Source organism: Anomaloglossus baeobatrachus, chromosome 1 (genome assembly GCF_048569485.1).
Source record: "Anomaloglossus baeobatrachus isolate aAnoBae1 chromosome 1, aAnoBae1.hap1, whole genome shotgun sequence".
Lineage (NCBI taxonomy): Eukaryota > Metazoa > Chordata > Amphibia > Anura > Aromobatidae > Anomaloglossus > Anomaloglossus baeobatrachus.
This window is the reverse complement of record NC_134353.1, coordinates 296,158,634-296,230,722: the sequence shown is the minus strand read 5'-3', so window position 1 is coordinate 296,230,722 and position 72,089 is coordinate 296,158,634.

Sequence of the window (72,089 nt, the reverse complement as noted above, 5' to 3'; positions counted from 1 at the left end):
AACGTTCGATGAACCGAACTCGAACGGGAGCTCCGTTCGGCAAACCGACCTCGAGCCGAACTGCGACCGGTTCACTCATCTCTAATTATGACCCTCCCTCTGGAAGTGTGACCGATACAACTGCTGCATTGTTCACTTACTGCTCCTCCTCCTTCTTCTCCTATGCTGCCTTGTTGTTCCAATGAGCCCCCGATGTCTGGTGGGACAGTGTTATACAGCTTGGACTTATATTTGCACATTTTTGGATCCCACTTCAGTGGGACCCCAAAAATAAGAATACCGTGAAGAGGTTTTGGGGCTCTGTTGCATTGATCAATTCAATAGCTAAATTTCTCTTTTTTCATATTTCATGGCAGTAATGCAGATTCCATTGTCCCTTTTTTATTTTTATATGTAGCTATAGTATTTTTCAGGCCAGTATTCACACAGCAGTTTCTGCTATTACATGTATTCCCCTTTCATAGTCACTGGTGTGCATACCTTCTCTCCATATAGTGAAGTTTTTTTAGGATTTAGCCCCCAGTTCAGAGTTAGAATGGTGTTCCAAACGTTATTTCTTTAATTCTCCACCATATGCAATGTGGAGTTCCACTTTGTTGGTAGAATGCATATGCGGCGGTAAGGGGGATGGCCGAAGTGTCTTTGCAGTACAGACAGTAGAGTAGCATTAGGGTGAGAACGACAAAAGTGTGCACATACTGCCTGCACTTTCAGCAGAAGCTTGGACATATGTGGGTAACTTTTGAGAAAGTTCTGCACCACCAAATTCAGCACATGCACCTGGCAAGGGATGTGTTACGGGGGGACCGGCAGATTAGGACCAGGGGTATATATCCCAATCGCCAGTCGGGGCCCACCGTGCTCCAGATGGTAATGGAGCTGCTGGCACCCTGTGGGTTAGGCGGAGACTATAGAGCTGGACTGCTCTGAGATAACTCAAGGAACCGGTCACGTGTGTAGGGACACGTCAGACCAGACGACAACCCAGTTGGCGTTTTGGTGGAGCGGACGCTACTCTGACCACGTGTGTAACAACACGTCAGGCAGGATGGTAACCAGTTAGCGTTGACCGAGAAGACCGCTGCGACAGTGCCCTGTCAGCCACGTGTGTAAGACACATCAGGCCGAGCGGTCCTCCGATTAGCGTTTCTGGCCACCACTCGACTGGCCATGTGTGTAAAGGACACGTCAGACCAGGTAGTCACACCAGTAGCATTTGACTGGGAAGCCGAGGAGGATAATAGGGTTCACACACCCAATCCAGGAACACCCTGTTAACTTCACAGGGGTTCTGGGGTGCGCTGTCCGTGCACATAGAGGGCACAACCGGACAGGTGGCGCAGCAGGTATACTGTCCGTGTGCGTAGAGGGCAATCTCGGACAGGTGACGCAACAGGTATTCTGTCCGTGTGCGTAGGAGGCACAACTGAACAGGTGATGCAGCAGCAGCCCAGTTAACGCCACTGGACTGCTCTAGCACAACAGGAACGGTAGCAAGGAAGCACGACGCCTGACCCTCATGTGCTGAGCCACGAATCTTGGCGTGACAGGCACCGTTCGCCTAGCCCTACCTACCGCTTCAAACAAGGCTTATGCCACCAAGAACTCTAAATAAAGACTGCGCACCTGCATGTTGTCTCCAGCCCCTTTTATAACCTGGGTCCGCCCCAAACCCAGGGTGAAACCACCAAGGTCCAATAGCAGAGTGCCATGTCATCAGTGACGTCACATGCGACCTATCCAGAACCGCCATGTCATTGATGACCTCATGGCAGCCACGCCCCAAACACTTCACCAGTCATCATCTGACGACCAATGGTGAGGTACCAGATCATAGGGGTGGGCCTCTGCGAGCCAGTCTGGAGTTGCCACATCTTCAGGACACCTAACACCCTCTGCCCTATCAGGGCCTGCCACCTCACGGACATGCTCAGTGAGGTCCTTACCGGACCTAGCCTCTGATGCACTAAGTGCCTGAGCATGCTCAGTAGCCTGAGCAACAGGCTCAGAAAGCAGACTATCAGTTTGAGCATGCTCAGTAGGCACATCCCAGAACTTAGACACAGCACGAAGTCCAAGTACCTGTGCAAAGTGGCTGTTAGGGTTAATTGTGGGAGCATGCTCAGTAGCCTTAACTGAGGACTTAGTCTCAGACATAACACAATCAGGCTGAGCATGCTCACTAGGCAAAACACCGGGCTTAGACTCTGGCTGGGGTAAATCGGCACACGCATGCGCACTAGCCGCCTCTCCACACTTAGACGTGGTGGAAGGAGCAGCCAACTGGATGACCCGAGCCACGGTCAAGAACGGCAGCCGGCGCCTGGGCGCAACAGGAACCGCAGCAGGCTGCTTGCGGCTATGGCGGCACCGGTTCGTAACAGGATGTGTATCAAGTCGCCTAGGCGCTGCGACGAGATTTTATGTCATTATCGCACAACACAAGACCAAGCTCTAGGTTCACCTCTAACAGGCACTCATCTGTTTCTTGTTTTATGCCCATCCACAGCTCTTGCGCGATATGAGGTCTGTCTGTCAGGCAGATGAGTATAAGAATGGCATGCTGTCATTTTCCACTGGCTGTGTTGAAGCTGGTGGTGCAGGTCTTACTCTGGCAAGATGAGAAGGAGGTGGAGGAAGCAGAGTAGGAAAAGGAAGCAACACTGACGAACAAATGTCCAGCAATCCAAGGTGGTGGGTGGGATATGCGCTCGAATGCCAGGATGTCAAAAAGAATCCCTCGGCAGACAATGAAAATATCGTCAGGAGCATCATGCCCAGTCACCACTACATTCTCCTAGTGTGCAGATAGAGAGATATACCATCTCTACCCATGCTTACCGGTCCAAGTATCCATAGTAACATGGACATTTCCATTTATGGCTTTGCGGCGTGAACTATAGATTTGTTCTGCCACATTGTGTGCAGGACAGGGAAGGCATGCCTGGAAAAATATTGGCTGGAAATAATGTATTGTGGTACAGCCACAGACATCATTTGTTGAAACTGTCCTTCCCCACCTGCTGGGCCAATGCTGGGGTGGTATTTTGTCTTTCTTTCAAGGGTTTGTGGCATGGAAAGCTGAAGACTTCCATGTTACGGCGTGGATATAGTAGGTGATACTGTTGGTGGTCGTGGTGGTGATGGTGCTGTTGCTGCCACATCATGTGCTTGTGGGGAGGAAGATGCCTCTGGTGATCGTGAGCAGATGCAAGATGCTGACATCACAGCTGAAGAGGTCAACACTAGAGTTGAGCGCGGTTCGCGGTTCGTGGTTCTCCAGTTCGCGGCTCGAGTGATTTTGGGGGCTGTTCTATATCGAACTAGAACTCCAGCTTTTTTGCAAAAACTCGATAGTTCTAGATACGTTCGAGAACGGTTCTAGCAGCAAAAAGCAGGGCTTTTTACAGCTACAGTGTGCAGGAGCCATCGCTGGCAGCCTGCCAGAAGCTGGTAACCAAGATAAACATCGGGTATCCAACCAAAGCGCTTTGGTTAGTAACCCGATGTTTATCCTAGTTACGTGCAGGAAGCCCACACTTCCCCGCTCAGCACGCTCCACCCCCTCCTGCCCGCGGCATGTACACACGTACACACACACACACACACACACACTCTGCACACATGGCCCCGCTCGGCTTACCTGCGGTGATGAAGTCCCGCCATCCCGACCTCAGCGCTGTCACTGTCCTCCATGGCCGCCGCTTGTCACATCACCTTCTCTCGCTTCCGACCCGAGACTGACTAGCGGTGACGTCACGGGCCTCTCGCGATACTTGGCTGTGAAGGCGGCGGTCATTGAACTCAGTGACAGGTGCTGTCGGCAGTGCAGGAGATCAGCGCAGGTAATGTACCTCGCTGACAGAAGCACTTGTCATGCCCTGCAGTGACCTGGGCTGACCTATTGATGTTAGCTCAGGTCACTGCACTGCTCTCTTAGCCAATGGGGAACATTCTGCTCTTCATTGACTGGGACAGTGTGGATCATCATGGCAACCCCTTGGATTACACCAGACCTGGATATGTTTTTCTTTCTAATAAATTGGTTAAAGAGGGAATGTTTTGGGGAGTGTTTTTTCAAATAAAAATGTGTTTGTCGTCTATTTTTTTTATTACTGACTGGGTTGGTGATGTCGGGTATCTGATAGACGCCTGACCTCCCCAACCCCAGGGCTTGATGCCAGGTGACATTACACATCTGGTATTAACCCCATATATTACCCCGTTTGCCACCGCACCAGGGCGCGGGATGAGCTGGGGCGAAGCACCAGGATTGGCGCATCTAATGGATGCGCCACTTCTGGGGCGGCTGCGGCCTGCTATTTTTAGGCTGGGGAGAGTCCAATAACCATGGATCTCCCTATTCTGAGAATATCAGGCCCCAGCTGTCTGCTTTACCTTGGCTGGTGATCCAATTTTGGGGGGACCCCTACATGTTTTTTTTAATTATTTATTTAATTTAAAATAACAGCGTGGGGTGCCCTCAGTTTTGGATTACCAGCCAAGGTGAGGTTGCCAGCTGTGGTCTGCAGGCTGCAGCCGTCTGCTTTACCCTAGCTGGCTACAAAACTAGGGGGAACCCTACGTCATTTTTTTTTTCATTTTTTTGGCTAAATACAAAGCTAAGCACCCCTTAGTGCCACATGAAAGGCACCAAAGGGTGCAAAATTACAAAATGCAGGAGAGTGGGACATTATGTGTCTTTCTGCCATTATAATGACAGAAAAAACTGATATGAAGTGCACAAGCACAGGAAAATCACAAGAGCGCTCTACGCTGTGAAAAGCAGTAGAAAATGGCACTGGAATGAACATGTGACCGCCTCATGTAGGATGAAGCTATGGATCCTGGGTAAATTTATGCATTTACCCTCCTTCAGTTTTTTTGCAGTACACAAAAAAAACGGAAGGCACACGGATGACAAACAGATGACATACGGATCGTCTACGAAATGGAAACGGATGCCACACGGATGCACCCGTGAAAAAAAACGGACTGTTTTTTGCAGACCGCAAAAATGGATCGGTCGTGTTAATGTAGCCTTATTCTGATCTGCCGTTTATAAACAGCAGGCAGAAATAAGTGAATAGTGCCCCCCGGCGTCAGAAAATCTCCGGGGTTTCAGGGGTAGCTGAGACCCTGGAGATCATGATTCAGGACGGTTTTTCCGGTCCCGCTCACGTGATCACAGGTATACACCATACACCGATGATCACGTTACAGTAAATGACAGCGCCGGTAAAAAAAATTTTATCTCCCATCTGGCATGAACACACACTTCTTCTCCACTTCTCCACTTCTTCTCCACTTCTTCTCCACTTCTCTACTTTTTCTCCACTTCTTCTCCACTTCTCCACTTCTCTACTTTTTCTCCACTTTTTCTCCACTTTTTCTCCACTTTTTCTCCACTTTTTCTCCACTTCTTCTCCATTTTTTCTCCACTTTTTCTCCATTTTTTTCTCCATTTTTTTCTCCACTTTTTCTCCACTTTTTCTCTTCTTCTCCACTTCTTCTCCACTTCTTCTCCACTTTTTCTCCACTTTTTCTCCACTTTTTCTACATTTTTTCTCCACTTTTTCTCCACTTTTTCTACATTTTTTCTCCACTTTTTCTCCACTTTTTCTCCACTTCTCCACTTTTTCTCCACCTTTTCTCCACTTTTTCTCCATTTTTTCTCCACTTTTTCTCCACTTTTTCTCCACTCTTTCTCCATTTTTTCTCCACTTTTTCTCCACTTTTTCTCCATTTTTTCTCCACTTTTTCTCCACTTTTTCTCCATTTTTTTTCCACTTTTTCTACATTTTTTTCTCCACTTTTTCTCCACTTTTTCTCCACTTCTTCTACACTTCTCCACTTTTTCTCCACCTTTTCTCCACTTTTTCTACATTTTTTCTCCTCTTTTTCTACTTTTTTTTTCTCTACTTTTTCTCCACTTTTTCTCCACTTTTTCTCCACTTTTTCTCCACTTCTTCTCCACCTTTTCTCCACTTTTTCTCCACTTTTTCTCCGTTCTTTTTCTATGGTCGGTCTACCCATTAGCTTCGCCATGCATAGTGTAGCTCTACACCTACTGCACATGTTACTTTATGATTGACATCTCTTTCGTACCAGAGCTGTCTAAGCTAACTCTGACGCCATATTTGTCATTACTATATTGTCCTTGTACTGTATTATGACATTTGTATCATGTGTTTCATTTCTTGCTGTGTTGCAATTTTTTTGCTGCATCCCAATTGTACCTCTACATTGTTCGAGTTTATGTTATTGTTCTCTCACTCTTATGTGATACTGATTATTGTCATTTTTCATGATTACATGCAGATAAGTCCAATCTGACGAAGGCTCAGGCCGAAATGTCATTTGTAACTTGTTTTGGACAAAAACATATATGCTTATGAAAAAAATTTTTTTCTTAATACGGACAAATAAAGAGTGATTTTGCATTACTATCCGTTGTGACTTACTGACTTAGTCTTGGAGATTTAGAGTGCCGAGGTTACTCACTAATTTTATCTATTATTACCTCTGAGCACCTATATACCAGTGAGCAGAGCTTACTCTACAGTAGTTCTCCTGATTAGGCATGCCCTTACCTCATGAGCAGGGCATTGCAGCTTTGGTAGCAACCATTACGACATGGACTCTGCTGCTGTGGACCCGGGGAGAGTGAGTGCAGATTCATTGCACCCACACTCCTCACATGAAGGGTCCGCACTCCTAGAAAATGGGGGATACGTTCCCTGAGTGTCTCCCCCCCATATTCTAGACGGTCCAGAGTCGTCGTGGGACCCCTTTATTTTTTTTCTTACAATAAATTGGTGAAAGAGGGAATGTTTTGGGGACTGTTTTTTCAAATAAATTTCTTTTGTCGATTTTTTTTTTGTTTGTACTGACAGTTTATGATGTTGGGTATCTAGTGGATGCGCCACGTCTGGGGTGCCTGCGGCCTGCTATTTTTAGGCTGTGAAGGCCCAATAACTATGGACCTTCCTGCCCTGAGAATACCAGACCACAGCTGTCCGCTTTACCTTGGCTGGTGATCCAATTTGGGGGGGACCCTACTTTTATTGTGTAATTATTAATATTTATAAAATAATTATAAAAAAGAGCCTGAGGGGACCTCCACATTGGATCCCCAACCACGGTAAAGCTGTCAGCTGTGGTTTTCAGGCTACAGCCGTCTGCTTTACCCTAGCTGGCTATCAAAAATGGGGGGGCGCAACGTCATTTTTTTTTTTAACTATTTTTTAAATAGAAAAAATTAATGGGCTTCCCTGTATTTTGATTGCCAACCAAGCTAACGGCAGGCAGATGGGGGTGGCAACCCATAGCTGTCTGCTTTATCTGCGCTGAGAATCAAAAATACCGCGGAGCGCTACGTCATTTTTTTAAAGATTTATTTTTACAGCACTGTGATGTCCAGCAATCAAAATACAGGGAAGCCCATTTTGTTTTTAGTTATTTAAATAAATAATTAAAAAAAATATATATGGGCTCCCGCTGCATTTTTTGTATTGCTAGCTATGGGTAATCCAAGAAGCTACTGGCTGCTAACCCCCACTGCTTGGTGTTACCTTCACTGGCAATGGAAAATCCAGGGAAGCATTTTTTATTTTTTTTGCCAAAAAACTACAAAAAAAGGACGTGAGCTTTGCCATATTTTTGTATGCTAGCCAGGTATAGCAGGCAGGTGCTGGAAGAGTTGGATACAGCGCCAGAAGATGGCGCTTCTATGAAAATGCCATTTTCTGAGGCGTCTGCAGACTGCAATTCGCAGCAGTGGGGCCCAGAAAGCTCAGGCCAACCTGTGCTGCGGATTCCAATCCCCAGCTGCCTAGTTGTACCTGGCTGGACACAAAAATGGGGCGAAGCCTATGTCATTTGTTTTCTAATTATTTCATGAAATTCATGAAATAATAAAAAAAGGGCTTCCCTTTATTTTTGGTTCCCAGCCGGGTACAAATAGGCAACTGGGGGTTGGGGGCAGCCGTACCTGCCTGCTGTACCTGGCTAGCATACAAAAATATGGCGAAGCCCACATAATTTTTTCAGGGGGCAAAAAACTTCTGCATACAGTCCTGGATGGAGTATGCTGAGCCTTGTAGTTCTGCAGCTGCTGTCTGTCTGTATGGAGAAGAGCAGACAGCAGCTGCAGAACTACAAGGCTCAGCATACTCCATCCAGGACTGTATGCAGACGTTTTTTGCCCACCAAAAAAATGACGTGGGCTTCGCCATATTTTTGTATGCTAGCCAGGTACAGCAGGCAGCCACGGGCTGCCTCCAACCCCCAGTTGCCTATTTGTACCCGGCTGGGAACCAAAAATATAGGGAAGCCCGTTTTTTTTAATTATTTCACTTATTTCACGAAATAATTAAAAAACAAATGACGTGGGCTTCGCCCCATTTTTGTGTCCAGCCAGGTACAACTAGGCAGCTGGGGATTGGAATCCGCAGCACAGGTTAGCCCGAGGTATCTGGGCGCCTCTGCTGCGAATTGCAGTCCGCAGCCGTCCCAGAAAATGGCGCTCTCATAGAAGCGCCATCATCTGGCGCTGTATCCAACTCTTCCAACAGCCCTGGAGCCGGGTGGCTTGTTGGGTAATCATGAGTTAATACTGGCTTTGTTTTACTAGCCAGTATTAAGCCAGAGATTCTTAATGTCAGGCACGTTTGACCCGGCCATTAAGAATCTCCAATAAAGGGTTAAAAAAAAGACACCACACAGAGAAAAAATACTTTAATAGAAATAAATACACAGACAAATTAGAGACTCCATCTTTATTACCCCCTGTCAGCCCTCCACGATCCATGGTCTTCTGTCTTTCTCCTTCAACAAATGCAGCTCTGCTACATCACTGCTGCATGGGGGAAGACGCTGCTTCCCGTGGAGCATTCACTCCGTGAAAGCTGCACGAGAAGCAGCGTGCAGCCTTCACTCCGTGAGTGATCAGTGCTGCTAGCGGTAACAGCGGTAACGCTGACAGACGCGTTACCATAGCAACGGTGCTCCCGGAGCCGCGGTTAGCGGTGACGTCACCGCTAACTGTGTTTCTATGGCAACGGTGATCTCCGTTGATGACGGCTGTGTCAGCCGATCCCTAACGGAACGGGGAGTCGACCGTGTGCTAGAACATGTCGCCGGTACATGGCGATACACAAATGTGCACCGTGTACCGGAGAGATGCACTCGCAGGTCCTACATGACGCATCATAGTCATGTGACCAGTCTGTATCCAATGAGATAATAGCCACGTGACTGGTCACATGGCTATTTTGACATCACGATAGGTCCTGCATCTCTGCTGGCAGTGCCGGTCACTGGGAGGATTCAGCGATCATCGGATGGAATAGCGGCAGGAGACAGAGTGCAGGAGGGATCGCGGGGACCGGTAAGTGTTATGGCAATGTTTATTAACTGTATGTGTACATTTATAATGCATTTTTATGTGTTTGTGATTGCCTCCCATTACAGCCTATTGGTTCGAGTTCGGTTCGTCGAACGTTCGACGAACCGAACTCGAACGGGACATCGGCTCGGCGAACCGACCTCGAGCCGAACCGCGACCGGTTCACTCATCTCTAGTCAACACTGCAGCAGAAGAGAGAGAAGGAGGAGCCAGAGTTCATTCTTGATTTCTCAGGACATGACTCCACTGCACCTTGTAATTGGAAGTTGGAGGACACATCATGCAGGTGGTGCTCAGGTTGAGAAGTTTTTCCCTCACTTCAGGCTCTGATGGTACATCTGGCAAACCACCACTCTCTTGTCATCAGCACATGAACAAATGCCATGCCAGGGAAGTGTTTTGAGCTGGCTCTGCTGGGGCGTTTTCACCGGCGTGACAGACCGTAGCAGCTGACTGTCTCTGGTCCATCCACAGGGCTTTGCCCCGTGCTCCCTCTTTTGCTGTGCTGCTGATTCATCTGGCTTAACATCTTTCATTGGAACTAAGCACCTCATCATCAGGCCTTGCATCAGGCATCGCATCGTCTACCATATACTCCTCAGTGCTGTCCTCCTTCCCTACCCTCTTTCCCAGCCTGCACACTGACAACAAAAGCCGCAGCACTTGGCACCTGTGTTTTATTATCCTCTAAATTGTGTGGCGGTGATACAAAGACCCCATTAACCAGCCCTCCCACGGACTCATTCTCCCACACAACAATTGATCTTTCCACCTCTGGGGCAGGTCCAGGTGGGTGGGCCACAGGACCCCAGCCAGCAGAATCATCAAAAAGCAAACGTGACTGCTGCATGACTTGTGGCTCACACTGCTTGGTTGATTTTGAATGGGTTGAGGTGCAAGGAAGATGGCCATGAAAATTAGAAGCTATCTCTGAGCTTTCAGGGGTGGACTGGGTGGAAGACAATGCAAAGGATCTGGAAGCAATTGTAGCCATATAATCTAAAACTGCCTCACCACATTCTGGCCTCACCATTTGTGCAGTGGTATTTGGGCCTAAGAAATTATGAACACAAGCCTGCAGCTGCATGCTGAGCAGGAAGGTGTTTCAGTTTTAAGTATAAGCATCACACATCTACCACAGTATCACCACCACCTCCCCTGATTTCATCATTTGACCTATGGGCCTGTGACTGTGACAGCACTGCAGTCACATGATACAGATGAGGTCAGATGACACTGTTACCATGTGTTACGGTTGCTGCGAGCACTGGAGACTATGTCCAGATTTCTTGCTACAGCACATGTGCGAGCGCTGGAGACTAAGTCCAGATTTCTTGCTACTGCACATGTGCGAGCGCCGGAGACTAAGTCCAATCTTGGAGCCATTGCACATGTGCGGGTGACATCATCGCTGACACGAGGTCACATGTCTCTGACACCTTCTATGCCGATTGGTCGCTGGTCATGTGCTTGTGACGTCTTGCTCGGTGATAGGCCAGCATGACGTCACTCCTGTCGTTCTGGCAGCGGATTGGCTCTGGTGTCCTCCATCTTGGATGAGGCACAGAGTCTATATAAGACCCTGACACACGCCGCATGGTGCTCAGTCCTCTTGGTTCATGCATATGAGTAGACGCTCTGTGCGCGTTCCTCTAGGCATTCCTCTGTCTATGCTAGGTGAGCGCTACCGGCAGGGTAGCGTTCTTATACCTTACAGCTTCGGCTGCTGTCCGTATCCTTACCTCTTAGGGGAGCGGACATAGGCAGGTGCCTGAGGCACTTGGTCTGGCTGGGCCTTGTGATTCTACTCGTAGGTGGACGTTGCCGCTAGGGTAACGTTCCTTATACTGCGTCTGGCAGTTGTTCGTATCCTCGCACACTAGGGGAGCGAACAGAGGTAGGAGCTTTGTGCGGCTTACGCTGCTGTTCGTCTCTTTTGCACCACTAGAAGAGCGGACCTAGGCAGGTGCCATATCTAGTGGTTCGTGTCCTCGCACACTAGTGGAGCGAACGCAGGTAGGAGCTTTGTGCGGCTTACGCTGCTGTTCGTCTCTTTTGCACCACTAGAAGAGCGGACCTAGGTAGGTGCCATTTCGCACACATTGCCTTTGTCTCTGTGATTATTAACAGAAATCATTCCACACACCCTCCAAGTAAGGGAGGAATTGCTTTACTTACTTATTATATCCTTCTGTGAGTTAACAGAGGTATTGCACTCTGCCATAGTCTGCAGCAAAGTCTTTGCACGGTGGACCCTGACTGTCTGATACTCCTTTCGGTTATTATCAGACAGCCCCCCGTAACATTAGGACTGAGCCAAGGGTCTGGCAGTTATGGCAGAATATCAGCAGTTACACCGTTACATACAAGTACTTGAGTCACGGCTCAAGAGTATAGAGGATAAACCTCAGACCATGGTGACATCTGCACATGATCCTCGACTTGCTCTGCCAAACAGATATTCTGGCGATGCCAGATCATGTCGTGGTTTCATTAGTCAGTGTCAGATACACCTAGAGGTCAACTCTTCTCGCTTCTCTACGGAGAGGTCCAGAGTAGGCTTTATCATCTCCTTACTTCAGGACAAAGCCTTAGGCGGGCTTTGCACACTACGACATCGCAGGCCGATGCTGCGATGCCGAGTGCGATAGTGCCCGCCCACGTCGCAGCAGCGATATGTGGTGATAGCTGGCGTAGCGAAAGTTATCGCTACGCCAGCTTCACACACACACTCACCTGCCGTGCGACGTCCCTGTGGCCGGCGACCCACCTCCTTGTTAAGGGGGCGGGTCGTGCGGCGTCACTGCGACGTCACACGGCAGGCGGCCAATCAGAGCGGAGGGGCGGAGATGAGCAGGATGTAAACATCCTGCCCACCTCCTTCCTTCCGCATATCCTACGGAAGCCGCAGTGAGGCCGGTAGGAGACGTTCCTCGCTCCTGCGACTTCACACACAGCGATGTGTGCGGCCGCAGGAGCGAGGAACAACATCGGACCTTTGCGTCAGCGTAATTATGAATTACGCCGACGCTGTACCGATGATACGATTACGACGCTTTTGCGCTCGTTAATCGTATCATCCAGCCTTTACACACTGCGATGTCGCATGCGATGCCGGAAGTGCGTCATTTTCAATTTGACCCCACCGACATCGCACCTGCGATGTCGCAGTGTGCAAAGTGCCCCTGAGAATGGGCGACTCCCCTATGGGAGCGCTCTGATGGGGTTACTCTGAGACATCAAGACTTTCTTGATGCTCTTAAGGCGGTATTCATGGGTCCGCAGGTTACCCATGATGCGGCCCTGAGACTGTTAGATCTATCTCAGGGTTCGTTATCCACTAGTTCTTATGCCATTGCTTTTAGAACTCTGGTGGCAGAACTAGATTGGCCAGAGAAGGTGTTGATTCCTATCTTCTGGAGAGGGTTGGCAGGCTATGTCAAGGATGCCCTTGCTACTCGTGAGGTCCCTGCTTCTCATGAGGACTTGATCACAGTAGCAACGAGGATCGATGTACGCCATAAGGAACGTAGACTCGAGGTATCTTCCTCACGCCCTAAGCATCGGGCTATTCCAGTTGTTGAGGGTCCACTACCATCTTCCTCAGCATCTGAAACATCTCCCACTTCTATGGAGTTAGGTCATACGTTCTCCAGACTACGCAAGTCTGGTCCTCCTATATGTTACGTATGTCGTCAGGCTGGGCACTATGCCAACAAGTGTCCTAGTCGTCAGGGAAACTCCCTGGCCTAGTAACCATTAGAGGGGGGTTACTAGAGACGTCTTCTGCACCCTCTAAGTGTTGTATCCCAGGTCAGCTCTCGTTATCTGAGAATACATGGCCTATTATGGCTTTTGTGGATTCCGGAGCTGACGGGATTTTTGTGTCCTCAGGATTTGTAAAGGGACACAATATTCCCTCTATCATGTTAGAGGCGCCTATTCCTGTCCGTGTTGTTAATGGAACTATGTTGTCTGACTCCATTACATTGAGGACAGTTCCCTTGCGCCTTTCCCTGTCTCAGGGTCACATAGAGGAGATTTCTTTTCTTGTTTTGCCTGAGGGTATAGACGACGTCCTTCTGGGTCTTCCATGGCTTCGGACTCATGCTCCTCACATTGACTGGGAGACTGACAGCATTATTAGTTGGGGTTCGAAATGTCAGTCCCGATGTCTTCCCTTACCACCTAAGGTCGTTGCGGTTGCATCAACTGATCTCTCTCCCATACCTACACCCTATTTGGATTTCGCTGATGTGTTCTCCAAACAGGGTGCTGAGGTTCTTCCACCCCATAGGCCGTATGACTGTGCCATAGACCTTATCCCAGGTTCGGTTCCACCTAAAGGCAGGGTTTACCCCCTGTCGATACCTGAGTCGGAGGCCATGTCGACCTATATAAGAGAGAGCTTAGAGAAGGGGTTCATTCGTAAGTCTGTCTCTCCCGCGGGAGCTGGGTTTTTCTTTGTTCGGAAGAAAGAGGGTGATTTGCGTCCCTGCATAGATTACAGGGGTCTCAACGCAATCACAATAAAGAACAAATACCCATTACCTTTAATTTCGGAGCTCTTTGACAGACTGAGAGGAGCTCAAGTTTTTACGAAGTTGGATCTGCGGGGTGCGTATAACTTGGTACGAATTCGAAAGGGTGACGAATGGAAGACCGCTTTTAACACCCGAGACGGTCACTATGAATACCTCGTCATGCCTTTTGGGTTATGTAATGCACCCGCAGTATTTCAGGACTTCGTAAACGATGTGTTCAGGGATTTACTGTTATCCTCAGTAGTGGTGTATCTGGACGACATCCTGATTTTTTCTCCTGATCTGGAGACTCATCGTCAGGATGTCGTTCGTGTCCTTTCCCGTTTAAGGGAGCACTCATTGTTTGCTAAACTCGAGAAATGTGTATTCGAGCAGTCCTCATTGCCTTTTTTGGGTTACATTATCTCACAAGAGGGTCTGGCTATGGATCCTGCGAAGCTCTCTGCTGTCCTGCAATGAACCGAACCTCATTCCTTGAAGGCGGTGCAACGCTTCTTAGGATTCATAAATTATTACAGGCAGTTCATACCCCATTTTTCTACTTTGGTGGCCCCTTTGGTGGCCTTGACTAAGAAAGGTGCTAATCCCAAAGCCTGGTCTACTGAGACATCTCAGGCTTTTGAGGCAGTAAAAAGACACTTTTCAACTGCTCCCGTTCTTCAAAGACCCGATGAGAGTAAGCCCTTCCTCTTAGAGGTTGATGCCTCTTCAGTGGGTGCTGGTGCGGTCTTGTATCAAAAGAACGGTGCAGGTAGAAAAAGGCCGTGTTTCTTCTTTGCTAAAACCTTTTCACCGGCAGAGAGAAACTATACCATTGGGGATAGGGAACTGCTCGCCTTGAGATTAGCCTTGGAGGAGTGGCGTCACTTGCTGGAAGGAGCGAAACATCCTTTCCAGGTCTATACAGACCATAAGAATCTGACGTACTTACAAACCGCTCAGCGTCTGAATCCTCGCCAAGCCCGCTGGTCCTTGTTTTTCTCCCGCTTTCACTTCTCCATCAACTATTTGTCTGGGAGTAAGAATAACAAGGCAGACGCCCTGTCTCGCTCTATGCTTTCTACCCAGGAAGAGATTGACGAACCTCGTCTTATCCTTCCCTCCAGGGTTTTTCATACGCTCTCCCCTGTGACGTTAGACCAAATCCCACCGGGCAAGACCTTTGTTCCGCCTGATCGACAGAATGATATACTGTCATGGGCCCACACCTCAAAGGTGGGTGGGCATTTTGGTATTAGGCGGACACGAGAGTTACTGGAGAGGTGGTATTGGTGGCCACACTTAGCCAGCCACGTCAAGAGATATGTCGGTTCCTGCTACTCGTGTGCTCGCAACCGTCCATTACGGCAGAGACCGGCTGGGCTCTTGCATCCTTTACCAGTGCCAGATAGACCATGGGAGGTGGTAGGCATGGACTTTGTGGGTGATCTTCCATGTTCACAGGGACATAGATTTGTGTGGGTCTTACGGACCATTTCTCCCGGATGGTTCATCTCGTACCGTTATCGAGAATCCCATCTTCCAGGGTACTAGCCAAACTATTCCTCAAGCATGTCTTTAGGCTTCACGGGATGCCAGATCGTATCATTTGTGATAGAGGCCCGCAATTTACTTCCCGTTTCTGGCGAGATCTTTGTAGCCTTCTGCAAATTGAGTTGAATCTCTCTTCGGCATACCATCCGGAGACTAATGGTTTGGTTGAACGTACCAATCAATCTATGATTATATACCTTCGACACTTTGTTGCTGAGAACCACGATAACTGGTCCTCCCTCCTACCCTGGGCAGAATTTGCCCTTAACAATTCGCTGGCTGAGGCCACTGGGCAGACACCGTTCGTACTCAATAATGGGCAACACCCTAGGGTACCGGTACCGTTTCCCGCTGCTGCACCTCCTCCTCTTGTGGCCGACTGGGCAACTAATGCCAGAGAGGTTTGGGATCGGACTCAAGAGTTGATCCAAGCAGCTAAGGACCGTATGAAGATGGTGTCCGATCGGTTTCGTCGCCCGGCTCCTGTCTTTTCTCCAGGGGACTTTGTGTGGCTCTCTGCAAAACACGTGAGACTTAGAGTGAGCTCTGTCAAATTTGCTCCTCGCTTCCTGGGTCCTTATGAGGTTCTTCGACAGGTAAATCCTGTAGTCTATCAATTGAAGTTACCTGTCCATCTTAGGATTCATGACAAATTCCATGTCTCACTGCTAAAGCCGGCTATTTTACCTCACGCTCGTGAAGTGCACTCTCCTGCCTCTGATTCCTCTCGCTCTAGCTATGAGGTACGAGCCATAGTTGGTTCTAAGATGGTTAGAGGGCGCAGGTTCTTCTTGATAGATTGGGAGGGCTATGGCCCGGAACATCGCTCTTGGGAGCCTGAGGAGGCTGTCCATGCTCCCGACTTAGTTGCCGATTACCTGCGTCGCCGGGAGGGGGGCCCTTGAGGGGGAGGTACTGTTACGGTTGCTGCGAGCACTGGAGACTATGTCCAGATTTCTTGGTACTGCACATGTGCGAGCGCTGGAGACTAAGTCCAGATTTCTTGCTACTGCACATGTGCGAGCGCCGGAGACTAAGTCCAATCTTGGAGCCATTGCACATGTGCGGGTGACATCATCGCTGACACGAGGTCACATGTCTCTGACACCTTCTATGCCGATTGGTCGCTGGTCATGTGCTTGTGACGTCTTGCTCGGTGATAGGCCAGCATGACGTCACTCCTGTCGTTCTGGCAGCGGATTGGCTCTGGTGTCCTCCATCTTGGATGAGGCACAGAGTCTATATAAGACCCTGACACACGCCGCATGGTGCTCAGTCCTCTTGGTTCATGCATATGAGTAGACGCTCTGTGCGCGTTCCTCTAGGCATTCCTCTGTCTATGCTAGGTGAGCGCTACTGGCAGGGTAGCGTTCTTATACCTTACAGCTTCGGCTGCTGTCCGTATCCTTACCTCTTAGGGGAGCGGACATAGGCAGGTGCCTGAGGCACTTGGTCTGGCTGGGCCTTGTGATTCTACTCGTAGGTGGACGTTGCCGCTAGGGTAACGTTCCTTATACTGCGTCTGGCAGTTGTTCGTATCCTCGCACACTAGGGGAGCGAACAGAGGTAGGAGCTTTGTGCGGCTTACGCTGCTGTTCGTCTCTTTTGCACCACTAGAAGAGCGGACCTAGGCAGGTGCCATATCTAGTGGTTCGTGTCCTCGCACACTAGTGGAGCGAACGCAGGTAGGAGCTTTGTGCGGCTTACGCTGCTGTTCGTCTCTTTTGCACCACTAGAAGAGCGGACCTAGGTAGGTGCCATTTCGCACACATTGCCTTTGTCTATGTGATTATTAACAGAGATCATTCCACACACCCTCCAAGTAAGGGAGGAATTGCTTTACTTACTTATTATATCCTTCTGTGAGTTAACAGAGGTATTGCACTCTGCCATAGTCTGCAGCAAAGTCTTTGCACGGTGGACCCTGACTGTCTGATACTCCTTTCGGTTATTATCAGACAGCCCCCCGTAACACCATGTGACTTGTGATCCGAAACTTATGTTGCTGGGCCAACGATCGTGACCTAGTAGTCACATGACCTACGGGTGGTCACGTGACACAGATGTGGACAGATCATGTCGTCGGGGAGGTTGGTCACCTGAAGGCCCGACACTCAGGGTACCAAATTAATGACTCTGATGTGGTGGTCACATGACTTATTGGCCCGTGATTATGCGGCTGTCATGTGACCGGTCACATATTAATATGGTAATTAGGTGCTAAGACCTTATGAGTGGCCATGTGATGTGCTCTATGACCTGATGCAAGTGGTGCAGTCATATTATGATCTATTGCATCTCACATGATCAACCACACAATGATTCTTGTGACAGTCGTGACCAGGAAGTGCTTGATGGGATTGGCCTGGTTCTGAAGACACATGCTGGTATATGCCCCAATGGGAGTATTAGCGTAATTTCCTGAGAACAACTCCTCCCCAAACATATGTCCCACATGGTCCATTAACATATTAAAGGATGAGGTTATCCAAATATGGGGACTGATTGGCAGGTAGAGGTGTACGAGGTGCACCTAACCTATTGTCATAGTGATAGATAGAATACTATATGGCTTTAAGCATAGTAGATAGGATAAATATGGTATAGATGATAACAAAAGTAACTCCCGACAATTTGCCAGTGTTATATATTTAATGTTATGTATGTTTGATATACACTACAGTTCAAAAGTTTGGGGTCACCCAGACTATTTTGTCTTTTACAAGAAAAATCATACTTTTATTTATCAAATGAGTTGCATAATGAATAGAAAATTTAGTCCAGACATTGACTAGGTTAGAAATAATGATTTTTACTAGAAATAATAATTTCCTCCTTCAAACTTTGCTTTCGTCAAAGAATGCTCCCTTTGCAGCAATTACAGCTTTGTAGACCTTTGGCATTCTAGCTGTTAATTTCCTGAAGACCCTCCCACAAGTTGGATTGGCTTGATGGGCACTTTTTGCGTACCATACGGTCAAGCTGTTCCGACAACAGCTCTATAGAGTTTAGATTTGGTGACTGGGCTGGCCACTCGATTACAGATAGAATACTAGCTGCCTGCTTCTTCCCTAAATATTCCATGCATAATTTGGAGGTGTTCTTTGGTCATTGTCCTGTTGTAGGATGAAATTGGCTCTAATCAAGCGCTGTCCACAGGGTATGGCATGGTGTTGCAAAATGGAGTGATAGCCTTCTTTATTCAAAATCCATTTTACATTGCACAAATCTCCCACTTTACCAGCACCAAAGCAACCACAGACCATCACATAACCTCCACCATGCTTGATGGATGGCGTCAGGCACTCTTCCAGCATCTTATCAGTAGTTCTGCATCTCACAAATGTTCTTCTGTGTGAGCCAAACACCTCTAACTTTAATTCATATGTTCATTTTTTCCAATCTTCCTCTGCCCAATGTCTGTTTTCTTTTGCACATATTAATCTTTTTCTTTTATTAGCCAGTCTCAGATATGGCTTTTTCTTTGCCACTCTACCCTGAAGGCCAGCATCACGGAGTCACATGTTCACTGTAGACGTTGACACTGGCGTTTTGCAGGTACTATTTAAAGAAGCTGCCAGTTGAGCACCTGTGAGGCGTCGATTTCTCAAACTAGAGATTCTATTTTACTTGTCTTGTTGCTCAGTTGTGCAGCAGAGCCTCCCACTTCTCTTTCTACTCTGGTTAGAGCCTGTTTGTGCTCTTCTCTTAAAGGAAATCTTCAGTTTCTTTGCAATTTCTCACATGGAATATGCTTAATTTCTAAGAACAAGAGTAACTGTTGAGTTTCACATGGAAGTTCTCTTTTTCTGGCCATTTTGAGAGTTTAATGGAACCAACAAATGTAATGCTCCAGATTCTCAACTAGCTCAAAGGAAGGTCAGTTTTATAGCTTCTTTAATTAGCAAAACTGTTTTCAGCTCTGCTAACATACTTGCACAAGGGTTTTCTATGGATTTCTAAACATCCATTAGCCTTCTAAAACAGTTAGCAAACACAATAAACAATTAGAACACTGGAGTGGTGGTTGTTTGAGATAGGCTTCTATACACCTATGGAGATATTGCATTCAAAACCAGATGTTTGCAGCTAGAATAGTTATTTACCACATTAACAATGTATGGAGTGTATTTCTGTTTAATTTAATGTTAGCTTCATTGAAAAAAAGTGCTTTTCTTTCAAAAATAAGGAAATAGCTAAGTGACCCTAAACTTTTGAACTGTAGTATATGTTTTAAGTATGATTTTAAATTTAATCTAGTATTGTCTTGACTACAGAGACCAGCCCTGTGGGAGTGTCGATGGGAGTTATCTACAATCAAACCTCCATACAAAGCAGCTTGTATTGTGTTGTGACTATATGTAATTTTTAATTGCTTGATAAGGGCCCCGGGAAGGCTATGTGCACTTTTTCTTTTGTGGGACTAATAAAAATTTTGGATAGTTGCAAACAGTAACAGTGCCTTGGATTCCACAATAATCTTCTTCAATTTCTGCAGCATAATGGAGGGCTGTAACAAGTAGCACAAATAATGGAGTGGTGCATGGGATTTCATCACTTCTAGTGTGGTATGACTATCTGGTCCACAGAGTAAACATTTAAAGTTTGAAAATGCATTGTTTAATTTTTGTCAGCTTTCAGATATTTTTATAAAAAAGTGCAAAACATATCAAGCTACATTTACTAATATAAAATATATGGAAAAAAGAAACGGGTTTTGCGCCGCTCTAAAAACCACAGATACAGTAGATAAAAAGACTTCCTTTTTATTTTTACAAGTCTACGCGTTTCAGAGACATTACCGTCTCCTTCATCAGGAAAAAAGAAATGAGATGATTTCTTTATTCCTGATGAAGGAGACGGAGATGTCTCTGAAACGTGTAGACTTGTAAAAATAAAAAGGAAGTCTTTTTATATACTACATTTGTGGTTTTTATCGCTGCGCAAAACCCGTTTCTTTTCTCCATTTATTTTATATTGTTATCTCAGGGCCGCTGCTAACCACTAAACACTCGCAAGTTTGCCAAAGGGGTTGTGACTGGCACAACCTCACCAGGTGAGTGTATTCCTTTATATCATTTCTACCCCCATACCGGGTAAGACCCTATTTGCGCTTTTTTCCCCATCACAGTGTTACAAAGCTACATTTACTAACATACAATTTGTTATGAAAAATAATTTCAGAATCACTGGGATCTGCTGAAGCATTTCAGAGTTATTTACACATGAATTGAGAAGAATTGAGTTGATCTTTTGAAATTCAAATTTGCCAGCTGATCGAAATATCCCCCTAAAATTTGATTCACAGTACTGATTAAATTTAATTAATTAATTAAAAATCTTCTTATTGTCTTAAATCATATATGTGGAATATTGTAAATTTGCATCACTTGAACATGTTCAGACCTACGTTATGCAAACAGCCTTTTTATGTTCAAATTTCTCTATTCAACTAGGGGAAAATGGATGGCAACAGGAGGAAATCAACAGTGTCTTTAACACACTACAATATCAGTCTTTCTAGGCTACATACATGGTATAAAAAGTCTAAAAATTATCCCTTGAAGGTGGGGTGATGCATCCATTTCTGTTGCATATGGGCAGGTGGTGCTAACATAAGAAACTGTGGCATTTTTCCATGGTTGAGTATAACAAGTATCACTATTTGGGGAGAACAAAGAGCTTTCCACTTAGTTAGATGAAGGCATGATAGCTTTTTCATAAGCTGTCAAGAAATTATCCCTTTAATTATGGATAAAAAACAAGTGTACCGTTTTAAATGTGAAGAAGTAATGGCTCCTCAACCAGAAGTGGAAAAAAAATCCCTTTTTGTGGTCTGCTACTGGTTTGCTACTCACAAAATCATTTGGAAATTTTAAAGGTTTGGTTATGCACACGTGGTTTCACACATGGGAAGACAGGGCATATCACTAATTTACTGCACCTGACCCCACTAGCTTCTGTACAGACTAGTATGGTTTCTAGCCATACAGCCCATGGTGGCACCTGTGCAAGCTGAAATAACCATGATGGCAAAACTAGGAGACCACAACTCAGACCTGACTTCTTAAAAGGCCATGAATTGACCCACATGCCTCCTTAGGGGACAGAGAGATGAAGAGCGCTAAGGCATGCAGTAAAGAACATGTGATGAAAACATAAAACATCACAAAAGGTGATGAAAAGGTTACCTAATTATTGGCAGGAGGAAGGAGTTAAAAAGATAGATTTCAAAGGCGACATGCAGTCCTGTGGTGTATGGCTATAGAAGGTCACAGTGCTTGGCTGCACAAACTCCTCCCTAACCTCCTATCATTCCTGCTTGGTTTTTATCTTTTTCCCTTTAGGACCCTGGGGCGTTGTTCAGCCTGTCAGCTGCAGTTCTTCAGTACTTTCCTTGTCTATATAAGCCTTTACTCCTATTACTCAGTGCTGGTGATATATGATACATCTTTGTCAAGTCCTCAGTGCAAGCAGGCAGCTTGCATACATCAGGAGAATCTTGTTGGTTCTATCTCTGAGACAACTAGAGATAAATTGTTTGTGGTTTTCCCTTGTTTGTTATCCCTGTGTGTCCTTTAGTGCCTAGTGGAAGATGACAAAGAGCTCATCCTATCTGCCTAGTCCTGAGATCAGAGTTAGGTATACGGCTCGAAGCATAGGTGCAGAACGGGCGGTGAGGGAACCCAGTGCCCAGCGGTAGGCTTGGTCAGGGGTCACCATCTTCCCTTTCCGTAGACACGGGGTTTCCTTTCCCTTTCCTTTCACTTGATACTTCCCCACTCCTAGCGTGACAATAGATGTGACAGAAAAAGAGATTAACCTTAGCTGGTCTCTATCTGTTTGGCATAAACATTCCAGTTCTAATTATAAACCTAACTATAGTTTTCTTAACAGTATCACAATTTGAGAATATTAGTGCTGCAATTTGATTTTGTATTACCTGTAATAACTGTTATATTGTTTTGTCGCCTTTGCCTAAAATCTTAACCTTTTTTTAGAAACGGGAATCTATTTTTTCTAATCAGAAATTATTTCAGGAGCATTTTGGCTGTGAAATGATGAAATGTTACTGTCATATTGCATAACCACAAAGGTGGAAAATTACATCTGCAGACCAATAATAGTTATCATACCTCACTGTATTCCAACTGCTATCGTTCCAAGTCAACCTGCCACCCTAAGCTCAATCCAGCTGTCAGCATATTCTTAGCTGGTTCTGTATACTTCTATCATAGGATTCATTGCCATACTGCACGTAAGGACTGCTGAGATGATATATGCATTTGGCAAAGCAATGTTCACAAAATGAAGACACCAAGAAACCCTGGGCTGATGCAACATGTTCAAATTACTAAACCATACTACAGTTCAAAAGATAGGTCTTGCAGGTTGTTCTATTTGATTGATGTACTTAGACAGGACACAATGGGCATTAGAACTCCCATCTTGTCTTGTTTTAATTGAATGTGTCACTGACAATTGAAAATCACTTGTGCAGTAGCATCCATTCCAAATGAAACAATTGTTTCAAAATAATTGTTCTGACAAGTAAGCTGGCAATCCTTAAGGACAAGCAAATCCAAGTACTGAAAACAAAAAGAAACATGTTTACCATAATGCTTTAATAGCATATATAAATTGGGTATCCAGAAAGGCTTAATTATATCAGCTTGACTAAGTTTATGTTAAAACTTAATAAATAAATATACAAATAGAAATACTGACATAGAGACTTAACTTTCCATACTGTTAGTCAAAATGAGTGACACCACATGACCAGCTTTGGGAAAAACATTTCTGATAAACTCTTTGTATGTGCATATGATTCATGTGGCTACCCAGTGGTTGAGATATGATCGAACGTTTGCCAAGGGTTTTGCAATATGTTGTAAAAAAAAGTAATCACCGCCATGCTTATTATGGCATTGTCAATTTGCATGTTATCGCTGCACTTTTCTGTGTGTGTTTTTGTTTTGTTGTATTTTTATATAGATTTGTTATATAAATTCAATTAGAAAACACTGCTTGTATGACACACCAGCCGTCTTTAGTGTTTTGTCACATATTATATAGGGATCGAGACAAAATCTACATTAACAGTAGTGGAGTGGTGAAAACTAATTTGCTATTTTGTATTAAGATGTATCATAAGAAATTTAAATTTTTATCAAAATTTGTGTAAGGGTGATGGTGATCACTACTGATGAGTGAGCATGCTCGCCACTGCTTGCTACTCAATCAAGCATCGGTGTGCTCAGGTACTCAAGGAGCCTGGCCTAGTATTGCAGGTGCTCAGATATGTGTCTGTGAAACAACAACCACAACGTACAGGCTTGATTTAGTACATGATGTGTGAAGCACTCCAGGGAAACCCATTCACATTCTCTGAATGGCTCTACCAGGGGATAAAACAATTTTCTTGGACAAAGTGTAATAAACAACCCACCTTCCCTCCCTCCTGAAATGCTTTGTTTATGACTGGCTGAATGTGGGCAGCGACTCAAGCAGGCCAACTGTTGACCTTCCATAATGCTCGTTTGAACATTTGACCAGCTCGAATCGAGTAAGAGCATTCGAGCATTTTAGTGCTCGTTCATCACTAGTGGTCACATCTGATCCCATTGTAGTGGTGCTGGTGGTGGCTAGAATCCCACCCTTGTCAGCTAATTGAAGAAGAAAGAAATGCAGTTGATACACAGATTTGCGATAATTGTTCCCAGTGGTCTTAATCTAGATTATGATATTTTTGTTCATCTATAAAATGTGATATATTATGAACTTATATACAGACATAAATAAAATAAAACTCACCATAAAAAAGCCACCAGCCAACACAGGTCAAAATGGCAAATACACTCACAGGATGCAACCAGCCCCCCATGATAATAGTGTGGGTAACACAGGTGCAGAATACCAATGAAACAGACACAAGATGGGCAGCTTGCTTGATCTAATAGAAGGGCATCATCAATAGGCTGTAAGCCGGACACTGTGCATTGCACATACCTGTATGACTGGTACACTATGTAAAACCTTTTTAGTGTGCATGTTTAATACCAACAACCATCCCCTCCATGTGTTGGTAAGCGTAGGTAGGCTGCATCCTGCGAGATGGCTGGTGGCTTTTTTCAGGTAAGTATTTTTTCTTTTTTTCTTTGAATTTATGCCATTTTCGGTGAATTATTTTAAATATAGTGTAGGGACTCGTAAGCGTGGAGACCCTTGATGTTTGGGTTACGAGCTTATGTTTTTTGGCCAAAATATGGACCAATACCTCATATTTATTATCATTTTACTGTATATAATTTTTATTGCACAATTTTCTTTAGCATGCAGCCGGGCCCTCTGGGTGTCTGTCCAGTGTGCTAGTGCACTTAAATAGTGCTGGGCAGCTCGCTTGATCTAATAGATGGGCATCATCAATAGGCTGTGAGCCGACCACTGTGCACCGCACATACCTGTGTGACTGGCGCCCTATGCAAACCCCATCTGTGTACATGTTCAATACCAGCAACCACCCCCTCCATGATTTGGTAGGTTGAGAGCAACTGTCTCATTGGTATTCTGCACCTGTGTTATCCACACTTTCATCATGGGGGGCCGGCTGCTTCCTGCAGGTGCATTTGCTATTTTGACCTGAGTTGGCTGGTGGCTTTTTTCTGGTGAGTATTTTTTAATTTTTTTCTTTGCATTTATGTCCTTTTCGGTGAATTATTTACAGACATATTTAATTCATATATTGCTTATTTTATTATAGGTAGGAAAAACTGGATAACCAGTGTGGAATAAATGATCATATTGTGAGGAAGCTGGTGACTATCTGTCCCAACAAATCGAGTTATGGTGCAGTGAATACTTTAAATGTAATTATTCACTGATACATTCCTGTAACATCACTTAGTGTAGTGAATTTTCTTTTAGACTCTACTTTTACTGTAGATCATTATCTACTGGTATATCAGGTCAACTATGTTACAATCTGAATTAAAATCCTCTCTTACGCTTTAGAGATTTTATTGACTTCCATTTTACACTACACATTTTAGTTGCCAAAATAAATGCATTTCCAAAGCAACAACACTGCGATATACATTAGTTTGCTTGGCTGAAAGAATTTTATTTTTTTGCTCCTTAAAAAAGATTACATTTTATTCACTGTAAAGAAACTTGTATATTGTAAATCTGTATTCTACAAGTATTGGTGGCAGAAGTTGGATTATGGCAAAAGGTAAGCAAATAATAACCGAAAAGGACATGAAGTAAAGTTATGCAGAGAAATATATCATTAACGATATTATAATGAACAAATAGTGCTACATGACACACTCGGTATTACTACATTGATAAACAAAGTCAAATGTAAATATGTCCCAAATATATACTCTCATGGACAGCTCTTCAATACAGAATTAAATTCCACTAATCCAATGTGCCGTATAATTGCATTTTCTGGAAGTGACAGAAGTCAAATCAATAATATAAACTAGCTTTATTGAAATAGATAAAACAAAGAATAAAAACTAGCAAACGGTGCTTCACAAGAAAGGGCCTTTGGCCCAGACAAAAGGTATAGTGTAATACAGATATATAATATCATGAAGATAAAGTGCAACTGCTTCCCTAGTTATCCCTCAAATGTCATGATCACACAAGGCCCATTCATTCCCATACAATAAAACTGAGGCAACTTCTTCCTTGTGGAATGACACAGCTGACTGAAAAACACCTCTTTTATAGAGATTTAGCTTCTCGTACAAAAGAACACCACCAATAAATTATTCCAAAACACCCGCACAGTGAGCTGATTGGCTTTAGCCACTCACCCGCATTACTAGGCAGAATACTTATAATAAACTAAGGGCTTGTGTGATCATGGCCATCCCACAGCTAATCGCTATGGGATTTTTCATGATCACACAAGGCCCATTCATTCCCATACAATAAAACTGAGGCAGACAACATGAGTATGGATTGGAAAAACTTGGCCGATTGTTTATTATTAAGGGTTACCAAATAAGCAAATAAATAAACCATAACAACATATTTCCCATATATAAATAACATTACCAAAAATTCACGAAGATAAAACCAAAATCCACCCAGAGCCTCTGGGCGATTTTTCCCATACGGACACTAATGCATCATTAGTGTCCCCCTACACAACCAAAAAGCCAATTTTCCACCATACTCTGCAAGCCCAGGTTAAAATTATCAATCCCAATGTCTGATAAATGTACACCATCTGACCTATAAATACCTTGCTCAAAACCCTCCAAATCCAAATGCCTAAACGAAGATTCCCCGACTGAAATAAAAAATTTTGATAAAACCCTATTAATTCTTTTTCTAATCTTTTCCATAAATGAAAAATGAGCAGCATTCCATATTAATCTAGGGATGATTTCAGAAAATACCAAACAAACAAATTGTTTGTTATATATATTATATTTGTTATATTTAACAAAAATAATGTCCCTTTTCACACGTGAAAGAAAATCAAGGGTTCTTACTTTTCCCAAATCATTACCTCCCAAATGAATGATCAGCAAATCTGGCGATGGGTTAGACATGGATCTCTTCCTCAAATCAGCCAGAAGGTGCTCCCATCTCATACCGCGACAGCTAAGCCAAAAAATGTTGACCTGCTCATGATTAAAAGAAAGATTTTCAGTATATTTTCGAACGGCCGCATGCTTCTGTGCCCAGTAAATAAACGAGTGGCCAATAATTCAAACGGTGAAGGGCTCTGAAATTAAGAATAACTATGTAAGCAACAAATTAGGCCTAATATACAGCTTGTACCTACTAGACGACCATCTCCCCAACTTCATAATTTTATTCCATTTTAAACCTAAGCTGGCTGCAACCGTAGCAGCCCCGATTCTGAAAGAATGAGATGAAATCTTCAAATCACTTTTTCCAAGACATGCCAGACAACGCTTTAAAATAGTATTAAACTGAAATTTTGTCGCTGGCTCACCGGACATATGGACGAATAAAGCACCTGCCAAAGGAGGGTGAACCTTTAACCACTGCTTAAATTTAGTGACTGGACACACACGGGAATCATTAATGACCCTTCTCCAATTGATCGGTCTTAGAACTACTAACAGAAAGGAAACAATGAGATCTAAAAACAGAAACATCCCCAAACATTAACCCACTAACAACCTTCTTACTATGAGATACCAATTCTGAAATCTGAAGAGCTGCAAAAAAAGCAATAACAAAAGCAGATCTAAACTACAATGTCTCAAAATAATTCGTGCACACAGAACCCAATGCTCACCATAGCTCCTCCAACAACTCCATTGAAATAGGACATCTAACGTCTGCATGAGTCGACCCCTTCTTAAGCCCTTTTAAAAACTGCCTAATCGGAAAAAACGAAAAAAGTGATGCAAAACCCCCATAATTTTAGAAAAAAGGAAATTCCAGACAAAGCTTTATGCACTGCTGAATGACTACTACCACCTGACAACTCAAATCGGATATACGACCAAACTGTAGACAAATCACCCCCATAACTGTCAAACCCTCTAGCATCACAGAACTGATTCCATTTGTTCCATGCAGCAGCGTAAGCTGCCCATGTATTTGGAGCTACAGATTTTTTAATGTGACGAGCGATTAAATCCCCAGAATCTGGAAATAGTGCTCCATATAAGCCACCTCCACTTGCTGCGCTCTCTCCTTCAATCTGGATAACTGCTGCAAAAAAGATAGAGATGAACAAAGCTCCTGTTCCTGAATGAATACTGCCTTCAACCAAATATTAGCCTTCAGGCACTGAAAAACCAGTTGCCTTAACACCTTCACAGACCAGAAACATTTTGAAGAAAGCGTATTAACCCCAAAAACAAAACCTTTATTACCAGAACAAAGACATATCCTTTTATTGGCAAGAACCTCACCCCAAAGAGAAACAGCAACCAAAATCGCAAATAACTCCAGTAGTACCTTTTTATTCGTCAAACCTACCCCTAACCATTTTTTCGGCCAAGCCTCTGCTTACCAAGCATTGCCCAATGAAACTAAAACCCCATGGGTAACATCTATAGCAATATTAAGACCCAACTCCTCCGATGAACAAAACTGATCCTGCAAACAACTGATCCCATTAAATTCACCTAAAAATTTCTTCCAAATCAATAAATCTTCCCTCATTTCCGCTGACACCCGAACATGTGCGCTAGGAGAACTTAACCCCTTAATACTGTCATACAACCTGCGACAAAACACCCTCCCCATGGGGATAATGCGAAAGGCAAAATTCAATGATCCCAACAGAGATTGTAACTCTCGAAGGGTGACTTTCATTTTGGAACCAATGCTGCTAACCAGGCCCTGCAACTGACTCAACTTATCAATTGGGAGGCTGCACTCCATCAAATCCGAGTCAATTGTAATTCTCAAAAACTCCAATTTCCGGCAAGGGGACACTATTTTTTCACCAGCCACAGGGACCCCGAAATGATCCATGAACATCAAAAACCTCTCCAACAGTTCCATACACAAATCAGAGTCCCTGTGGACAACGAACAAAAAGTCAACTAAGTAGTGCAGGACCCCGCCAGAAGGCACGGAATCCTGCACTACCCAATGTAGGAGCGAGGAAAAACTTTCAAAATAGAAACAGGACAATGCAAACCCAATTGGAAAACATCTGTCAAAGTAAAAATCCCCATTGAAGTAAAACCCTAACGAATTGAAACCAGAAGGATGGACCGGTATTAATCGGAAAGCCGATTTTATGAACGACTTTGTCAGCAGAGCTCTGCGACCAAACTGTCGAAGGAGCTCTACTGCCATGTCGAACGATGCATAACGGACCGATGCATCCCTAGCATCAACTTCGTCATTAATGGACCCATTCTTCGGGAAAGACAGATGGTGTATGACCCTAAAACTACCCGCCTCCTTTTTTGGAACTAACCCCAAGGGAGAAATTCGAAAATTAGCAAAAGCAGGGGAAGAAAATGGGCCCGCTAATCTGTCTAAAAGCAATTCCTTCTGAATATGCTTAAAAACAAAACGACTATGAGGTCTAATCGAAGGTATATTCCGTACTAACACACACCCCTTACCTAAAAATGGAGGCACAAAAAACCCATGCTCAAAGCCATTAGTTATTATGCTGGCTTTCAGCTTGTCTGGGAACCGTTTTAACCATGGGAGCATTTTTTCCAACTTCACAGGAGTCTGTGCTTTTGAGAAAAAGCTCCCGCGGATTGTTCGACTGCTGAACTGATAACACATTCCGCTTAAAACATCTAGCCATGGGATGTGCACCGCCACAGTTAGAATACTCGTGCCTGAACCTGCAATTGTTCAGCCACTTACAAGCAGATTCATTAAAAGCAAAGCAGACTCCTTTCTTCAACTGCAGATTAGGAGCCTGCTTTGCAACCATATTTCTTTGTGGTAACATTAAATTCAACCATAATCCTACATCCTTCTCCCCCACTTCATACTAGCATGTACAGCCATCTTCTGTCTAAATGACTCATCATAAGAAAGCCAGGTAATTAATAATATCGCATCAATATGCTGAAAGAGCCCACTGCAATCTCCGGGGAACCTCTCACCTAAAACTGACGCATAGATTGAAAATGCCTGCAGCCAGTTGTGAAAGGACTTATAGATCTTTTTTTTATCTCCGTCCACTTCACCTCTGACCTCAGACCCAACAACCCGTGTGAACTCCCTACCAGATGGAAGAAGTGACAAAACATCAACATATTCTCTCTTCCAAATCTTCTCCTTCACAGTTCCACTCAAATGGAAACCTAAAGGAGAAGATTGGCATGTTAAAGCCTCCGTATAACAGGTTTGTGGGATACACTGAACACTAAACTCCTGCTGATCTGATTGCAGCACTGGCTGGGGGTAACTGTTCTAGTGCCAGTCTGCATACATTCAGCACACACACTGTATATTAACTCCCTAACACTATCTACACTACCTACACCTATGTTTTTAAGAGGGGAAGGGGAAAAGGACAGCTCACCAGTCCTGCAGGCACGATCGTCCCTCCTGCTGCTTGCATCCAACGGCTGGGAGACGGCGACCAATGGAATAGAAGCAACAGGCCCAGGGACTCAGCAGACCTCGCCGCTGTCGCTCCCCGAATCTTCTGAGGTCCAGGCCTGTAGCGCCGCCGCTGCAACGGAGCTCTTTTGCAGCAGCGGTGGCATGCTACTGCCTGCAACAACCTCCTCACAGGCAAACTGGACATCAGCAGCAGGTCACAAGACCTCTGGCTTAGCAGTCGCATCCCGATGACGCGACCTCCAAAAGTCTCGCGCTGACGTCACAGGATCTCGCGAGACTGATGGCGCTGACCGCGCCGCTCTCACGCGACCGCTGCCGCTTTCACTTCCACTTGCTCTTCTCCCTCCTTCTCCGTCCTTGCTACGCGATGCCGCCGCCGAGATCTTCCGGACACCAGAAGTCTTCAATACAGCCGCCGCACTCCCGATCCTCCTCTCCGAGACTGGCGGTGAGTATCTCTCTCTCCTCTTCCTCGATCTACGAACCCCGCCGGCACCTTCAGCCACCGCCGCCACAGGAACCAAAGCCTGGATCTCCGCCTCTTCACTCCTTGCCTGACCCTCCAATATTTCAGCCGAGCCTCTGCCCAAGCAGGCTCGCATCCACTGGACCCCGTCCTTTTCGCCTGCCCTCTGGATCAGCTGTTGTGGCAGGGACTCCATGGCAACTTCTTCCTTGTCCGTCAGCTGTGGAATGAACCAGCTGACTGAAAAACACCTCTTTTATAGAGAAATAGCTTCCCGCACAAAAGAACACCACCAATGAATTATTCCAAAACACCCACGCAGTGAGCTGTTTAGCTTCAGCCACCCACCTGCATTACTAGGCAGAAAACTTATAATAAACTAAGGGCCTGTGTGATCATGGCCATCCCACAGCTAATCGCTGTGGGATTTTTCATTATCTTTCTATTTACATTCATAAAGCATTCTATTTGGAAAATTATAGGTAGGTATGCAGTAATTGACATAGAATACACAAAACAATGAAAATAAGCAATAGGTATCATGCCAATAGTGGCTATTAACCCCTTCAGCCCCCAGCCTGTTTTCACCTTAAAGACCCAGCCATGTTTTGCAATTCTGACCAGTGTCACTTTATGAGGTTATAACTCTGGAACGCTTCAACGGATCCTGGCGATTCTGACATTATTTTTTTGTGACATATTGTACTTCATGTACTTCATGGGGTATATTTAGGATGATATGTTTTGCATTTATTTGTAAAAATTTCAGAAATTCAGCAAAATTTTTGAAAATTTCGCAATTTTCAAAATTTGAAATTTTATGCAAATAAATCTGAGAGATATGTAACACAAAATAGTTACTAAATGTCTACTTTAAAAACAATTTTTTTTTTCGTTAGGAAGTTAGAAGGGGTCAAAGTTCATCAGCATTTTTCCATTTTTCCAACAAAATTTACAAAAAAATTTTTTTATGTACCACCTCACATTTGGAGTGATTTGAGAAACCTAGGCACCAGAAAATACCTAAAAGTGGCCCTGGCCCCATTGTAAAATCTGCACCCTTCACTCTGCTCAAAATTACATCCAAGAAGTTTATTAACCCTTTAGGAGCGTCACAGTAACCAAAGCAATGTGGAAAGAAAAAATGAAAATTTTACTTTTTTACACAAAAATGTTACTTTAGCCATAAAATTTAGCATTTTCATAAAGGTATCAGGAAAAAAATGCCCCATAAAATGAATTGTGCAATTCCTCCTGAGTACACCGATATCTCATATGTGGTGGAAATCAATTGTTTGGGCGTTCGGCAGGACTCAGAAGGGAAGGAGCATCATTTGAATTTTTGAAAGTAAAATTGTCTGGAATCATTAGCGGATGCGATGTTGCATTTGGAGACCCCCCTGAGGTGCCTAAACAATGGAGCTCAAAAATGACCAAATTTTGGAAACTAGACCCCCAATGGCATAAATATAGATGGGTAATGAGCACTTTGAGCCTTCATGTGCTTCATACATTGAGCCATAAAAAAAAGTACTTTTTTTTTCCACAAAAATGTTATTTTAGGCTCAATTTTTTAATTTTTACAGGGGTAACAGGATAAAATGGACCACAAAATTTGTTGGGTAATTTGTTCTGAGTACACTGATACCTCATATGTGGCAGAAAACCACTGTTTGGGCACACGGAAGAGCTCCAGAGGGAAGGAGCGTCATTTGACTTTTTAAATAGAAAACTAGCTGGAATCGTTAGCCGCACCATGTTGCGTTTGGAGATCCCCCTGATGTGCCCAAAAAGTGGAGATCTCTCACATGTGACCCCATTTTGGAAACTAGACCCCTCCATACAAAAAAATATTAGTTTGGGGAAAAAAAATACAGACATCAGTAAAAAAAAAAAAAAATGTGAGCACCTGCAACTGACACTAAGGCAAGTGACACACGTGAGAGTGATGCACGAATCTCGTATCACATCACCCAGCACAGCCGCACACTCCTGTCTGGAAGAGAGCAACCATGCCGGATGATGCGATGTGAGACTCGTGCATCGCTCTCATGTGTAGCACTGGGCTGACCCTTACAATATTCAGTAAAAAATACTGTCGTTGACAATTACTACAGTATCATTTTACTGGCCCTAAATTAAGTTTATTTGTATTTCTTTCTTAGTTTACAGAAAAAAAATCAGGACGCACGCCCGCATGTGCTGCAAAAAGGGTGGGACTAGGTGGGATGGAAAAAAAGATGGATGGGGGATGGGAGAGGGCGCATCGGATGCAGGAGCTGTGGAGGATGGGTGACGGTGTGGCGGATGGAGGAGCAGCGGAGGATGGAAGAGGGCGCAACGGATGCAGAAGCGGCGGAGGATGTGGGGAGGGTGGAAGGGAGGTGAAATTGGGGATAGCTACCTTACAGGAAGGATCTAGGCAGCGGGATTGCAGCATATGGAGGAGGCAGCAGATCCGGGAGGGAGAGAGGTGGATGAGGGGGCAGAGGATTAAGGGGATGGGAGAGAGAAGGCAGCAGATCAGGGAGGGGTAGTGGCTGATGGGGGAGTGAGGTGGCAGATGCAGGGGCGCAGCGGCTAATGGAGTACGGTGGCAGAGGCAGGGGCGCAGCGGCAGATGGGGGAGTGTGGTGGCTGATGGGGAGAGTGCGGTGGCTGATGGGGAGAGTGCTGTGACTGATGGGCAGAGTGCTGTGGCTGATGGGCATAGTGCTGTGGCTGATAGGCAGAGTGCAGTGGCTGATTGGCAGAGTGCAGTGGCTGATGGGGAGAGTATAGTGGCTGATAGGGAGAGTGCTATGTCAAATGGGGGAGTGGAGTGGCAGATGCAGGGGCGGCGCAGCAGCGGATACAAGGAGGCAGAAGAAAGAGAGCAGCGGCATCAGATGCAGGGGGGCGCAGCGGCGTCACATGCAGGGGCACAGCGGGAGGAGAGCAGCGGCGTCAGATGCTCCCCTGGATCTGACACCGCTGCTTTCCTCTGACACCGCTGCTCTCCTCCCGCTGCGCCCCTGCATGTGACGCCACTTCGCCTCCCCCTGCATCTTACGCCACTGCTCTCTTTCTGCCGAGCAGCGGCGTCACATGCAGGGGCACAGCGGGAGGAGAGCAGCGGCGTCCCATGCAGGGGCGCATCGGGAGAGCAGCGGCGGTGCAGGGGCAAAGCAGATGGAGGATTGTACCAGTGGATTGGGGCTGTGACTCACAGATGGGCACCGTAGGAATCGCTCTTCTCAGTTTCCACGGAGGGAGAAGTTGAGGAGAGCAATCTCCTACAGCTCACCGGTCCCAGATGCACGGTGCTTGAAGAGATCGGTCACAAGGCCGATCTCTCCAATCAGAGCTGGGGGCGGGTGCAGCAAAGGTGACTTAGCTCCAGCCACTGATCAGTGCTACAGCTGCACTGATCATAGCTGGATTTCAATGTTTGAGCCATTTTCAATGGTTGAAACATTACATTGGCTGGGATTGGCTGAGCGGCGTTCGTCAGTCAACCACAGCCTCCGTAGGTCCGGGGAGGAGACACCACCCCTCCTGAGGTCAGTTACAGGTCCTCTCCTTCCCAAATCTACAGTTTTTGAAAACCGATCGCGGTCACCGGGGCACCGGGACCGCAAATTCGCCATGATGGATATATCCATCATGGGTCTTTAAATACCTACGGCACCATGACGGATACATCCATCAAAGGTCGTGAAGGGGTTAATAAATTCTTGGAGATAGAGTGCAATTGGGTCTGGTGCCGCGACCTCTCATCCTGACGCGTGTTTCGCCGCCTTTGCTTCTTCTGGAGGGTGATTAACTTAGCTCTGGTACATCTTGACTGTAAAGTATTTCTATACAATAAAAATATATAGGAATATATACTATACCCACATACTCAAATCTGTTACATTTATATATTAAAATATATAAAGCAAAAGCATATACCTTATGATAAACCAATTGGTTAACTACAGTTGAAATAGTAATAGCCATAAAGTACTTTACTATTTCTACAAAGCTTATAGGAGACCAGGCTGTGCAAATAGAGTAAGCATAATACTATGATATCAAACATTCTATTGGTTCTTCATACTCTTGTATTTAAAATAGGGCCTAGTCAAAATACCTGACATGGCCATTGTACAAAATGGGGCCATTTCTGGAAGAAAAATAAAGATTCTTTTTCCACTCTTGTAAGTATGCATGAGCTGCCACATGCCTGAAAAGGTGGAAATGAGTTTTTGTTCCATGAATTGTTGCTGAGGGTGATTGAGTGTGACTATATTGGCAACTTGCAGTAAAATCCTATCAAGCTACAGCGGTTTGTATTATTCCACGTAACAGTCTTCTGTGGTGTGAATTCAAAGCAGAGAGCAAACAGCAAAAATAGGAAATTGGTGGTGACAGTAATTATTCCATTAGTGGAAATAGTTATCTAATAGAGTGCTTTATGTCTGAATAATTTTGCCCTACTTTCCAACATCTAAATTTTACCAATTAAATGTTAATAAAGTTAAGTTCGGCTTTCCTTTGGAATATAGTAAATTTGTCGTTTGCATGATTGAAACTGCTGTAAGAAAGAAAACAGACCAGTCATGTCTTCTAATTGTGGCAACTCTTTGTATTCAGCAGATGGGGCACGAGCCTAGATATACAATGGACCACACTTGTCAATGCTGCAATTTTTTCATTTTCCCCGTGAAAGTCACTGGTGTACAAAAAAAAACACTGGTTATTATTGGATGAGTGCATAGTCAGTTAAGCAATTATACAGCACACTGCCTGAAAATATGGCCATTTAGCCAGACCTTTAAAATGTAGAATATTCTTTTGTAGGTTCAGTTCCAAACAGTTTGGACTCCACCAATTCACAATCAGACAATTTATATAGAAATAGAGGAAATTCAAGACTTTTATTACATTGGCCAGGACTGGTCACAGAACAAAGATCACTGCAAGAGCAAGACAGAACATAAAATATAAAAGTAATTAAAATTATTGAAAGATCTGTTTATTTTTCCTCAAACCATTTATCAATAATTGTAAACAAATTAATATTATATTTAACAAAATCTTACCTTTGCTTTGGAAAGGTAATGAGGGATCCAACCTTTTACAAGTATATTGTTATCCTAGAAGAGTTGCACTTCGGGAATAAATTATCCCTGAGTGTTTTCCACAAAGGTAAACCTTGGCTTTCACAAAAAGGATTTTTTTAAGTGTGAAGGTGATTGAAAAAAATGTGCCCCTGGGTTCACAAAACACATTTTAGGCTATGCGAGTACGCTGTGGATTTACCGTGGATTTTACCACGGATTTGCCACGAATTTGCTGCAGAAAATGTTTCTAACATTTCTGCAGTCATTCCCCAGCAAAACCTATTAATATAAAAAAATGGTGTGCGCACACTGCATTTTTTTATACCTGCGGATTTACCCACGGAATTTCCGCTGCGGAATTAATGCGCATGTCACTTCTTTTCCGCTGGTACTTGCGTTTTTTGCCATAGATGATAAAAATTCGCATGGACCAACCTGCGGAAAAAACGTGGCAAATCCAAAGCAAATCTGCACCAAAACCGCACCAAACCGCACCAAAACTGCATGCGGATTTTGTTACGGTTTGGGTGCGTTTTTTTACTGCATGTGCAGGATTCTTTCAGAGGGTCCGGACTTTCCTTAAGAAAAAGTCAATTTCTAGTTCGCTCATGGCCTTATTCTGTTTTTATACCAGCAATAAGAATGAATGTTTCCTTAATTCAGACTTTTTTAAATGGTGACAGTCATCAAGTTATATATACTGCACAAAAAAGGGAACAAGTAAACAACAAAATGTTCTTTTAGTGTTCCCTTTATTTTTTGAGCAGTATATGTGATTTGCTGCACTTTATATGAACCTACAGTGAAATAATTATTCAATACCTTGATGATTTTGTAAGTTTGCCCACAGACAAAGACATGAACAGTCTAAAGTTTTAAGGGTAGAGTAATTTTAACAGTGAGAGGGAATATCAAAAATACAATCCAAAAAATCACATTGTATAAAATATATACATTTCTTTCCATTTTGTAAAGAGTAATAAATATTTGATCCCCTACCAATCATTAAGAGTTCTGGCTCCTGCAGACCAGTTAGACGCTCTGAATTAACTTGTTAACTGCATGAAAGACAGCTGTCTTAAATTGTCACCTGCATAAAAGACTCCTGTCCACACACTCAGTCAGACTCTAAGCTCTACAACATGGGCAAAACCAAAACGTTTCCTAAGGATGTCAGGGACAAGATCATAGACCTGCAAAAAGCTGGAATGGGCTACAAAACCATAAGTAAGATGCTGTGGGAGAAGAAGACAACTGTTGGTGCAATAGTAAGAAAATGGAAGAAATACAAAATTAGTGTCAATTGACATCGATCTGGGGCTCCATGCAAAATCTCACTTGTTGGGTATCCAGGATCATGAGGAAGGTGAGAGATCAGCCTAACACTACATTGGAGGAACTTGTTAATGATCTTGATGATCTTGGGACCACTGTCACCAGGAAAACCATTGGTAACAGATTACGCCGTAATGGATTAAAATCCTGCAGTGCCCGCAAAGTCCCACTGCTCAAGAAGGCACATGTGCATGCCCGCTTGAAGCTTGCCAAAGAACACCTGGATGACTCTAATACCGGCGTCACACGGTGCGATCTATCGGGCGATCGCACGAGCGATCGTAGCCGCCCCCGTCGTTTGTGTGTCACGGGCAATTAGTTGCCCGTGGCGCACAAAGTTGTTAACCCCCCGTCACATGCACTTACCTGCCAGACGACGTCGCTGTGGGCAGCGAACATCCTCTTCCTGAAGGGGGAGGGACATTGGCGTCACAGCGACGTCACACAGCGGCCGGCCAATAGAAGCGGAGGGGCGGAGATGAGCGGGATGTAAACATCCCGCCCACCTTCTTCCTTCCGCATTGCTGGCAGGACACAGGAAAGCTGTGTTCATCATTCCCGGGGTGTCACATGGAGTGATGTGTGCTGCCTCGGGAACGATGAGCAACCGGCGCAGAGAAGATGGGACGATATTATGGAAATGAATGATGTGTCAACGAGCAACGATAAGGTGAGTATTTTTGCTCGTTCACAGTCGTTCAGAGGTTTCACACGGTATGATATGTGAAACGATGACGGTTGTTCATCACTAACGACGTGACCCCGACGACATATCGCCTGATATATCATACCGTGTGACGCCGGCATAAGAGTGATAGGAAGAAGGTGCTGTGGTCAGTTGAGATAAAAATTAAGCTCTTTGGCCTTAACTCAACATGTTTGGAGGAAGAGAAATGCTGCCTATGACCCAATGAACACCGCCCCCGCTTTCAAGAATGGAAGTGGAAACATTATGTTTTGGGGGTATTTCTCTGCTTAGGGCACAGGATTACTTCACCACATCAATGAGACAATGGATGGCGCCATGTACTGTAAACTCCTGAGTGACAGCCTCCTTCCCTCTGTGAGGACATTAAAAATTGGTTGTGGATGGGTCTTCCAGCATGACAATGACCCAAAACATACAGCCAAGGTAGCAAAGGAATGTGTTATGATTCAGTGATCGAGTAGAATAAAAAAAGGGCAGAAACTAGGAAACCCAGAGAATCACCAGAGTGGTTGGAAACTCAGCTGACTGTAGACCTCTAACTGAAAACACAACTAGAAGTAGCCGTGGGACATGCCTACGATGACATGGTCACCTCGACACAGTCAGAGAGCTTTTTGTTTCTAAAGACAAAAAAACAAGGAAAGCTAATCTACCTCGGAGCAGTTCCCCAAGATTATAGGTAGCCCCCAAACATGTAAAGCTGGTGAGACAAGATGAAATACAGTACACAGATAGAGAACAGATTCAGCAAAGGTGAGGCCCAAACTATCTATTTAGGAAAGGACAGAAAAGAGCACTGTCTGCAGCCGTGCAAAACCCTAACAAAAAACCAACACACCTGATATGAAAAAACTGAAACCACACGATCTCTCCCCCAGTATATCAGTACTCTGGTGTTTCTGGGATCCATGCAAAACACTAATATAGAGGAAGGACTGAAATTAATATCAAGCATGACAAAACAAAAATACATTCAGAATATGGAGCTGGGTACACAGACATTCCCAGCAGGGAATAATCCAACTCCACCCAGAACTCCACAAAACAGAAACCAGGAAATAAGCCTTAATACCAAAGAAATAAAAACGCTAAGAAAGTGGAAACAAACCAGCAAATGGTACAAAGGCAAAACTTATCTGCAAGGAGTTCAGGTGCAAACAGAAGATAGGGCACCACAGGAGACAACATTGATCATCAGCCCAGACCAAGAGAACACTACTTAGTTATATAGGCCCAGTCTGAGCAGCCTGATTTCCAATCATCATCAGCTGTCTGGCTTCTGTTAAGCAGACTAACTCTACTACCAGCACTGGCCACAAGAGGGAGCCCCAAACTAGAACCCAATCCAAATGTGTTCACAACAGGGGTGGCTCAAAAAGAAGAACATTAAGGTCATGGAGTGGCCCAGCAAGTCTCCAGACCTTTATCCCATAGAAAAGTCATGGAGGGAGCTGAAGCTCCGAGTTGCCAAGTGACAGGCTAAAAATCTTAATGATTTAGAGATGATCTGCAAAGAGGAGTGGACCAAAACTCCATCTGACATGTGTGCAAACCTCATCATCAACTACAAAAAACATCTGACTGCTGTACTTGCTAATAAGGGTTTTGCTACCAAGTATTAAGTCTTATTTGCCAGAGGGATCACATACTTATTTCTCTCTGCAAAATGCAAATACATTTTTATAATTTATACAATGTGATTTTCTGGATTTTATTTTTGATAGTCTCTCTCTCTCACTGTTAAAATTAACTTACCTTTAAAATTATAGACTGTTCATGTCTTTGTCAGTGAGCAAACTTACAAAATCAGCAAGGGATCAAATAATTATTTCCTTCTGTATATATTTGGTATGTACTACGAGTAAACTAAAGTATGAATGGCTGAGCAAATAAAAAACACTAAGAATAACAAAATAATGCTTCCAGTTTTGCCATACATTTTGTCCTTCTACAACAGGGAAATTTAAATTAATTTTGCTTCTTTGCAAATAAAGAAATGTCCAGACCTGAGTGAGTGGATGCACTGTGTCTTAAATAGAGAGACTTTATAGAGCTGTGTTTGATGAACTGAACACTACTGGGTCTAAATTATAAAATTTGTTTTTTATATTTATTTATACAGTATATATTTATGAAGACAATGTTGTTTGCAGTGTACTTTAAGTATGTTTTTATGTGTTCCTTTTTGTGTTTTTGATGTGGTAGCATGTGACGCTAGAATATCACAAATGCTACTGACACCTAGAATTGGGGACCTTAGTTTCATCACTATTACCACCACTTTCTACACCAGTTCCTGCACCCTCATCTCCTCATTTCAAAATTGTGATCCCTGTAAGTCGCAAGCTGGAAGCACTGAAATGGCAACAGGCTCTGCTGAAACTCATATGTTTAGGAAACAAAACACCACACCATGGTAAAAATGTTGAATGATCGAACAGGTCAGAAAGATCTGTGACTGTCACCGGTGAACCTACAACTAGGTGTGATGCCCTGGCAAAACCAGGTAGTCACAGAGGTTGTACAAATTTCTCTGGTACAAAACTCCATCCTCCTAGGCAGTCCAACACAAAACCCACACCCAGGTGCACCACACCAGCCATTAAAGCCTAGTCACCACCCTGACAATAGGGACACACCAGTGGGCGGATCAGGCGGATGGGAGCGCCCACCTAAAGGTCCTGAGGTGTCAGGGGTGGGAACACGACAGTTGAGATGTACAGTTCAGTACAGACAGTTGACAGTGGAAGAGTGTGAAGTGCAGCGGAGTCAGGGGTTGGGGCCCCTGGACTACCGGACTAGGTGGCAGACGGCAAGAAGGACCACAGGCAACGGAGATCCGGTCGTGGGATTCCTAAAGTGGACCGGTGCAGGGTTGTAGACCGCCAGTGCCGACAGCGGGAATCCGGTCCGGAGGCCGTGCACAGATGGGGTACCTGGACCCTAGGACGAGGAGGGTTGCAAGCCCCTTGTTAATTGACCAGCCGGGGACGAGGTTTCAGGCCTTGTTCTACAGAAGCCCAGAGAGCGAAACGGAAGCCCAACGCGGGGGATAGGGTGTCCGCTAGAACCCACAGAGATCCCAAGGGTCAGATTTTGCGGGCCACAGCTCCCAACATACACAGTACCGGGAGTGGACTTCCCCGTTCCAAGCGGAGTTGTCCCATTGAAAACACAAATACTGAGTGCAGGAGGAAGGGACCCCTGTTTGCTACACCCCGGTGTGGGACCAGAATACACTCGCCAGAGGCAATCGGTCACTGGCAATTTGGTTTACCACTGCAATTTGTGTGAGTACACCATTCATCCCCGGTCCAACCTTGCATGTCATTCTCAGTAGCCATTACTCCCATACTGTCACGCTTCCTTGTCCCCGTGCCCCGCTCTCCAGTCCCCGTGGCCCGCTCCCTGCTTCCCGGCGGCGTCCCCGGCTCACCACTCCGGTCCCGGCCCCCTCTTCCTCGCCTGCGCCCTCCATGCGTCCAGCTCCTTGCTCCCGACGCTCCTCTGCGACGTGGGACACTTAGCCGGGCACCCCTGCTTCCTCTGCACCGCTCCCTGGACTGGCTTCTGGCACACGGGCCTCGCGCATGCGCATTAGGGCGCGCGCGCGGTCATTGACCCTTTCTTAAAGGGCCAGCACCTAGAAACAGGAAATTGCATAGACAGGTACAGGGTATATTAGGATTCTCTTTCCTGGTGGGCGGGGCCTGTTCTACGTGTTTAGTAAGCTAGGAGTTCAGGTCCCCGTATTGCTGTGTCCTGTATTAACCCCTGTCTATCTCGCAGAGCCTGTCCTGCCATGCCAGCCGCTCCGAACCACGTCCGTCCCAGTACCCTGACGGTGACTTCGGCGGAGGTTCCACCATCTCTGCAGCTCCGTCAGTCTCCAGTCCCTGGCTCCATTTGGTGACCTGTCCCATCACTCAGCAGGATCCGGATCTCGCCTGACCCTACAACCCGGCCTCGGACCCTGAGCCTCGTCACCCGGACTTCCGTCTAGAACTCCGTGTTCTCAGCAACATCTACCTTCCAGCTTCCCTACGGACTGTCTTGCTACCAATAGTGCTTCGGCTGCCGTGCATCAAGACCCTCGGGCGGGGTGACCGGCCTGGCTGCCTCCCCAAGGGAACCCGGTGTACGGTCCAGTGTTTCCACCACCCGGACGTAACAGCTAGAACAGGCCATGGATCCCGCCGAAGCACTAGCGGCCCAGCTGGGCACCTTGCAGCTGGAACTCATATGACAGCGCGAGACCCAGTCCCGCATGCTGGCCTTCATGCCCTCGGTGGATACCCGCCTGAACACGCTACAAGCAACTGCCACGTCCTTGGCATCTCAGGCTTCTCCTGCACAGTCCACGGCCGCAGTTCCCGTGGCAGCTTCCTCGGATACTTCCAAACTTCGTTTGGCCTCACCACCCCGGTACGCCAGAGATCCCAAGACCTGCAGGGGATTCATAAATCAGTGCTCCCTCCATTTCAAGCTGCTTTCGCACCTTTTTGCCTCTGACCAAGCCAAGGTCGCGTTCGTGATGTCCCATCTAGAGGGAGAGGCACTGGCCTGGATGAACCCCTTGTGGGAGAAGGAGGATCCGGTAACCACCAACATCCAGGAGTTCCTGCAGGCTTTTTGTAGCACCTTTGACGAGCCCGGACGCGCCTCCGCGTCCGCCTCATCGCTCCTCAGGCTACGTCAGGGGACTCTGACGGTGGGCCAATATGCTATCCGCTTCCGCACCTTGGCCTCGGAATTAGGGTGGAACAATGAGGCCCTAACCGCCGCCTTCTGGGAGGGACTCTCGGGTCGTATTAAAGATGAGCTGGCTGGTCGTGACGTGCCTTCCACCCTGGATGCCCTGATCGCTCTAGCGTCTCGAGTGGATCTTCGCTTTCAGGAACGATCCAAAGAGGTGTCCCGCGAGAGGCGTCCGATAAGGCACTCCTCCCCGCCACTAAAGTCCAACGCTCCCCAGTCGGCGTCACCTGGCGCGTCTACCTACGAGCCCATGCAGATTGACCACCTGAGGCAGTCTGAGCAACGCAGAGCAGAACGACTAGCAAAGGGTCTCTGCTTCTACTGCGGTGATGGCACACACCTACTATGCTCTTGTCCCGAGAAGCCGGGAAACTCCAGAGCCTAGGCTTGGTAGGAGAGGCCACCCTAGGTGCTGGAACTCTCTCAGACTCCGTGACATGGACTGTTCAAGTGACAACAGAAGAGACCCGGTTCACGGCAGAGGCATATCTCGATTCCGGAGCAGCAGGCAACTTCATCCAGCAGGCCACGGTGGATAAGTACCAGGTGCCTGTTCTCCCACTAGAAAAACCGCTGGTGATCGCCTCTGTAGATGGGAGACCCCTCTCTGACACCGTCTCGCTGATCACCAAGCCTGTGGAATTACGGATCGGTGCCCTGCACACCGAAAATATCACCTTCTACGTCCTCCCGTGCATGTCTCATCAGATCCTGCTGGGACTCCCATGGTTACGGGCACACGAACCGTCGGTCAGCTGGAGTACAGGTGAAATCACCCGATGGGGCTCCTCGTGTCACGAGAGATGTCTGAAATCCATACAGCCCATCCGATGACCTCCGGTTCCAGAGTCTCTACCAGGACTGCCTTCTGCCACCTACTGGTCCTTCACGGACGTGTTTGATAAAAAGGAGTCAGATGTACTACCGCCTCATCGTCCCTACGACTGTGCCATCGGCTTACTGCCGGGAACTACGCCTCCTAGAGGAAGGATATACCCCTGGTCCCCTGCTGAAACACGGGCCATGTCTGCCTATATCACCAAGAGCCTGGCAAAGGGGTTCATTAGGAGATCTTCGTCCCCTGCCGGAGCAGGGTTTTTCTTCGTCAAGAAGAAGGAAGGTGATCTGCGCCCTTGCATTGACTACCGGGGATTAAACCAGATCACCGTAAGAAACAAATACCCTCTGCCATTCATCCCCGAACTATTCGATTGGCTCCGAGGAGCTCGTGTATTCACCAAGTTGGACCTCCGTGGGGCCTATAACTTGGTCCGCATTCGCTCTGTAGACGAATGGAAGACCGCATTCAACACTCGGGATGGGCACTACGAGTATTGTGTCATGCCCTTTGGTCTGTGTAATGCTCCGGCAGTCTTCCAAGAATTGGTGAACGACGTGTTCAGAGATCTCCTCTAAGTCTGTGTCATGGTATATCTGGATGACATCCTGGTCTTCTCTCTGGACCTACAGACCCACAGAGAGAACGTGCAGCTAGTACTCCAAAAGCTTAGAGAGAACCGTCTGTACGCCAAGTACGAGAAGTGCGTCTTTGAAAAGTCTTCCCTTCCCTTCCTGGGTTATGTAATCTCGGACACTGGCCTGCAGATGGACCCAGAGAAAGTGTCTTCCATCCTCAACTGGCCTCCTCTTTCCGGACTGAAGGCCATCCAACGCTTCCTTGGCTTTGCAAACTATTATCGTCAATTCATCCCGCACTTCTCTGCCCTGACTGCGCCTCTCTCTGCCTTGACTAAGAAGGGAGCTAATCCTAAGGATTGGCCACCGGCGGCCGATGCTGCGTTCTGCTCTTTGAAACAGGCGTTTGCTTCTTCCCCGGTTCTCCATTGCCCTGAATTGAACCGACAGTTCACCTTAGAGGTGGATGCCTCCTCCTCAGGGGCCGGGCAGTGTTGATGCAGTAATCCTCCTCCGGGAACATGGTCACTTGCGGATTCTTCTCCAAGAGCTTCTCAGCACCCGAACGCAACTACACCATCGGGGATCAGGAGCTACTGGCCATCAAGCTGGCCTTGGAGGAATGGCGCTATCTCTTGGAGGGAGCAGTATACCCTGTGATCATCTACATGGACCACAAGAATCTGGAGTACCTGCGGTCAGCCCAAAGACTGAACCCGCGACAAGCCCGCTGGTCCTTGTTTTTTGCTCGATTTGATTTCCAACTCCATTTTCGGCCCGTGGATAAGAACGTGCGGGCAGACGCCTTGTCTAGGTCCTTCGTGCCCGTAGAGCTGGAGGAGGAGATGTTCCAGCCCATCATCAGCCCCAGTAAAGTCATTCCGGTGGCTCCTGTCACTCTGACTCAGATACCCCCTGGGAAAACCTATGTCTCAGATACTGACAGACAGAGAGTCCTGCAATGGGGCCATTCCTCGAAGATCGCCGGCCATGCTGGTCAGAAGAAGACTTGGAGTACGATTGTCCGTCACTATTGGTGGCCGTCCCTCCGTAAAGACGTTGCAACCTTCGTCTCAGCCTGTCCATCCTGTGCACGGAACAAGACACCCAAGCACCTACCATATGGACGTCTTCTGCCTCTGCCCATTCCTTCCGTTCCGTGGCAACATATTGCAATGGACTTCATTACGGACTTATCCTCCGGACACACGGTCATATGGGTTGTGGTGGACCGTTTCTCAAAGATGGCTCACTTCGTTCCCATGGCCGGGCTGCCCTCTGCCCAGGAGCTAGCTGACTCCTTCATACAACACATATTCCGATTGCATGGCTTTCCCGCACACATTGTGTCCGACAGAGGAACTCAGTTTACCTCGCGCTTCTGGAGGGCTCTCTGCAAACATCTGGGAGCATCCTTGGACTTTTCTTCGGCCTACCATCCTCAGTCGAATGGCCAAGTGGAACGGGTCAATCAGATTCTGACCTCCTTCCTGCGCCACTACGTCAACATCCATCATGACGATTGGTCCACGCTCCTACCTTGGGCTGAATTCTCCCACAACCAACACATCAGCGAGTCCACCTCCAGCTCTCCCTTCCAGGTCGTTTATGGACTTCAGCCTTCTGTCCCATTGCCAGTATCCTCGGCTTCCGATGTCCCCGCAGCAGATGCTCTGGTCCAGGACTTCTCAGCTATATGGAGCTCTGTCAAGTCTTCCCTAGAACATGCTTCTTTGTGGATGAAGAGACATGCGGACAAGAGGCGCCTGGATCCCCCGTGTTTCTCCCCAGGTGATCTGGTCTGGCTTGCATTCAAATATGTCCGATTAAAGTTACCATCATACAAGTTGGGTCCTCGTTACATCGGGCCGTTTAAAGTCATCAGCAAGATTAATGCAGTCTCCTACAAGCTGCAGCTCCCGGCCACGATGCGGATACCCAACTCCTTCCATGTCTCCTTGCTCAAGCCTGTCGTCCTTGGTCCCTTCTCCGCTGATACCGGTACTGCTCCTTCTCCCATCGCTGACGATGACATCTATGCGGTAAGGGATATCGTGGCCATGAAGACCGTGCGAGGTCGGCAATACTTCCTGGTGGACTGGGCGGGTTATGGTCCCGAGGATAGGTCCTGGGAGCCCCGGGAGAATGTTGGCACTCCTCTGATTCGTGCTTTCCTGTCCCGGTTGCGGGGAGGGGGGCGTGGGGGAGGGGGTACTGTCACGCTTCCCAGTCCCCGTGCCCCGCTCTCCGGTCCCCGTGGCCCGCTCCCCGCTTCCCGGCGGCGTCCCCGGCTCACCACTCCGGTCCCGGCCCCCTCTTCCTCGCCTGCGCCCTCCATGCGTCCAGCTCCCCGCTCCCGGCGCTCCTCTGCGACGTGGGACACTCAGCCGGGCACCCCTGCTTCCTCTGCACCACTCCCTGGACTGGCTTCTGGCACACGGGCCTCGCGCATGCGCATTAGGGCGCGCGCGCGGTCATTGACCCTTTCTTAAAGGGCCAGCACCTAGAAACAGGAAATTGCATAGACAGGTACTGGGTATATGAGGATTCTCTTTCCTGGTGGGCGGGGCCTGTTCTACGTGTTTAGTAAGCTAGGAGTTCAGGTCCCCGTATTGCTGTGTCCTGTATTAACCCCTGTCTGTCTCGCAGAGCCTGTCCTGCCACGCCAGCCGCTCCGAACCACGTCCGTCCCAGTACCCTGACGGTGACTTCGGCGGAGGTTCCACCATCTCTGCAGCTCCGCCAGTATCCAGTCCCTTGCTCCGTTTGGTGACCCGTCCCATCGCTCAGCAGGATCCGGATCTCGCCTGACCCTACAACCCGGCCTCGGACCCTGAGCCTCGTCACCCGGACTTCCGTCTAGAACTCCGTGTTCTCAGCGACATCTACCTTCCAGCTTCCCTACGGACTGTCTTGCTGCCAATAGTGCTTCGGCTGCCGTGCATCAAGACCCTCGGGCGGAGTGACCGGCCTGGCTGCCTCCCCAAGGGAACCCGGTGTACGATCCAGTGTTTTCACCACCCGGACATAACACATACACCCTGGGCCCAGGGACTACACCTCCCCTACCCATGGAAGGGATTCCATCCTGCTGCCCTGCTCAATCAGCCCCGGGTGTCAGATCACCAGGCAGCGGTGGTGCTACCAACTCTCACCGCAACCCACGGGTGGCGTTACTGACAAAGACTATATCCCCTGTAAATACCCCCTTTTCCTACGGTTGTGAGGACGGACGGCTGTATGAGCCCGGGTCCGGCTACCAATCGAGCTGCAGTAACAAACTCGGATCCGAACAGCCCCTGCAGCAGCCCGGCCCCCATCCAAATCATGGAAATGACATGACATGCAAAAATATATTGCAGAAAATAATATAACTGACAAACAGCATGGATTCATGAAAGATAAGTCATGTCTAAACAACCTGTTGGGGTTCTATGAGGGGGTAAGTGCAAACCTGGATATTGGTAATGCAGCTGATGTGATTTATTTGAACTTTGCAAAGGCATTTGATACTGTACCACATAATAGCCTTCTACCAATGTACCGCCCCCGGGCGAGCAGCCTGTCTGCTTCCGCCACTCGGATCCAGATCCGCGGTGGCTCGAGGGGTCTCTGGACCAAGGGGTTGCGCGGCCACTCGATTAAACGGAGGGGGGAGATATGTACAGGGGGATTTTGGAAAGTTCGTGATGCCACCCACGGTGCGTGGTAATGTGAGGGACCACCTCTGCCGTTGGGCAGCCCGGTGACGACGGTGTGGCAGCCTGATGTTTAACCCCTCCGTGGGTAGGGGGTTGGTGTCCCAGGGCCCGTTGGTGTTGGATGGTGGAGTTTGGGTGCCGTTGGGGGAAAGGTGCAGAGAGGGTTTCCAATGTACTCACTCAGTCCTAGAATAACCACACCGACAGCTTGTAAACCAAAGTTCTGAGCACCACCGTAGCCCGCGTGGAGTATGCCTGGATCTGTGCCGTCTGTGTTGTTGTTGATCTGTGGCCCTATCCCTAGCACTTTAGTCTCACTTGGACCCTTTGGTATGAAACTCTCCAGGTCCCGCTCACCCGTATGGCTAACGGAGTGAGCTTGCTCTCAGGGTTCACGCGTAGGATTTCTTTGGACTGTAGTGGGAAAGTCCTATCCCATCGGTGCACTAGTACCCCGATTTTGGAGCGAGTTGGGGATGATACTTGAAGTCTTCACCCCCATCAGGTAAATTACCAGAAGGCGTGAAGCTACTTTCCAGCCTGGGGTCCACGTACCCCGTCGTGCCCTGGCACCTGCCCGGTGATAGCTCAAGCCCGCCGGCTGCCCTCCTCGGCAGTCCATGCCCCTTGACACAATCCCCTGCGACCGGGGTTCCAGCTTCTACCAGGCCCAGACCAACGTCTGCCAGCTAGTACTCAGGAGCCCTGCTCCGTGACCTCTCCCTCGCAGAGAGTCACTCCACCTCCTTCACTCTCCACCGTCTCAACTCAACTCCCTCGCTCAAATGTCACTGTCTTCACTTTCTCCTCACCAATCCCCCCATGTGGGCGGCCCTATTCCCTTCAGGCCCTTTGGACTGGCTATCATCAACACCTGAGGACTGGGATCCGTTAACCAAGGAGGGTGGATACCGTACAGAAGGGCAGCTTGCACAATACCCTTTGACAACCTGATAGGCCAGGGCGTCAAATTAAAGCTCTAGAAGCAAGGACTAGGGGAAACTATATGCAACTGGGTAAGGAATTGGCTAAAAGATAGGAAACAAAGAGTAGTCATAAATGGTACATTCTCTAAATGGGCTACAGTCAGCAGTGGGGTGCCGCAGGGATCTGTGCTAGGACCGATTCTTTTTAAATCTCTTTATTAATGACCTTGTGGATGGGATTGATAGTAAAGTGTCAGTCTTTGCTGATGACACCAAACTAAGCATTAAGGCAAAGGAAACGATAGTTAGTGTTCCTTACAGGACAGGGACTCACAATTTTAATGGTAGATATAGCCCTGTGAGGGTATATTAAAATTTAACTTTTATTCTATACATTTGTGATGCCCTGGAGACCGGGGTACCCAGCACCGGATCGGGGGTCTATTTCTTGAGGGGATGTCACGGGTGGCTCAACCCGAGCTGTGGTCTCAAGCGATGCACAGTGGAATGGGGGGGTATTTACAGGGGATAAATAAAAATTTATAAGAGTTTTTCGTGACGCCACCCGGGAATAAATGTGGCTATTTATAGCCACCGCTGCCAGTAGCTGGCCGGGGATCATGATGTGGGGCAGCTGAGGTGGAAAGCCCTTTCCGGGTAGGGCTGTGGGTCCCAGGCAGGTGAGGTAAAAGTCAATGGTGGGTATAGATGATGCTATTGTGAGGAGACTTTAGGGGCGCAGATACTTACTTGATCAGCAACAGGTTTTCTCAGCTTCGATGGTCCCAATCCTGGATAGGTGGCAACTGTCCAAATGAGAGACTGAGGCACAGGCAACGTTTAACCGGTTTACTTCAACAAAAGCTGCATAACAACAAGTCCCGTCACTGGAGTCTGTATCAGGAGGACTAAGTTACTCTGCCCTGCCGCGTCCTTGGCCTCCTTCTTTGCGCTGTCTGTGTGTGGCCCTGCTGCTGTGTGTGAACTGGCTGCCGGCCCAAACTGTCCCTCCTGGGTCCTCCCTCCCGGGTCCTAATTCAACAGATAGAAGGGGATATATGTCCTTATATTTGTGGTGCCTTCTGAGGAGCCACACTTAGGAAATATATATCCTTTTGTTTGTGGTGCCGTGTGTGGAGCCACACTTATTGTATATCCATTTTATGTGATCCTGGTCTAAACATAGTGGGACTACTGTCCTTATTATATTGGTTTTATACTATCCACTGTTAGTGCAGACCAAAACTGTTTTCAACACAATTGTTTGGCTGTCCCTCTGATTACCTTGCCCAAGGGACATAATTTCAGCCCCTTTGAGCTTTGTACACAGCTTTGGGCAATCTGTGAGTTGTGACCTGCAGGGTCAAACCCCATTGTATTTTAATATTGCTTAGTTTTTGTTTTAAATGCATAGAATAAAAGTTAAATTTAAATATACCCTCACGGTGCAATATCTACTACTGAAACCAAACTATGTAGGATATTAAAAACTGACCTTGATAGTACAATATTACAAAAAGATCTGGATAAGATGTCAGAATGGGCAGATACTTGGCAAATGATATTTAATGTTGATAAATGTAAAGTAATGCACCTAGGACGGAGTAATCCTATAACTGCGTATACATTAAATGGAAGTAAGCTCGGGACTACAGAACAGGAGAAGGACTTGGGTATTCGTATTACAAATAAGCTGAGCAACAGCACTCAATGTCAAGCAGCAGCTGCAAAAGCAAACAAGATTTTAGGGTGTATAAAAAGAGAGATTGGATCCCGTGATCCCAACGTATTGTTGCCCCTCTATAAATCACTTGTAAGTCCACATCTGAAATATGGGATCCAGTTTTGGGCTCCACATTTTAAAAAGGACATTCAGAAGTTAGAGTCAGTTCAAAGGCAGGCAACTAGACTATTACAAGGAATGGAAGGCCTCCCATATGATGAGAAGTTGTAAAAGTTAGATATGTTTAGCTTAGAAAAAAGACGTCTCAGAGGAGATCTCATTTATATGTATAAATACATGTGTGGTCAATATAAAGGACTGGCACATGACTTATTTCTTCCAAAGACAATACTAAGGACCAGGGGGCACTCGCTGCAAGTGGAAGAAAAGCGATTCCGACAGCTAAATAGGAAAGAGTTCTTTACAGTTAGAGCAGTCAGATTGTGGAATGCCCTACCACAAGAGGTAGTAATGGCAGATACTATAACAGCTTTTAAAAAAGGGCTGGATGATTTCCTCAGGACACAAAACATTATTGGTTATAAATGACTTAATGACCAAATGTAGAACTGGTGAAGGAAGGTTGAACTAGATGGACCTAGGTCTTTTTTGAACCTAAGTAACTATGTAACTACTATGTAACTATGTAACATAGGCATGGTCGTGTGTGATAATGGCTGTAACCTGGTGGTGGCTCTGAAGCTTAGCAAGCTGGCACACTTAATTTAAAACTAAACCACAAAAAGAGGAATTAAGTTTTCGCCAAAAACGTCAGAAAAATTCACAGAAAGAAAGGGCAACAACATTTACCCGTCCAGGGCACAGATAGAAATGCACTGACAGGATGCAGCAAAACCACTTAATAAAGATGTAGGCAATAGGTGAAAAACACTGATGGAGGAACCAATCACACACTGCCACTTCATGGTTGCTTAGTATTAAAAGTGCACACAAATAGCTTGCATAGGGCGCCGTTCACACATGTAGGTGCACAGTGTGTGGCTTGCAGCCTATTGATGATGCCCTTACTATTAGACTAGGCGGGCTACCCAGCACTGTATAATGGCATCACACCGGAATGGAGACCCTAGTTTCCAAGGCCAACAATAATGTGCCTAGCTGCATCCTGTATAAAGATATAATGAGTGTAAATATATATATATATATATATATATATATATATATATATATATATATGATACTGTATATATGAGGTAATAGTTGATATTTTAGCCAAAATACGGACGCTCGCAACCCAACGTCATGGGTCCTCATGCTTGCGTGTCCCTACACTAAATTTTAAAGCTTAACTACAAAAGGGGAAATTAAATTTTCCCCCGAAAATTCTGAAAAATTCACAGCAACAAAGGGCAACAATTCACTAATGAAATAGGATGGCAGCACTCACCGATAAAATGTTGCTTTATTTATGCTTCATTCGTGCATAAAAAAGGCAGGCAAAAGGGAGGAGGTGTGGGGGAGGAAGCACGCTGGACAACGGCACTGTTTCGCAGCACTAGGGGTGCTTCCACGGGTCCACATTGAAGCATGAATAAAGCAACGTTTTATCGGTGAGTGCTCCCAGCCTATTTCATTGATGAATTTCTGCATCTACTCTTCTGGCCTGAGCACCTCCAGATCGTTGCACTCCGTCTAGCGGTGGTAATATGCGAGGGAGAAATCTTTATATAGATTGTTTCCTGATCAGTGTGGCTCTCCAAACAGGATGGATTTAACCCACGGGACGGTGACAAACCAGCGATAGGAGCGGTAAGCAGTGCCCAGTATATTCAAGAAAGAGCAACAATGTTCACCTGCCCAGGCCACAGAAGCAAAGGCACTCACAGGTTACAGCATAAGTTCATTAGATACTCCATGATCTCCTGACGTCCCTGCACACACACACTGCTGAGTACTCACCTGCGATGCTGTTGCTTCCGGGTCCGTGACTACTACATCTGCTCTGCTACGGTAGTGGCTAGTAGGACCTTTGCTGATGTCATGCCCATGTGACCAGAAGACGGGGCATCAACATAGCTGATATGAGGAAGCAACATTAATTTTCTAAGCCCACGTGGGCATGGAGTTGATTATAATAGAAGCAGGGGTCCAGACGGGGGGGGGCATTATAATCTCACCCCAGATGCCCGCTTCTATTATAAACAACTCCATGACCAAAAGACTTAGAATAACAATGTTATTTCTGGCTGGATATGTCGGACTATATTTTGAACACACCCCTATCATGTGATAGCGGCATGCTGAAGTAATATCATACCTGGAAGGAGCCCATACACTCTAGCGTCAGTATTGCAGTATAAAAATAAATAAATAAATCAATTCGTGTCCCCCATATTATGAAACCCAGCACAGATAAAGACTACGGCTACAGGTTGCAGACCCTAGCCATGTGCTTATCTTGGCTGTGTATCAAAATAAGAGAAACTGCATGCAACTTTTTTAAATTATTTAAATAAAATTTAAAAAAAACAAAAAACGTTGTGAAGTCCTTCCCATGATAAAGCCCGACAGCTGGGGCTGGTATTCTCAGACTGAGGAGGCTTATGGTTATTAGGCCCCAGCCTAAAAATAGCAACTTGTAGCGACATGTATAGAGGAAGAGACAGAGCAGCTGTGCAGGAGAATGCGGACGCAGTTCCTGTTTATACTGAACCACTGGAGGGAAGAGATGAGGAGCCTGGTGATGGCGGAGCGAGCCCGTGAGATCAAAATCCCACGTGAAGAGAAGGTAAGCGATTACCCAGTCCTTATTGATTGCCCAAATCCGGCCACAGCGGCTGAAGGATCTGGACCGCCCCCGCTCGCGGTGAGCAGTCGGCCGTCACCTGCCCCGTCCTTGGCGGACGCCGAGCTACCCACACCAACCCCAGCAGCGGAACCTTCGGTGCATTTACAAGAAGTTCCAGCTGTGGAGATCCCGATCACAACCCTCATTCCAGTCACGACAGCGGTCATCCAGACACCGGCCAGACCAGACCCGGGCGCATCACCGGGCCCGTCCTCAGAGGCAGAGCACCCGGACCCTGCAACCCCGGCTGCGGAACAGTCGGTTTTTCAGTTTCCATCAACGGAAGTGGAGCCTGCAAAACCACCAATTCCACTACCACGTGGCATCCCGACGACTGTTGGGGCCACAGGAGTTTACTTACCACCAGTGCAAGAAACCGAAGCGCAACCTAACAACGACCCCCGCGATGGGGAGATGCACGGGCGACGGCTACTGCGATTCTGTACAAAAGTGCTAGTCAGAGAGTGGCGCTGCATAAGAATTGCCGCTCAGGAACTTGTGAGTGAAAGTGCCGGATCCATGGAATTGCGGCCCGATGCAGTGCTGTACCCTGGAGAGGCAAAATGGCGAAAATTGACCCCGACTGCCTGTTGCAGTGATGGCAGTGGAGCTGGGTCATTTAAAATGGTAGAACTGTTAGGTATCGGTGTTTTCATTTATTGTTTTTCATAGATTGTTGTTTTTCATATAGATATCAGCAAATGAAAGTTTGAGTAAATAATTGAAAATGAACAAAGAAGTTACCTGATTAACAAACTAATTCCTTTTCAGTGTGTACACCCGGTACATGGACTCCGCTAAATTTTATAGGTATAGATAAGTAAAAATGGACCATGATCACAGGACTGACGTGACTAACACAAACTTGTGTATTATAAATAGTTGCACCTCCTGTGCCCATCAGAGTCGTCTAAAGACAACACCCGGGACTTTAACCTGGTCACGGACCCACGGATAGATTTCCAGGGGGTCAAGTTGTTTGGGTGGTGGGTTATTGGGTCCGGGACAGACGGACTGGACTGTCGCAGAAAGGGGCTGCAACGGAGTAGGTGTAGCGTCCGTTACCATTAAAACCGGTAGCGTCCCACTGTTGGACGATGAACTCTTAAAAGTTAGTAACGTTTAAGAAAAGTGCCTCCCCTGTGTGGGATGAACCTGTTAATAAATGCTTTACTAATGTTACTTTTTCTTTTTTCTAAGGTTAAAACAAAATAAACCTCTGGTGTCCTGTAGCTCGGGGACGAGCTACGTTTAACCAAGGGGGAATGTGACGCCCTGGCCCATCAGGTCGTCACAGGGTATTGTGCAATCTGCCCTTCTGAACAGTAATCCAAATCCTCCTTGGTTACAGATCCCTGTCCTTCGGTGTTGCTAAGAGCAGAGCCAGTCAAAAACCTAGGAACACTCTGCACCACACCCACCTGACACACCATTGGGGGGCCTGAAGGGAATAGGGCCACCCACTTGGAGGGGTTGGTAGGGCAGAGTCAGAGGTGTTAGAGAGAAGTGAGAAGTGTGAGGAGCAGGAGAGAGGAAGTCAGGAGCAGGGCTCCTTGTAGAATACTAGGTAGCAGACGTTGGTCTGGGCCTGGTAGGAGCTGGAACCCCGGTCGCAGGGGATCGTGTCAAGGGGCACGGATCTGCCAAGGAGGGCAGCTAGAGGCCTTGAGCCATCTCTGGGCAGGGGCCAGGGCACGAATGGGTACGTGGACCCTAGGCTGGGAAGTAGCTTCATGCAGCCCGGTAATTTACCCAACAAGGGTGAAGTCTTTAAGATTCATCCTCCACCCACTCCAAAAGTGGGGTACTAGCGCAACGATGGGATAGGACTTTCCCAATACATAGTCCAGAAAATCCCAAGCGTCAACCCTGAGGGCAAGCTCACTCCGTTAGCCATACGGGTGAGCGGGACCCGACTAGTTCCACACTACAGGGTCCAACTAGTGAAGAAAGTTCCACGGAAAAGGTCACAGGCTAACTAGCAACACCAAGGGGCAAGGATCCACGCGTGCTCCCTCCCTGCTGCAGTGGTGCTCAGAATTCTGGTTTACATGTTGTTGGTGTCAGTATTCTTGGACTGAGTGAGTACACAGAAAACCCTTTCCTCCCCAATGGCACTCCTTCACAACCATCACCGGGCCCCGTGGTAAAACCCCCCTACCCATGGAGGGGTTAAACACCTTGCTGCAATACCACCGCCACCGGGTGCTTCCAACAGCAGCAGTGGTACTCCATCTTACCACGCACCGTGAGTGGCGTCACAAACTTCTAATCCCCCTGTACATATCCCCCCCTTTTTAAATTCGAGTGTCCACATGACCCCCTCCCTGGTCTGGAGACCCCTTGAGCCACCATGATTCCGGATCCGAGCGACTCGGCCTCTGACATGGGGGAGGTACACCTCCATCACTGGAGGAGGAGGAAAAGGAGCAGGAGGAATATAGGAATGTAGGCTCTTATCCTCCACTGTTAGTGCTGGAGGCCATGATGGCATACGCCTACTCGACTGAATACAGTCTTTGTGATTGGCATGACTGATAAGTGGGACAGTGTGTGTGTGTGTGTGTGTGTGTGTAAAATAATTAGCTTTAGTAAGGTGTGTGCGTGGGTGCACGTGTGTATGAGGATGTTTAGTGTCAACCTTCTTTTGAAAAAGAAAAATCTAGACAGACAGAAAGAAAGAAAAAGGAAAGACAAATATTAAAATTTGGTAAAATACAAAAGGAACTTACTGAACAGATGTCAGTAAAAAAATTACTGGCCAAAATTAAGCACGAACACCGATCAGTGATGTGCATCATTTATCAGTAGCTTGGTGGCTGCAGGACTCGGGCATGGAGGTGGTGCAAAAAGGGGGAGAGAAAAAAAAAGTCCTGGCTAAAATCGGCATGAACAGCGATCAGTGATGTGTGTCACTGATCAGTGGCTTGGCGGCTGTAGGACACAGACATTGATCAGTGATTGGTATCAGTGCTCGATTTTGGCCCAGACTTTTTTTTCTCTCTTCCTTTTTGTACCACCTCCATGTCTGTGACCTGCAGCTGCCAAGCCACTGATCGGTGATGCATACTGATCCTTTTCCATGCTCAATTTTTGCAACCCTTTTTGCACCTCATCAGTGGCTTGACAGCTGCAGGTTACACGCATAGTTGAGATGCAAAAAAATCTTAAGCTCGAGCAAACACGTACCTGATCAGCGACCAAGTACCTGATAGTGCTGTGCTGCAGAAGGCGTGTGGGGGTAGGGAGCGGTTAAAAGAGCAGGGACAGGAAGAGAAAAAAAATCATTCTACATACTGACAGCAGAGACCAGAGCAACAGAAGACCAGAGCAGTAGAAGTCCAGAAGACACCACCGAGGCAGCAGACTGCAGGGGCTGCATACCGGAGGGGCAGCAGACCAGAGGGGCAACAGAGGTAGGATCAGAACAACAGAGGACTGGGGCAACACAGGGACGATCGCGGCAGCACAGGGACTATTAGTGCAGCACATGGAGGGTCACAGTACAAGAGATGATGTTACAAGGAGAAATTGCTTGTAGCACCACAACTCCCTGCAAGTTCAAGGTGCAAATGAGTGGCAGAATGCTCTTCTCACCGATCGAGACCAGAAAGAGTATGAGGAGAGTGGTCATGAAGGGGTCAAACTGCCCCTCTGCACGCTGAATGGGGCAATTGTGCATCACAGCACGATCATTTCAATCAGGGCTGGGGGTGGTGATGTTGTGGTTGCTGGGCTCCAGCCTATGATCAGCGCAGTTGTAGCAGTGGCTGAAACATTGAAATCGTTGTGGTTGGCTGTTCAGAACTGAACAGCCAATAACAGCAACAGTTGTTGCCGGGTGGCAAATCCCCTTGGGTCAAGCAAAGGTCCCACGCTGTTAGAATCAGCAGGGATCCTGATGTAATTTCCATTGCTATTGCCACAGTGCCACATCTCAGGCATGACATACATACAGTATATGTCCTTGGTCGGGAACGGACTGACTTTTAAAACGTATAGGTAGGGTTGTAAAGCAGTTAATGTAACAGGTGTATTCATTTATTCCGAGCTTGCCCAATTGCTTTGTGTGTGTCTTTAAATTCGGTTTTCTAGCTGGTATTTTCTGCTGGTGATATTCTTATTTTGAAGTGCAGCCATATTGCTGTTATTTTATAACAGTCAGTGGAACACTAGCCAAGATATTTCTCTCTGCTATTTTTGTTCTCCACTCTGCACCTATCTAATGTTTGTTGTCAATTGGTATCGAGAGAGGTATTGAGAGAGACTGGACACTGAAGGAGCAGGACACTGTAAGATGAGCTCCTGATTCAACCAGAGTTTATACCTTATAATGAGCAGATTGGAGGACATAATACGGAAATCTACAGATATGACGGAGTACTAAGCACACTGGACAAACATTTTAAGGATTTTAAGCAATGACAAGAAAAATCACAAGAAAAATTAATACACAGATGGAAAAGGAGGACAAGATTGCCTAGTGGAAACCCAGCAAACAGACCACCATCAAACCCTACCAGCACTGCGCATCCCCAAGGTAAGGGCTCCATGCCAATACACTGCTAAAATAAGAATTGATCGTATATTACGCATTAGAAAATATAGAAGAAAGCCCTTTAAAATGAAACAACACGGGGATAGCACTGTAGTCAATGCAGGAGACCTGGAGAAGGCAACTGGAGCTAGCAGGGGGTCTGACACATTAGAGATAACCTTCCCTGAGAATGCCAAATCCAAGAAAGCTAGAAAAGCCATAAAACTAGACTCTATGAAGAAAAACCCAGAGACACTACTAATAGACTTTAATGAACAGGGGGAAAAAACAAATCTGTTATTCTACTCAGGGCACCGTGAAGCCTGGGACCAGACTCTCAGCAAACATTACAAGAACATCAAAAAACAGGGCATTAGCAGGGGCAAACAAATTAGAGTACAGGATGAGGAGGACCCTGAGACCTTTAATCTCTCCATAAATATGTATAGCAATGGAACTATCATGGTCCAAGGAACGGAACAAAAAATAGAGGAATTTCATCAACAATTCCCGCACATTAAAAACCAAGTGAAAACCCTAATGAAGGAAGGAAGCATATCCACAAGTGACCAGACCATAGCAGACAGAATCTCCAGCCCCCCCCCAGCCCCATCTACATCTCAATCATCCCAACCCCCCAGGGATATACTCAGAGACTGCTTGGCCCAATTAGAATGCGAGTTTATTCAATTCAAAGAAGAATTTCAAAGAAGCCAAGGTGAGAAAAATGCAAATGACCAACTGAGGGGGGAAATATCAAGTGTGAAAACAGACCTGTGGGAATTGCAAAGGTCACTTCAAAGGCTGCAGGAAGAAAATGCATACCTCAAAGAAGAAATAACCCAGCTAAAATCCTCAATCCTACAACAAAAACTAGAGAGGGCACCTCAAAGTATAAGCACTCCCCCAAAACAAATGCCTGCACCAACTACCCTGGTGCCAGATATATCACAGACCTGCGACAACCTCAGCCAGACGGACTCTACACATAACTCCAGCAATATCAATACAGCCCCACAAGCACAGCATATCAGGGTGTCCAACACCCCTAGACACAACAATACAAAGGAAACCCCTACCATCATCCCCAGCAATGAAAATGCATCATCACAACAAACAAGGGCAACCAACACTCAGAGACCCAACACACAGAAAACAAATGGCCCAAATAAAACACTGGATCCTGATATAGTCCTAATAATAGACTCAAATGGGAAATACTTGGACACTCAGAGACTGTTTCCGACGGCTCGGGTTATAAAAATTCACTGCTCAACGATCCCACAAGCAGAGGAGGTGATCAGTAACCCATATTTCACCGAGCCCACACACCTCATACTACACACCGGCACAAACGATATCCACCAAAAGACAGTCACAAAGGACCTATCAAAACTCGCACTAGCAGCCCAGCAAAAATTCCCCAGAACCAAAATAATCCTGTCTGCCCTGCTTCCAAGGAAAGATGTACACCAACAAATAACCCAGCAAATCAACTCAGAGCTGGCCACCAGTATCACCTCAGCACCAAACATACAGCTGGCAAGACACCCCGAAATAACGCTCCATCACCTCTATGACGACAAACACCTCAATAAACAAGGAGTCAGCCATCTAGCAAGAGAGCTAAAGGACATGGTTCTAAACAGACCTCCAAGACCACAAGCAAGACACCCACCAAACAGATGGCAGCCCACAGAGACCCCTGGAGAGAGTCCACAGAGATGGCAGAAATACTCAAGACCACATGCCCCAAAATGGCAATACAAAGCAACAGAGGGCAGCAACATGGCAGAAATAAGGACATTGCTCAACACACTGTGCAGCAAACTCTTAGGACACTACTAAAATATGCCACCCAAACCCAACACTAAATCCGGTTATGTCCTATGAAAATCTATCCTTCCTCATTATAAGGTATATCAACTAAATATGACATCCTTAGTTATCAGCAGCTGGAACATTCAAGGATTGAATGCCTCAGCTTTTGGGTCCAAGACAAATGACCCAGACTTCAAACAAAGGCTAAAGAACATTGACATCCAGATCCTCCTGGAGACATGGGCCCGGGCAGAGGAGGAATCTCTCGCACCCATGGGATACAAGGAATTTTCTGTCTCCGCCCAGAAAAACAAGAACACCAAACACGGCCGCTGCTCAGGGGGCATACTAATATGGTACAAGGAGGAGATCCAAGAACATATCAAGGCAATAAAAAGAGGAGAAAGCCACATCTGGATGCAGATAAGCAGCTCCATCCTCACCTCTCAGCAGGACATCTACCTCTGCGCAGCCTACATCCCTCCATCAGAATCCCCATACTATAAGCCGGACATCTATGAGGAACTGCAGAGGGAGGCTGCCCAATTCCAGTCCAAAGGTAAGGTGCTCATCTGTGGAGACCTGAACGCCAGGACAGGTACAGAGAAGGACTACCTGTCACCTGACGGAAACGCATACGTCCTGGGAGATGAGCCCTTCTACAGAGACTCAGTACAGACAACAAGAAACAGCTATGACAGAGTGGTGAATAAAAGCGGCAGAAAACTGCTGAACCTGTGCCGGAGCTTGGGGCTGCATATACTGAACGGGCGCACCAGGGGGGACTCATTAGGGAGATTTACACTAAACTCCCACATGGGCAGCAGTGTAGTGGATTATGCCATAACAGACATAGACCCAGCAAACATAAATGCCTTCATAGTCACCCCCGACACCCACATGTCAGACCACAACCAGACACTGCTGTACCTGAGATCCACGGACAAGTCACCCACACAAAAGCCCCACTTGAGCGGTCTCCACAATTTGCCACCATCCTTCAAGTGGTCCAAACAGTTAGCCATTGAATACACCAACACGACCAACAGAACAGAGATTAAAGAGCTGCTTGTAAACTTTCACACAAAACCCTATACATCAAACCAGCAAGGGGTCAACCTGGCAGTAAACGACTTTAATAACATCCTATATACCATGGCAGAGCTAGCAGGCCTCAGAAGGACCAACTCCAAGAGACCTACAAATAAACAAGGCCAAAAATGGTTTGATAAAGAATGCAAGGCACTGCGCAACTCCCTAAGGGTAGCCTCAAATCAAAAACACAGAGACCCGGACAACAAGGAGCTAAGAGTGGTCCATGACACCCTACAGAGGCAATACAAGCGAACCCTCAAGGAGAAAAAACAAAAGCACATCTCCCACAAACTGCAGCAGCTCGAAGACTCCCTCCAGGACAACTCATTCTGGGAGACATGGAGCCATATCGGTACAAGTCCCAAGCAAAGCACCCTCCACATTCAAAATGGCAACATCTGGCACAGCTACTTCAAGGGCCTCTACAAGAATATCCCAGAAGACGACCTAACCCCAGAACAAGAGCATATAATGACTAAACTGAGGGACATGGAGGAGACAATCAAGGACTTTCAAAATCCTCTGGACATACCAATCAGTGTGCTGGAAATAAAAGACAGAATCAAACTGCTAAAATGTAAGAAGGCCGCGGGCAGTGATGGCATCCTGCCAGAGATGATCAAATGCAGTTCCCCAGAAATACATGCAGCACTGGCAAAACTATTCACCCACGTCCTGAGTGCCGGCTACTTCCCTCAAAGCTGGAATCAAGGTCTCATAACGCCCATCTACAAGGATGGAGACCGATATGACCCAGCAAACTACAGAGGGATCTGTGTCAACAGTATTCTGGGAAAACTGTTTAACAGCATCATTAATAAAAGGATTATCGCCTTCCTCACCCAGGGTGATGTCCTCAGCAGAAGCCAAGCTGGGTTCATGCCAAACCACCGCACCACGGACCACATTTACACCCTGCAAAGCCTCATCAAGACCCACGTCCACGACAAAAAACAGGGGAAAATATTTGCATGTTTCGTGGACTTCAAAAAGGCCTTTGACTCAGTGTGGCATCCAGGCCTGTTCCTGAAACTTCTGGAGAGCGGAATAGGTGGCAGAACCTACGACGTGATCAAGAGCTCATACACTGAGAACCGGTGCAGCGTGAAGGTGAACGGGAAGAGGACGGCTTTCTTCCGACAGGGCCGTGGGGTCAGACAGGGCTGCAGCCTGAGTCCAACTCTATTCAACATCTATATAAATGGACTAGCAGCAGCTCTAGAGTCCTCCCCCACTCCAGGCCTCAGTCTGCATGACCAAGAGGTGAAGTTCCTGCTGTACGCAGATGACCTCCTGCTACTCTCCCCAACCGAGAAAGGCCTCCAAGATAGCCTGGCAGTGCTGGAAACATTCAGCACCACATGGGCGCTTCCCATCAACCAAAAGAAGACCAAAGTCATGGTGTTTCAGAAGAGGAACCAGAACAAAATAAACACTCCCTCCTTCACATTAAATGGCTCCACGCTGGAGAAAACCAGCAGCTATACCTACCTCGGTCTGGAGCTAAGCAATAACGGGAGCCTCAAGCAAGCAGCAGAAGCCCTGAAAGGAAAAGCATGCAGAACCTTCTATGCCATCAGAAGACAACTGTACCACCTCAAACCACCTGTGAGAGTCTGGCTCAAGATATTTGACAGCGTCATCACCCCTATACTGTTATATGGCAGCGAGGTATGGGGCCCAGTGACCTACCCAGACCACACAAAGTGGGATTCCAGCCCTACCGAAGTCTTCCACATGGAGTTCTGTAAATATCTCCTCCAAGTCCATCGCAGCACCTCAAACATAGCCTGTCGGGCAGAGCTGGGCCGATTCCCCTTATGGTTCACTATACACAAGAGGGCGCTATCACACCAGGCGCACATACAGAACAGCAACCCCAGCTCCTACCATCATAAAGCCCTGCTGAGCCGGAGCCCAGAGCAAGCCAAGAACTGCGGCAACCAAAGTCAGCAACACACCCTGACAAAAGCCCAAATAAAAGAGATCTCAGAGAGCCGCAAGATGCAATACATAGAGGACTGGAAGAGTGAATTAGAGAACTCCCAGAAACTCACCATCTACCGGTCACTGCGGAGGGACTACACTCTGGCCCCATATCTGGAAAGGCTACGCCACCCCAAAGACAGGCAGACCCTGAGTCTGTACAGACTGAGTGCCCACAGCCTAGAGGTGGAAACAGGGCGGCACCGACAGACATACAAGCCGCGGGAGAACAGACTGTGCCACCACTGCCAGCAGGGGGCTCTGGAGGACGAGACGCATTTCCTACTGCACTGTGACAAATACTCAGCAGTGAGGGCCTCCCACTTCCAGAAATTTACCACCCATAGCCCGGGCTTTCCATCCATGGATGAGGACATGAAACTCCGCAACCTACTGGGGGAAGAGGAATCAATGGTGGAGATCGCCGCCCAATATGTCACCACATGTCATAAGCTGAGGGGAACCTAAGACCCCTAAATGGACTGTCAGAGCCCAAATTGTGCCTCCCAACTCCCCATAACCCTGATCCCCTCCCACCTTACTTACTGTATTACTCTTGCTTTGGCAACACTAACTGCATTTTGGTCCTGCCAATAAAGCATATTTGAATTTGAATTTGAATTTGAATTTGAATTTGTATCCGGTATAATGTTTTATCAATATTCATCTGTGTTATTTTGTATTTGTTGTTTGTCTTATGCAATCTGGGATCAATTACTACTCCAGCACACCTTCCTTTCTGTATGTAATTTGCACACTGCTCTGCCCTTCGATTGTTTAGGAGGACTGTTAAGTGCTCAATGGCCAATCATGTAGCATAGGCCCAAGATGCTAATGATCAGTCTGTGGTCAGGGCATTTCAAACTTCAGCAGAAATCACAGGGGACTGCAGGGTTGGGGTCTCCAGTCTGTACACAAACTGGCAGGGTCAGCTGCAGTTATTAGTGCTTTACCTTTACCCCTTTGTGAAATTTTATAAGAACACATACCCTTGGCCACTCAATGGCCTCTTCCTTCCAGTTGTGGTGCTCCGTACCTCACCACCTCTGCACTGGTATGCATGCTCTGCAAAGCACGTTGTCAGGTTGGGTGAGTGACTTCCTCATCCATCACTTCCACACTCTGATCCTCCTCCTGACTTGTTGACTTAAAAACATCACTTGTAGGCAACTGTTTTTTCATCAACAACCATGTTTGAAACACTAAAGCTGGGTTCACACTAAGCGACAGCGACAACGACGTTGCTGTTACGTCACCATTTTCGGTGACGTAACAGCGACCTTGTAAGTCGCTGTTATGATCGCTGCTTAGCTGTCAAACACAGCAGAAGCAGCGATCATAACGTCGCTGTGCTACATGTGCAGAGAGCAGGGAGCCGCGCTTAGCGCTGGCTCCTTGCTCTCCTAGGTACAGTACACATTGGGTTAATTAACCCGATGTGTGCTGCAGCTACATGTCACAGTGCAGAGAGCAGGGAGCCGCGCACACTGCTTAGCGCTGGCTCCTTGCCCTCCTTGCTACAGTATACATCGGGTTAATTAACCCGATGTGTGCTGCAGCTACATGTCACAGTGCAGAGAGCAGGGAGCCGCGCGCACTGCTTAGCGCTGGCTCCTTGCTCTCCTTGCTACAGTATACATCGGGTTAATTAACCCGATGTGTGCTGCAGCTACATGTCACAGTGCAGAGAGCAGGGAGCCGCGCGCACTGCTTAGCGCTGGCTCCTTGCTCTCCTTGCTACAGTATACATCGGGTTAATTACCCGATGCGTACTGCAGCCACATGTGCACAGAGCAGGAGCCGGTACTGGCAGCAAGAGCGGAGGCTGGTAACGAAGGTAAATATCGGGTAACCAGGGAAAGGTCTTCCCTTGGTTACCCGATGTTTACGCTGGTTACAGCTTACCGCAGCTGCCAGTGCCGGCTCCTGCTCGCTTCATTTCGTCGCTCTCTCGCTGTCACACACAGCGATGTGTGTGTCACAGCGGGAGAGTGACGACCAAAAAATGAAGCTGGACATTCAGCAACGACCGGCGACCTCACAGCAGGGGCCAGGTCGTTGCTGGATGTCACACACAGCGACAACGACGGGACGTCGCTGCAACGTCACAGAAAATGGTGACGTAGCAGCGACGTCGTTGTCGCTGTGTGTGACACCAGCTTAATAGCCATTGAGCACCATAGTCTTCTTCTAACTGTGGCTTCTCAAATATTTGAGCATCATTATATACAATCTCTTTATCATTCAATGGAAATTTAAAGACTCACTCTTAGAATGATAAGAGTTTAGGATCACTTGTCTTCTGTGAGCTGCCATGGTGGAAAGAAAGAGTATCAGGCTGAGGATTATGTGCTCCCTACTCTTGTCGTCTAGTGAGACTGGACCATGTGGAAGAAAGGTTGTTGTTTTTCGATACAGAATGGAAGGATTATCTGTCAAACAACTGACCCCTTGTTTGCACTGTTCTGGCTTCAAGAGTGTTGTCTACACCCCCCCTGCAAAGTGGGACAGAAAGCTAGGTCTCATAGATGACCATGTTTGTTGTGCTACCACCTGCAAACTGTGTTTTTTATTTTTGAAAATAAAACATGTACCCCTGAAATATATTTATTTTTAGAGGGCAGCCTGCTGGCCTTACAAAAATTATGAGTGGGGGCCTTCTGTTAGCCCACTAAATATTGATGGAGGACCACCTGATGGCCCTTTAAAAATTATGATTAAAATCCGCCTGCTGGTAGAGTTGAGCGCGGTTCGCGGTTCGAGGTTCTCCAGTTCTAGGCTCGAGTGATTTTGGGGCCTGTTCTAGATCGAACTAGAACTCGAGCTTTTTGCAAAAGCTCGATAGTTCTAGAAACGTTCGAGAACGGTTCTAGCAGCAAAAAAACAGCTAATTCCTAGCTTGGTTTCCGCTGTGATAGTGTAAGTCACTCTGTGAATCACACTATTATGACATTTCAGTGTATAGTGTGCGGGAACAGCGCCTTCAGATCACTGCTGTTTCTATAATGGCGATCGCCATTTTTTTTTTTTTTTCCTTGTCTTCCTTCCCTAAGCGCGCGCGTCTTGTGGGGCGGGCCAGCATGTCAGCCAATCCCAGACACACACACAGCTAAGTGGACTTTTAGCCAGAGAAGCAACAGCATGTGTGATAGGATGTCCATGTCACATGTCCCTGCATTATAAAACCGGACATTTTCCTCCAGGACGCCATTATCTCTTCTGTGTCTTTGGTGTCAGACATCACTGTCGCAGCTCCGTCCTGAGTCCTATCGCCGATACAGCTGTATGCGCTCCATACACAGCGCTGGACAGCATAGGGATAGCACTTTCTATCAGTCCTTTTAAGGGCTCAAACCGGTAGGGTGAGAGCCATAGGTGACAGGTCCTGAAAACAGCGACCGCGTCTGTGTAGCAAAGGTCAGGGATTTCCTCCCTGCATTTCCCTATTAGGAGGGAATAGAAAGGCAGGCTTCCTTTCCTCTACCCAGAGCCCCACAATCCTGGCACTGTACCCTCCTGTTCTCTGCACACTCCAACTCATTATAACTAAGCCATTATACTAGCAAACACTCAGTGTACCTAGTGGCATCCTAAACGTGGCTATTGGACTTTGGTATAGTCCCACTAGTGCAAAGACATTTGCAGCACCTCTGCCTGCATTGCACACTCCAACTCATTATAACTAAGCCATTATACTAGCAAACACTCAGTGTACCTAGTGGCATCCTAAACGTGGCTATTGGACTTTGCTATAGTCCCACTAGTGCAAAGACATTTGCAGCACCTCTGCCTGCATTGCACACTCCAACTCATTATAACTAAGCCATTATACTAGCAAACACTCAGTGTACCTAGTGGCATCCTAAACGTGGCTATTGGACTTTGCTATAGTCCCACTAGTGCAAAGACATTTGCAGCACCTCTGCCTGCATTGCACACTACAACTCATTATAACTAAGCCATTATACTAGCAAACACTCAGTGTACCTAGTGGCATCCTAAACGTGGCTATTGGACTTTGCTATAGTCCCACTAGTGCAAAGACATTTGCAGCACCTCTGCCTGCATTGCACACTCCAATTCAGTATAACTAAGCCATTATACTAGCAAACACTCAGTGTACCTAGTGGCATCCTAAACGTGGCTATTGGACTTTGCTATAGTCCCACTAGTGCAAAGACATTTGCAGCACCTCTGCCTGCATTGCACACTACAACTCATTATAACTAAGCCATTATACTAGCAAACACTCAGTGTACCTAGTGGCATCCTAAACGTGGCTATTGGACTTTGCTATAGTCCCACTAGTGCAAAGACATTTGCAGCACCTCTGCCTGCATTGCACACTACAACTCATTATAATTAAGCCATTATACTAGCAAACACTCAGTGTACCTAGTGGCATCCTAAACGTGGCTATTAGACTTTGCTATAGTCCCACTAGTGCAAAGACATTTGCAGCACCTCTGCCTGCATTGCACACTACAACTCATTATAACTAAGTCATTATACTAGCAAACACTCAGTGTACCTAGTGGCATCCTAAACGTGGCTATTGGACTTTGCTATAGTCCCACTAGTGCAAAGACATTTGCAGCACCTCTGCCTGCATTGCACACTACAACTCATTATAACTAAGCCATTATACTAGCAAACACTCAGTGTACCTAGTGGCATCCTAAACGTGGCTATTGGACTTTGCTATAGTCCCACTAGTGCAAAGACATTTGCAGCACCTCTGCCTGCATTGCACACTACAACTCATTATAACTAAGCCATTATACTAGCAAACACTCAGTGTACCTAGTGGCATCCTAAACGTGGCTATTGGACTTTGCTATAGTCCCACTAGTGCAAAGACATTTGCAGCACCTCTGCCTGCATTGCACACTACAACTCATTATAACTAAGCCATTATACTAGCAAACACTCAGTGTACCTAGTGGCATCCTAAACGTGGCTATTAGACTTTGCTATAGTCCCACTAGTGCAAAGACATTTGCAGCACCTCTGCCTGCATTGCACACTACAACTCATTATAACTAAGTCATTATACTAGCAAACACTCAGTGTACCTAGTGGCATCCTAAACGTGGCTATTGGACTTTGCTATAGTCCCACTAGTGCAAAGACATTTGCAGCACCTCTGCCTGCATTGCACACTACAACTCATTATAACTAAGCCATTATACTAGCAAACACTCAGTGTACCTAGTGGCATCCTAAACGTGGCTATTGGACTTTGCTATAGTCCCACTAGTGCAAAGACATTTGCAGCACCTCTGCCTGCATTGCACACTACAACTCATTATAACTAAGCCATTATACTAGCAAACACTCAGTGTACCTAGTGGCATCCTAAACGTGGCTATTGGACTTTGCTATAGTCCCACTAGTGCAAAGACATTTGCAGCACCTCTGCCTGCATTGCACACTACAACTCATTATAACTAAGCCATTATACTAGCAAACACTCAGTGTACCTAGTGGCATCCTAAACGTGGCTATTGGACTTTGCTATAGTCCCACTAGTGCAAAGACATTTGCAGCACCTCTGCCTGCATTGCACACTCCAACTCATTATAACTAAGCCATTATACTAGCAAACACTCAATGTACCTAGTGGCATCCTAAACGTGGCTATTGGACTTTGCTATAGTCCCACTAGTGCAAAGACATTTGCAGCACCTCTGCCTGCATTACACACTACAACTCATTATAACTAAGCCATTATACTAGCAAACACTCAGTGTACCTAGTGGCATCCTAAACGTGGCTATTGGACTTTGCTATAGTCCCACTAGTGCAAAGACATTTGCAGCACCTCTGCCTGCATTGCACACTCCAACTCATTATAACTAAGCCATTATACTAGCAAACACTCAGTGTACCTAGTGGCATCCTAAACGTGGCTATTGGACTTTGCTATAGTCCCACTAGTGCAAAGACATTTGCAGCACCTCTGCCTGCATTGCACACTCCAACTCATTATAACTAAGCCATTATACTAGCAATTTTTGCTGTTTAAGGGCCGTAGTTGCATTGTCAGGGATATTTATTCTTTATTATTCTGCTGTTAATAAAGCTAGACCACCACTGCAATCTACACCACCTCTCAATTTTTACTACCACATTTTCAGTCCACAATCTTGTCGCAATCAACATGAGTGGCAAAATGACAGATGCTGGTGGAAAGGGGAAGAGGCGTGGTGGAAAAGGCAAAAAAGGTTTTGTCCGTGGGGAAGGTGGCAAAGCTCCATTATCATCTGCTGAAGATAGACCATCTACCAGCAAAAGTAAGATGTCTACTACTTACCGTGGACAATCCGATGTGCTCCCTTTTTTACGGACACGAACAACAGGAACAAAGGTAGATGATGGCCAAAAAAGGAAAATGCTTGAATGGATCTCAAGTGGTCCAACAAGTGCCCTCTCAGCCACTTCAAGTACCGCATCCAAAAAACACCAGTCCTCTGAGTTGTCTTCCCAATCAAACTTGCTTTCTCCCAGCTCTGAAGTCTCCATCAGCCCTGCACAGTATGGTGGAACTGAGATGGCTGAGTCTGCAGAGCTGTTCAGTCACACTATAGCCTGGGAATCAGAGGTCTGCTCCCAAGCTACAGTGAGTACAGAACAGGAAATGGTCTGCAGTGATGCCCAGAACCTTTGTGACTCTGATTCAGGCCGTGAGGACCAAGTTTCGGAGCATAATGTTGACCCTTTGTCACAAACTGTAACACCTGTGGTTATAGACAATGAGGAACATACTGATGAAGATGAGACTCAGATACCCGATTGGGATGACAACTTAAATTTTCGGTCAGGGCAAGAAGAGGCTCGGTCTGAGGGGGAGGGGAGTGCAAACACAACAATTGATGATGAAGTTCTAGATCCCACCTACTGTCAACCCACAGTCAGGCACTCGAGGAGGTCAACAGAGGTGGTGGAGGAGGATGCAACTGATGACGAAGTTACCTTGCACCTTCCTGGACAGAGTCGGAGTACTGGTAGCACGTCTACAACTGCATCCTCAGCCACCACTCTGCCTCTGAGCATTATTCGGGGTGGATCAACAGGTCGCATGGCCTCTAAGCCTTGCCTAGCCTGGTCCTTTTTTGACATAGAAAAAGATCGCCCAAATTATGTGATCTGTAAAATTTGTCATGGTTCTCTTAGTAGAGGTCAAAACCTCAGCAGTTTGACAACTTCTTCCATGAATCGTCACATGAATAAATATCATATGGCCCGGTGGGAAGCTCACCGTGCTGCAATGCGGCCTAGCGGAGCGAACCATCCACCGCCTGCCCCTTCCAGTGCATCCGCGCGCTCGTCATCTTCTAGGACTGTGGGGACAGCTGCCACACCTGTTTTTCCACCCACAACTTCCACCACTGTAACCGCAACAGGCAGTTTACTTGGTAGGTCGTCAGTTGGTTTGGAAGGGGAAACAAGTGAGTGTGTACAGCTCTCTCAGACATCGATAGCACCAACGTTGGATGAAGGCAACATCATGTCTCCGCCTGCACTTTCCTCACAAACCTGCATTTTTCCAGGGACACCCTACTCAACACCGTCTACACACAGCAGCCAGATCTCTGTCCCTCAGATGTGGTCAAATAAAAGGCCACTTCCTGCGACCCATGACAAAGCTAAGAGGTTGACTCTATCCCTCTGTAAGCTGTTGGCTACCGAAATGCTGCCTTTCCGCCTAGTGGACACACAGGATTTTAGAGACCTTATGTCTGTCGCTGTGCCCCAGTACCAGATGCCTAGTCGCCACTACTTCTCTAAGAAAGGTGTGCCCGCGCTACACCAGCATGTCGCACACAACATCACCGCTTCCTTGAGAAACTCTGTGTGTGAACGGGTGCATTTCACCACCGATACTTGGACCAGTAAGCATGGACAGGGACGTTACATGTCGCTGACTGGGCACTGGGTAACTATGGTGATAGATGGTGAAGGGTCTGCTGCACAAGTCTTGCCGTCCCCACGACTTGTGTGTCAATCCTCTGTCTGTCCAAGTTCCGCCACTGCTTCTGCATCCTCCACCTCATCTGGGTCCTCCACCTCCGCCCCAAGCCTGCCTGGTCAGGCCACCAGCGTTCTCACTGCGCAGAAGGAATCACGCACCCCTCATTACTATGCTGGCAGCAGAGCGCAACGGCATCAGGCGGTCTTTAGCTTGACATGTCTTGGGAATAAGAGTCACACAACTGAGAAGTCGTGGTCAGCTCTGCGGTCCGAGTTTAATAAATGGTTGTCTCCACTCAACCTGCAGCCTGGTAAGGCCGTGTGCGACAATGCTGCAAACCTGGGTGCGGCCCTTCGCCTGGGCAAGGTGACACACGTACCTTGTATGGCTCACGTGTTGAACCTTGTCGTGCAGCAATTTTTAACACACTATCCCGGCCTAGACGGCCTTCTGAACAGGGCACGAAAACTGTCTGCTCACTTCCGCCGTTCAAGCGCCGCAGCTGAGCGACTTGCATCGCTCCAGAAGTCTTTCGGCCTGCCGGTTCATCGCCTGAAATGCGATGTGGCGACACGCTGGAATTCAAATCTCCACATGTTACAGCGACTGTGGCAGCACCGCCATGCCCTGGTGCAATACGTCATGACGTATAGCCTGGGCCAACGAGATGCAGAGGTGGGGCAGATCACCCTGATGGAGTGGTCTCAGATCAAGGACCTATGCACCCTTCTGCACAGTTTCGACATTGCGACGAATATGTTTAGCGCTGACAATGCCATTATCAGCATGACGATTCCAGTCATTTACATGCTGGAGCACACGCTAAACACTATTCGGAGTCAGGGGGTGGGACAACAGGAAGGGGATGAACTACAGGAGGATTCATATGCGCAAGACACAACAACATCACCAAGGTCCAGACATTCATCATCACCAAGGCGCCAGGCATGGGAGCATGGGGGACAGGGATCAACAAGGGCGCATGGTAGCAGGCGAGATGTTGAGGAAGGTGCAGGAGGACATGAAGAAATGGAGGACGAACTGTCCATGGACATGGAAGACTCAGCAGATGAGGGAGACCTTGGTCAAATTTCAGTTGAAAGAGGTTGGGGGGAGATGTCAGAGGAAGAAAGAACGGTTAGCACCTCTATGCCACAAACACAGCGTGGACTTGGTCTGCATGGCGGCGCAAGACACATGAG